The sequence below is a fragment of the Tachyglossus aculeatus genome, chromosome 7, assembly GCF_015852505.1.
Source record: "Tachyglossus aculeatus isolate mTacAcu1 chromosome 7, mTacAcu1.pri, whole genome shotgun sequence".
In the NCBI taxonomy this organism is placed as follows: Eukaryota; Metazoa; Chordata; class Mammalia; order Monotremata; family Tachyglossidae; genus Tachyglossus; species Tachyglossus aculeatus.
Window position 1 is genome coordinate 48,826,415 of NC_052072.1, and position 58,912 is coordinate 48,885,326.

The following is a 58,912-nucleotide window of genomic DNA, read 5'->3' on the forward strand; positions in this document are numbered from 1 at the left end:
AATCCGTGACCACCTGACTTCCAGCCCTGTGGTCTATCCATTACGCCTCTATTTCCCTCAGGGAGGGAAGCAGGCAGGCAGCTGGGTGGACTTGCCGGGCATCAGCTGGGTTGGACACAACACCCACGAGGTCTGGCTCAGATTGATATCTGACCCCCCACTCCCCTGCCCCGACAAAAGTCAATTCACTCCCCTCCCCTGCTCACTTTGGGGTGAATTGGCAGCCAGGCTGCAGCAGGTCCCCGTGGAGAGGGCCTTAGACAGGAGGCACTGGGAGTATTTTGGTCACTGCCCAGGCCTGGTCCAAATCCACCCTTGCTGCTGAGGCAGAAGGAAGCTCCCATCATGCTCATATTTCCTAACAGGTTCCAGGAGGCGGGGGGCAGAGATTCAAACTTAAAAATTCCTACAGACACATTATTTTGCAGAATCTAATTTATTATATAAAGAATAACAACAGTTTGTATTACAAAATCTCTATACTTGTATCCTACGGTGGAAAAAAAAATGATTCTGTGGTTTTTCAACCACTGATCAGAAATAAAAAAAAAAGAATCCTGGGTGAAGCGACAGTACCAAATTCGAGGAGAGGCCAGCGCCTCTTGCAGTGGGGCAGCAGGAGAACGTGGGCCCGGAGGGGCCATGCTAGGTGAGCCTCCCCTCTCTGCCGATGGGGTTAGGGGGGAGTGGGGGCAGAGAACTGTCCCCTCTCCCGCCTCAAGCCTCCACCTGAACACACACCCAGCCGGTTTCCTTCCAATTTAGGCCCCCACTGCCAGGGCTAATACTGAAGTGCACTGTTTTATATTGATTTATTCCGAGGAACGTTTGTCCCGCAATATTTCTTTCACCCTCCATTGCGCCTCTGAGGTAGGTGAGTGTCAGTCCTGGGGGACGGGTTGGCAAGTGGAGTTGCGGAAATGCGGGAGGGAGGGGGGACGGCAGACAAGGACAAAAACCAAGGCCTGAAAGAGGTGGCACCTAAAGGGACCGTGTGACCTCTCCCCTAAGTGAACCCAAAGGAGCCCCTTGCCCCTTCAGCCCACCATCTGGGGGAGTACCAAAAGCAGGCTAGATGCAATCCCATTTTGCTTCAAAATCACTGACCACCTTGGAATGGTTCCAAACAGGACCGTCGTGGCTCTGGAGAAGCTAGCTGCCTTCCACGGTGCCCCTAGATTTCGACAAACACAGCCGTGAGAGGGGTGGGAGGGAAGGCCCAAAGTCCGATCATCTTCCATCACAGCTGGGCATCTTGTGGAGAAGAGAAAGAGACTGTGGCTCCAGCATAGGGAACGGTCTGCTGGCTTCAGCAACTTCGGTGGCTCCACCTGACAAACAGCTGAAATCCAACTCCAGCTTCCCCTTCCTAATTCCCACATGGGACTCCTATAAAGAGGGAGGTTGGGAGGGAAGAACACTGAAGTGTGAATTCTTTTTCCTATGCCCAGAGGAATTAACATCTAAAAGCCTCCAGGAAGCAGGGGTGGGGGGACTCGGCCTAGCGTTCCCAAGCCCCCCACCGTGCCGCACAGCTCGCTTCACAACATACACTTATGAACAGAACGCTTACTGCAGGGACTGGATATGGCAGAAATGCAACTGTGGCTCCTTCTCTCTTTCCTGGGCTTGTTATACAGAGAAAATGGAGCTTTCTAGCAATTTAGCAGGGGTGGCACAGGGGCACGAGAAGGGTTTAAGCTTTTTCACAGCAATGCCTAAGGCAAAAAATTCAGCCAGTTGGGAGTCTGAAAGAAAGAAAAAATAGAACACTGGAAAATGTGACTCCCTAACCGGGGCAGGAGTTTTTAAAATCTTATTTTAAATGTTGTGGCCTGTAAAGTTATCCCATCATTTGGGTGTTGATGAGGAAACAGAGCACTGTGTTGGGCTGAGGAGAGGCAGCCCCATTTGCTTGGACATCCAGGCTGCTTGCCGGGTTGCGCTCCAACCCGGAATGGTACAGAAAAGGCGGTTTCATGTGGAGTTTGGCTCTGGGCTGGGGGGGCACCAATGGCAGCTCAACATGTCACCATGGACCGCCAGCTGGTCCTCTCTCCAGCCACTGGCCTGGAACACCAGAGTCTCTCAGCATCCGTTCCTACCTCAGGATCTGCTCGGCCTTGGGGGGCCTGAAGCGTGGCCATGGCCTCCCCTCGCCTCACCCTTCTCAGGCCCGTTCGCTGCTGCTCCCGCCCTCCTTCGGGCTCAGCTCCCTGGCTCCCGTCTCCTCCGTGGGGCCGCTCAGCTCCTTGGCCAACGGGCAGTCCTGCTGTCTGTCTTGCCTGTTGTGTCTCAAAGCCACGTACACAGATCCCCCGAGGTAGGCGAACGCCAGCACCGTGAAGTAGACAAAGTAGACGTGAAACTGGAAAAGAGGAGGAGCCAGTGAAAGTGGAGACCAGAGTGTGAGGGGTAGAGGGGAAGGGGAGCAAAAGGATAAAACGGGCAGTCAAAAAAGCAATAGAAGGGTGTGGTTGTGTTCAGAAGTCTTGGCATTTTTCCAGAAGTATTCCTGCCTGGTTTCTCAGATTGTAAGCTTCGTGACTCCTCTCAGGGTCACACCTGGAGAGTGTACTCTAACAGACTTGGCTACAGGAGGGTCAGGCGGAGGCATACCCATTCCATTCCTAGCTTGGCCAGTGGCTAGCGAGTGGAAGACAATCTGCTAAAAGTCAAAACTCACCCATTCTGGGCAGCAGCAGCACGGGACAGAGTCGAGGACGGAGACTCAAGTTTACTGCGTGGGAAGGAGGCAATGGTAAAGCACTTCCATATTTTTACCAAGAAAACTCTATGGATACACTACCAAAATGGTTGCAGATGGAGAGCGGGGCAAACTGGGAGAGATGTGTCCATGGTGTCACTATGGGTCGGAAACGACTCAACGGCATGAGACAAAGACAAGCTTCTTGAAGGCTGGGATCATGTTTACCACTTTACTGTATTGTAGTCTCCCAACCACTTAGCAGAGTACCCTGAATACAGTAAGCACTCATAGTCGTAATTTATTATATCTGGAATTTATAATAACAATAACTGTGGTATTTGCTAAGTATTTACTAGATGACAGGCACTGTGCTAAGTGCTGGGGGTAGATACAAGCAACTCTGTTTGGACACAGTCCCTTGTTCCACATGGGATTCACAGTCTTAATCCCTATTTTTACAGCTGAGGTAACTGAGGCACAGAGAAGTTACATGACTTGCCCAAAGTCACTCAGCAGACGAGTGACGAATCTGGGATTCGAACCCATGTCCTCTAACTCCCAGGCCTGAGCTCTATCCACTTGACCATGCTGCGTCTTGTAATTATACCGGTAATTTATTTAAAGTCTGTCACCCCATCTAGACTGCAAGCTCACTATGGGGTGGGAACGTGTCTACCAATTCTGTTATGCTGTATTCTCCCAAGCGCTTAGTACAGAGCTCTGCACACTAAGTCCTCTATGACTACGACTGATGGTTTGAAAAAAGAACACCCAGAGAGGTCGGCATGGACTGGCTCATGTTCAACAGATGCCTAAAATTGCAGCTGTCCCCTGGATCCAGCAGGAGACTGGTGGGGGGGAAAAGAAGTGGGGACAGAAATTTCATTTAGAAAAAAAAACAGAAACGGCCCAGTTCTGAGGAAAATGTGCACGTGTTTCCTAACAGTGATCAAACTGAGAAGCAGTGTGGCTCAGTGGAAAGAGCACAGGCTCTGGAGTCAGAGATCATGGTTTCAAACCCCGGCTTCGCCACTTGTCAGCTGTGTGACTTTGGCCAAGTCACTTCACTTCTCTGTGCCTCAGTTACCTCCTCTGTAAAATGGGGATTAGGACTAAGCCGCCCCAGGGACCACCTGATCACCTTGCAACCTCCCCAGCGCTTAGAACAGTGCTTTGCACATAGTAAGGGCTTAATAAATGCCATCATTATTATCATCAACAGTTCAGCGTCAACACCCAGGCAGGATGCAATCAAGTCCCCATCATCAATCGTATTTATTGAGCGCTTACTATGTGCAGAGCACTGTACTAAGCCCCACTCTGGAGCCACTGTCCCCTGGGCATGTGAAGCAGCACAGCGTAGTGGAAAGAGCACAGTGCTGGAAGTCAGAGGACCTGGGGTCTACTTTCAGCTCTGCCACTTGTCTTCTGTGTGACCTTGGGCAAGCAGTTGCTTAAATTATCTGTAAAATGGGGATTAGGACTTTGAGCCCTATGTAGCACATGGACCGTGTCCAACCCGATTATCTCGTATCTATCCTGGCACTAGGTAGAGGACACAAAGTAAACACTTAAATATCATTAAAATAAGTTGTGTTTATAAGTCCTGCCTCTCACTATTAACACCAGTACAAATAATAGTAATAAAAATTAGGAAATTTGTTAAGCACTTCAGTGCGAAGTACTGGAGCAGAAACAAGATAATAGATAATAGAATACTTGTGGGCAGGGAACATGTCTACCAACTCTGTTGTACTCTCCCAAGTGCTTAGTTCAGTGCTCTGCAGACAATAAGCACTCAAAAAATACCTCTGATGATAGTATCACAAAAACAACGGAACCTACTTTGACGAATTCAAAATATGCCACATACATTTCCTTGAATTTCACCTTTAAAGTGACAGGCAAGAATCACAAAATAGGGGCCTTGCCCAAAGCAGAAGTAGAGCCAGGGGACTCAGGAAGTGAGGTTGCCAGGAGAGCCAGGGAAAGGAGGAGTAAAGTGACAGGCAAAAAAAAATCACAAAATAGGGGCCTTGCCCAAGGTAGAAGTAGAGCCAAGGGACTCAGAAAGTGAGGTTGCCAGGAGAGCCAAGGAAAGGAGGAGTAAAGTGACAGGCAAAAAAAATCACAAAATAGGGGCCTTGCCCAAGGTAGAAGTAGAGCCAAGGGACTCAGGGAGTGAGGCAGCCAGGAGAGCCAGGGGAAGGAGGAGTAGGGTCCAGGGTGACAGGGCAGAGGTTTCTGGGACACGGAGGCCTTCTTCACCATGAATTGAGGAGGAGCGGTCAGGGGTTAAGAATTAAGGGAGAAAGGGGAGGCGTGACTGCAGGCAGCTATGGAGCCTGGAGGCAGGTTGGACAGATGAGGGTGGGAGGGGTCACCTGGGAGGCCACTTCCTAGGGTTTCTGTCCTCTCTAGCCCGCCCCAGTCCTGGTGGAGAGAGGGAAGGACACCTCCTTCCTCAATCATGATTTCTAGGGGAGTAAACGCAGCCACGGCAGCTTGCCAAACCTAGAGCGAAGAACTCAACCACCTCGCCACTCCTACCTCACCTCACTACTCTCCTACTATAATCTAGCCCACATACTTCACTCCTCTTACATCAACCTCCTCAATGTACCTCCATCTCGTCATCTCACTGCTGACCTCTCGCCTATATCCTGCCTCTGGCCTGGAATGCCCTTCTCCTATCCAACAATTACTCTCCCCTGCTTATTGTAGGCAGAACTCCTCTAAGAGGCCTTCCCTGACTAAGCCCTCCTTTCCTCTTCTCCCACTCCCGTCTCCGTCACCCTGACTTGCTCCCTTTATTCACCTCCTCCTCACAGCCCCAGAGCACTTGAGTACATATCTGTAATTTAATTTAATGTCTGTCTCCCCATCTTGACTGCAAGCTCATCGTGGGCAGGGACCGTGCCTGTTTTTTATTATATTGTACTCTCCCAAGCATTTAGTACAATGATCTCCACACAGTAAGTGCTCAGTAAATACAATTGATTGATTGACTGACAGAAGCCACTGGTAAGTCAGATGGTAATCTTAGCTCCGAGGCTGCTCCTACCTGCCATATCCAACTTGGCACTGCACTCTGCCGTGAGGAAAGGGCCTATCTGAAAAGCCCCACTTAGCCATGGACCCAGGGGTCCTGCCGTCCTCCAGGGGCTGTATTCTAGGGCTGGCCCTGAACTTAAGTCGCTGAGTTGGATTGGGAGTCTAGGTCCTTATCTGGAATGGGGCCAGGTTTGGCTTAGGATGGCGCTGCTATACATGGAGGTGTTCATCCGCAAGGGCTGCCGGGACTTGTGGTCCCAGAAGTCTATTGTGGCCATAACACGTGAGCAAAAAGCAGACCGGGTGGCACCCTGCCCTAAAATCAGGGGAACGGGAAAAATTCCCCTACCTAGACCAACCTGACAAAGCCAAACACAGCTCCCTAAGGGCTCCCTGTGTGACAGGGGCTGAGCCTAGTACTTAGGCACTACCAGCTCTGCCTGGGTTTGGGAGTAGCACACGGCTGCTGCCCATCACAGTCCCTGTCGGAACAAAACCACTTCAGTTCGGTGGACAACTTTCCTGTGCCCCTCAGAGACAAACCAAGCTAGGCCTCATAAGTGACCTTTCCGGTCCTGACTTGTTTGTTTGAATAAAAACATCCCCAAGTGACTTCTCTATCACCTCACAAGACAGAATCAGGAGGAGGAAGAGAGACCACGGGCTATTTTCCTCTCCAGAGGCGCCAGCTGCAGACCTAAACACCGCCTTTCCAGGACTTTGGCCAGACTTCTGATTTCAACTGGGCACACTGGGCTTCTGACCAGATTTCAGTCATCCAGAACCAAGGTTTTGTCACCATCTGACTGGCCTGGCCCGGAGACCAAGTCGGAGTTTAATCGGAAAACTCCCAGGCCGCCAATTGGCTGGAAAAGAAAACGCCACAGGGCAGGACGGCAGGGGAAGAGGGAGGGTGAGGAGAAAATGTGTCCTAATTTAATCCCAACATCTGGCTGCCCACCAAAGGCCGGGGCGTCCCTCACTGAAACCTTAGCCTGACTTCTTGGCATGTCAGATGGAGTATTAAGCTTTTTAAATAACTAAATGTTTACCAGCCAGTCAGGTGTCAGCGCCTCAGGGAACACAAGGGTCACGTCCACCCGAGAGATGAGTGGCACGCTTTGCATGCCTGTCGCCCGACATCAGGTTACCTAGGGAAGTTGACTGAGCAAAGCCAAGCCCCTTCCCCCCCAGGCTCAATGTTGGCACAGGTGGTTCTCACTCTCTGCAGAACAAGACTGCTGCAGACAAGTGTTCTTCCTTCGATTCTGTTAGGCTCCATGAATAAACTAATTACATTTCCTGGCAACCGCCTGAGGATAACCACCAGCTAGGAGTCTCTAGCCCTCCCGAGGGGCAGCATGGCCAGGCCTTTAGGATAGTGATGAGACTGTAAGCTCCTTGAGGGCTGAGATGGTGTCTTTCAACTTTACGAAACTCTCCCAATTGCTTGTTACAGTGTCTGCACAGAGCTGCACTCAAGAAGTTCCACTGACTGACTGACCGACTGGGTTCTACTTCCTTTTCCACACACGCTATTTAGAGAAGCAGCGTGGCTCAGTGGGAAAGAGCACGGGCTTTGGGTTCAAATCCCGGCCCCGCCACTTGTCAGCCGTGTGACTTTGGGCAAGTCACTTCACTTCTCTGGGCCTCTTTTCCTCATCTGTAAAATGGGGATTAAGATTGTGAGCCCCACGTGGGACAACTTGATTACCTTCTATCCCCCCAGCACTTAGAACTATGCTTTGCACATAGTAAGCGCTTAATAAATGCCATCATCATCATCAGGCAAGGGACTTCACCCCTGCTCTCATTCTCCTCCGTCTCCAACCTCCACCGCCTTATCTTCCACAGCCCACCACCATGCCTCCGCCCCGTTTTCAGGGTCCAGAATGGCTGGGCTCTAATTTGACCAACAAAAGGGTTTTAACATTCTCCACATGAGTCTCTAAAGCTTTAGGAGAAAGGCTCCATAAATGTCCAAAATATCTCCGCACGCACATCAGGGTTTTGTCACACAGATTCCATTTAGATGACTTCCTGAAACTTCCTCAACCCCAGGAAGAAGCCTACGCCCCGCTCCACCATGTGCCCTAAGTGCCTTTTCCTGAGGTGACTGATTTGAGTCAGAGGAAAGAAGCCCAGCACACTGACGGGGACAGGAATGGCATCTACGAACCTGAGAGTGAACCTGAAGTCCCAGGCCCTTCTTATCGGAAACGATAAGAGTGATGGTGGATTTCAAGATGGTGGCGAAGAAGGTGTTGAGTCCAAAAACCAGTGCACAGAGTTCTTTTGACAGGGAGGAGGCGATCTGAAACCTTGAGGAAAAAAAAAAAATGTCACACAGCATTTCCATGAGACCAGGAACCAGCCTTAATCAACAGGACCAGGCAATCCTTACACGTGAATAACTCTGTACTTTTCCAAAATGCTCTCTCAAAATTATCGCGGATTAGCCTCCATTGTTCCTTCAGGGCAGGGAAGGCAAGTATTATCACCCCCATTTTCTGGGTGAGAAAACCGAGCCACAGAGAAGTTACGTGACTCGTTCCAGATTGCACAGCAGGCTAGAGCTAGGACTTCAACCCAGGTCTTCTTAATCCCACGCCCATGCTTCCGCCAACACAATGAACTGGATCTAAGAAACAGGAACGGACTGAGATCCTGTGAGAGTCCACTCAGTGTAATCCCTATGAATAAGATTCACGCTGGCATGACCTAGAGAGTGGGACCGGCCTTTCCAAACTCGAAATTTTTACTTTGTCCATTCTGTGCCTGCTTGGTGCTCACAAAACCGACACCATCTGCTAACTGTCCTTTCCGAGGTGCAGTCGGGGGCCAGGAGTTTAAAAAAACCACACTTTGATGAGTCTACTGGTCCACGTGCTTCCTTAGTGGAGACAGCAGACACACAAAATATGCTTATTATGATGATTTTGATGGACAGGAAGGCCTAATGTGAGGGTAACTTTTGAACAACTGTGGCTCCACAACAGACAGGCCACCACAAAGGATGTGATGTCCTTAGCCTAGTAAAGCAGAAGTGGCAAAAAAGCCCCAACATCTTGGAGCATTCTTCTTAGATCCCCTGTTCTGTGTCAGACCCCACTTTCTCCAACCACCCCATTACCTTCTCTGGTAGGTTGACAGGCAGCGGGAAGAGATGAGATCTGCCCTCATTCCTTCAGTTTACCTCAGAGGAAAACATCACCTATCCATCCCTCTCTGGCCTGGCAGATTCCTATCAACTGGTCCCTGCCATCAATTCAGACCGTTCTCTTTCAGGTGACACCAATCCTACCCCACCACACCCACCCGGCAGGCTGATAGAGTTTCAGACCAGAGAACAAAAGAGCTGAGCTCGCGACACTACTCACGTGGCTATGGGCACGAGGAACTGGTAGAAACCTCTGAAAAAGACGTAGGCCACATAGCACACCCAGATGTTACCAGTGGCGTTCATGAGCAAAATGAGCCCGGCCTGCAGGGCTGTGACGGCCCCGATCACCAGCTCGGACCAGAGAGTCCAGCGGATTTTCACATAGCCCGCGGTGAAGGAGGTGATGGCACCTGGGGAAAGACAACACGTTACTCAAAGCTGATCCTCCCCGACCCACCGCCACACAAAAAGACGGGCAGACAGACGGCCCCGTACCGAGGAGGGTCGACGCAGCCTCCACGCCCCCGTTGAGGACTCTGTTGGGGTCAATGTCGCTCCACAAAATGTGAACGTAATAGATGATCAAGTAGTAGCCGGCCGAGTTAAATATCCACCACAGGGACCACAGTCGCAGCTGAGGTTGCTTCAGGAAGGTCTTCAGCTCCCGGAGCATCTGAACGAGGATCAAGTCCCTCCAGGCCGGGAACACCTTCAGGCCGGCCTTCTCCTCCACCAGGCTCCCCGAGCCCTGGTTCATCCTGTCCAACTCGGAGGGTAAGGCGTCTTGATGGGCAGGTTTGCCTCGATTGAAGAAGAGGCTCCGCTTAGGCGGCTTCAGGAAGAGCGTCAGGACCAACCCAAAAGTCACGAACCCCAGGGAGACGTAATTGAGCGTGATGTAGGAGACCTTCCAAACCGAGACGCACAGCTGCCCCACCACGGAGCTGGTGAAGAGGCCCAGCAGCACGGAGGTCCGGGAGTAGCTGGCCATCCGCTGGTAGCGTGACGGGCTGACCAGGGAAAAGATGTACGATGAGTAGGCCACCCGGGCGGCCATGGTGATGCCGTAGAAGAACTCCATGAACTGCATAGCGAGGATGTCGGTGCCGAAGATCAACAGCAGCCAGATAGCGATGTGACTCAAGCTCTGCAGGACCAGCACTGGCTTGTAGCGGAGGTAGTCCGTCAGCAGGAAGATGGGGACCAACACGGCCGTGTAAGAGTAGGACAGGACGATGATGATCTCGTTGGTGATCTGCAAAGCAAACCGAGTGGACTGAGGACTGCAATTTGTTTACTTATATTAATGTCTGTCTCTCCCGCTAGACTGTAAGCTCGTTGTGGGCAGGGAATGTGTCTGTTTATTGTTATGTTGTACTCTCTCAAGCGCTTAGTACGGCGCTTTGCACATAGTAAGCACTCAATAAAAGCACTGAATGATGACTGCCGGTGAGTGAGAGCTAGAGCCTTCTTACAGGCAACTCTAGAATGTAAGCTCCCCCTTTCTTTATGGTTATTTGTTAAGTGCGTACTAAGTGCTGAGCAGATACATGACAGTCAGGCGGGACACTGTCCCTGTTCTACTTGGGGTTCACAGTCCTAATCCCCATTTTACAGAAGGGGTAACTGAGGCCCACAGAAGTGAAGTGACTTGCCCAAGGTCACCCAGCTCCTCATGGGAGGGGAATGTGTCTACCAACTCTGTTTTATTGTACTCTCCCAAGCGCTTAGTACAGTGCTCTGCACAGAGTAAGGACTCAATAGATGCCACTGATTAATTGAACTCGGGGTTAACTGGGCAAGAGGGGGCCGGCTCCGTGGGTACATGTGGAATGATCCGGCATGGAGCCCCCATACCTCCATCTCCTACCGAGGCAGGAAGGGATGGAAATGATCTGGAACAGAGCTGAGGTGGCGTTTTACTCTCAACTGGATCTAGTGGCTAATGAAAGAGGAAAATCTGATTTTGGTCCGCCCCTGCCTCAAAAGATCTTGCTCTCTGTGTTGTTAGACAGGCAATCTTGAAGGGTGTGCATTTCACCTCCTCCCCTTTCTCCCACTTGCAGAACTGGTGATTAGCCGTGAAATGACCCCTCGGCATAAAGCAGGGCCCTATTACGAATATTCCCTGAATTGAAAAGGAGGAGAATCTGAACTTTCTACACACTGATCTACAAACTGGACAATCTACCCTGGAGGTGCTGTTCTCTTCTGGGTCCCTTTTCCTTCTCACTTTACACGCATTCTCTCTGGGAACTCCTCGGCTCCCACAGCTTCAACCTAGCGCCTATACGCCAAAGCTTCTCAGATTCACTTTGCCAACTCCCAACTGCTCTCCTCTGCAATCTTGCACGGCAAGGAACGTATCTACCAACTCTCTTATATTGTGCTCTCCCAAGCACCTAGTACAGTGTTCTGCACGCAGTGACTGATTAACCTCTACAAGGACATCTCACTGCACCTCTAGTTCAATATCAGCATGCCCAAATGTGAACTCATCATCTTCCCTCCCAATTCCTCTCCTCCAACTACCTCTGTCATCACAACGGACATCACCACCATCAACCACCCCATCTCTCAAACCTGTAACCTTGGAGTTGTTTTCAATTCCTCCCTCTCAACCCCCATCTTCAGTCTGCCATCAAATCTTTTTGTTTTTTTCTTCACAATATTTCCAAGTCCCACCCCTTCCTCTCCAAACAAATGGCCACCAGGCTGGTTCACGTAATGGTGATATCCCACACCTTGAGTTTCACATCAGCTCCCTCACCAGTCTCCCCGCCTCCAGTCTCTCCCCTCTCCAGTCCACGTTTCACTGTGCTGCCTGGACCATTACCTAAAACACTGTTCTACACTCATCTGCCCATTTCCCCAAACCTTAAATGGTTTCCCATTCATCTCTACATCGAACAGAAACCCCTGACTAGTGGTTTTAAGTCACTCAATCAGCTCTCTCTTCCTGCTCACTCCCCACTCCTTTCCCTCCAACCCTGCCTGGTATTCTTCTTTCCTCTCGAACTACTGTATTCACCGTGCTCCCTACAGACCAAAAGCTTCTTGTGGGCAGGGGATACGTCTATCAACACTGTTATAGTTTTTTAAAATGGTATTTGTTAAGTGCATAGTATGTGCCAGGCACTGTACTAAGGACTTGGGTGGACACAGATAAATCAGGTTGGACACAATCCCTGTCCCACATGGGGCTCACAGCCTTAATCCCCATTTTTACAGATAACTGGCACAGAGAAGTAAAATGACTTGCCCAAGGTCACACACAGCAGGCAAGTAGCACAGCTGGGATTAAAACCCAGGTCCTCTGACTCCCAGGTGATGAGCTTTCTACTAGGCCAAGCTGCTTCTCTATTGTACTCTTCCAAATATTTAATATAGTGCTCTGCATAAAGTGCTCAATAAATACCACTGAATGACTGATTGAAGCACTGTCTGGGTAATACCTGACAGGTATCCACAAGGTCCAAACTCAGCAGAGATCCAGGTGAGGCAGGGAGTAGAAATTCAGTCTCTCTTCCATGTTTTGCTGGGAAATGCTATGCCAATTTCCAATCCAGCACCCGCTAAGATAGGGAGGGAAATGGCACTGATATCCCAGATATGGAGCCAGGCATCTTCTCCTTGGAGGGGGGTGAAAGGAACCAGGCCCAGTGTTGATGATGTTACTTGCTAAGTGCTTACTATCACTGTTATAAATGCTGGGGTAACTATAAGCTAGTCACATTGGACACTGTCCCACACGGGACTCACAGTCTTAATCTCCATTCTACAAATGAGGTAACTGAGGCACAGAAGTAATGTGATTTTCCCAAGGTCACACAAAGGACAAGTGGCAGAGATGAGATTAGAATTCAGGCCCTTCTGACCCTCAGGCCCATGCTCTATCCACTAGGCCATGCTGCCTCCAATGAATTTCTTGGGGTGTGTATGAGAACTGAAGTCTATTCCAGGGTGAACCACCGTCCCCCCCAAAGGAGAATCAGTCAACGATATTTACTGAGTGCTTACTATGTGCAGAGCACTGTACTAAGTGCTTGGGAGAGTACGCTTCAACAGAACTGGCTGACATATTCCCTGCTCCTAACAAGCTTGCCAGCGGACCAGTGAGTGGGGAAAGAACAGGTACAGGTGGGCTTTATGCTGAATGAGCTGGTGCTTTCCTCTCAACACAAACTGTTCAAGAAGCAGCAGCTTAAGAATGTGACCTCTGCCTTTCCTGGGACTGTGAGAGGAAAAGAGGAAGGGAGAAAGTCACTTTTCTCCTACTTGCTGCTTTTGTCTGGAAGATCTACAGAGGCTCAACTCAAGCAACCGAGGCCTACTGCTTCTATCCCGACTCTACCTTGGCCACTACGCTTTGCCTTCCCAAGGGAACACAGTTTCACCATCGGTTACTGAGGATTAACCTCCTCAGGGCACCAACTTGTTAGCACATGCTCAGAAATGTGTCTCCTTTGCCCTCCTTGCTGAGTAAAGGAAAAGTTTCCAAGAATAATCTTTGCAAGTGCGGAACCAGCCAACTCTTTGTTTGTAGAACGTGAAATGTTATGCTGTATCTGGGACATTGCACTTTTCCTCCCCGAGTATACAGACAAGGCACCAGAAGGGCAAACATGCCTAACCTCATTACCCTCCAATTCAATCTTGAAACAGCATGCGAACAATTTTCCCCTACCCCACATTCTTCCCCCAGAAACGATACCCAACCCTGACTAATGCCTGACATTCTTTTAACTGGGCTATTTATTAAGTCAGTCAAATCTCTGGGGAACTCTCCTTGGTTTCCAAATAAAAAGAGTTCACTATTTTCTTAGCAGATGGGTGAGCCCAAGACTCTCAATGATTATGGCAATGAAGAAAGTATGAGGAGATTCAGAGGCCAAGTCTGCATGAACCTCATACATCTGGTGCGATGCCACTTCTGGTCAGATCAGTGGTAAACCTGGCCCACGATCCTAGCTGACAGTGGCAACCAAAGACGCTTAAGGGAATCGAATAATGGCTTCCTTCCTTGGCATCCATCTTAGTGGTTACAGTATTACTATCATACACCTTCCTCTGCCTCCCTCATCACTCACCCCCCAATTTCACTAACAGAACTGAAACCACCCCGCTTTCCTGCCCAGACCATGATCCCTCCACCCCCCACATCCAGTCCTCAGCCCCCACATCCAGTCCTCATCCTTTCCAGATGTCTCAAAGAAGATCTCCCGTTTACTTTTAAAATCGAGCCACGCCATCGATGCCTCCAACATCAGCCTTTCGCCCCTTATTAAAACACTAGAACTCACCTTTCTTCCCTCCTTAACTGCTCTTTAACCACTTGCTCTGCAATGGCTTCCTTCCCCCTGCTTTCAAACATACATCTGTATCACCTAGCCTAAAAAGAAAGGCCTCCTTTGCCTCCTCTGCCTCTTTCAGCTGTGGCCCCATCTCCCACCGACCATTCCTGTCCAAATTCCTCGAATGAGTTAAGTCCCACTGCCTTCGCTTCCTCTACTCCAACTCCCCTCTTGACTCCTTGCACTCCGGCTTCTGCCCCCTCCACCCCACCGAAACTGCTCTTTCCCATGTCACCAGTGACCTCCTCCTTGCCAAATCCAACAGACTCTCTCCATCCTAATTCTCATTAATGTCCCAGCTACTTTTGACACCCTGGACCACCCCCTTCTCCTGGAAATACTATCAAACCTTGGTTTCCCGGATACTGTCCTCTCCTGGTCTCTTTTACTGGTTCTTCCTCTGCCTCCCACCCCCTACCATGAGGATGCTTCAAGGCTCAGTTCTGGGTCCACTTCTATTTACCACCGACACCCGCTCTCCTAGGGAACTCATCTGCTCTCATGGCTTCAACTGCCATCTCCACACTGATGACTCCCAAATCTATAACTCTAGCCTTGACTTCTCCTCTTCTCTGCAATATCAGATTTCTTCCTGCCTTCAGGACTTCTCAACCTGGATGTCCGACTGACACCTCAAACGCAACACGGCCAAAACTGAGCTTCTCATCCGCCCCTCACAAACTCTCTTCTTCCTCATCTTTTCCATCACTGTAGACATCACCGCCACCCTTCCTGCCTCTAATGCCCACAACACTGGCATTAGCCCTGACTCACCTCTCTCCTTCAACCTTTCTCATTGTCACTAAATCTTATCAATTCTAACTCCACGACACCTGCCCGATACGCTCTTTTCTTTCCACCTTCTAGATTCTAAGGCCATTGTGGGCAGGGAATGTATCTGCCAACTGTGTTATAGTGTCTTCTCCCAAGAGCTTAGTATAGTGCTCTGCACATAGTAAACACTCCATAAATACCACTGATTGATTGAGCCACACTACTACCACATTAGTTCAAGGACTTGAATTACTACTACTGCTACTACTCAACTACCGCGTCTGCCTTCTGGCTGAGCTCTCTACCTCCAGCCTCTCCCGTCTATACTCTGCTGCCCAGATCACTTTTCTAAAAAAACCTGATTGATCCAAACTGCTACCACACTGGATCACTTTTCTTAAAAAACTTTCTGCATATGTCTCGCTACTACTTGAGTGCCTCCAATGACTGCTTAGTCATCCCCACTTCAAGCAGAAACTCCTAACTATTGGATTCAAGACACTCGATCAGCTCTACTATCACTAACCCAGCATGCGTCCCGGCAACTCACATCCATCATGCGAAGCAGCATGGAGCAGTGGATAGAGCACGGGCCTGGGTGGGGTCAGAAGATCATGGGTTCTAATCCCGGATCCTCCACTTGTCTGCTGTGTGGCCTTGGGGAAGTCACTTCACTTCTCTGTGCCTCAGTTACCTCATCTGGAAAATGGGGATTGAAACTGAGCCCCATGTGGGAAAAACCCGATTTGTTCAACCTGAGCACTTAGTACAGTGCCTGGAACTTAGTAAGCACTTAAATACCACAATAATAATAATAATTATTATTATTGGCCCCCCCCTTCATAGGTCCACCAGCCTGCAAACCCCTCCCCAATGCACCAGCACGATTCAAAACACTACTGAAATATCTCCTCTCAGAAGTCTTCCCTAACTAGGTTCTCATCCCCTGCCTGACCTCATTTTCCCTTCCTACTCCTTCTCCAATGCACCAGCCTCCTGTCTCTCTCCACTCCAGTCCATACTTCAGTCTGCTGCTCGGATCATTTTTCTACAAAAACTTGCAGGCCACGTTTCCCCACTCTTCAAGAACCTCCTGTGGTTGCCCATCCACCTCCGCATCAAACAGAAACAACTTACCATTAGAGAAGCAGCGTGGCTTAATGGAAAGAGCGCGGGCTTGGGAGTCAGAGGTCAAGGGTTCTAATCCCGCCTCTGCCACTTGTCAGCTGTGTGACCTTGGGAAAGTCACAATAACTTCTCTGTGCCTCAGTTACCTCATCTGCAAAATGGGGATTAAGACTGTGAGCCCCAAACAGGACAACCTGGTTACCTTGTATCTACCCCAGTGTTTAGAATAGTGCTTGGCACATAGCGCTTAATACCATTGTTATTATCTGCTTTAAAACACTCGATCACCTTGCCCCCTCCAACCTTCTCCCTCTACCTCCATTTTGTCTATCTCACCACTAATCTCTCGTCCTCATCTTGCTTTTGGCTTGGAATGCCCTCCCTCCTCATAGCCAACAGACATTTACTCTCTCGCACTTCAAGGCCTTATTGAAGGTACATCTCTTCCAAGAGGCCTTCCCTGACTAAGCCCTCTTTACCTTTTCTTCAAATCCTTTTTGCACCACCCTGACTTGCTCCTTTATTTCAATCCCCCATCCCATTTCCACAGCACTTCTGTACATGCTTGAAATTTATTTAATGTCTGTCTCCCCTCTAGACTGTAAGCTCATTGTGGGCAGGGAATGTGTCAGTTGTATTGTTACATTGTACTCTCCCAAGTGCTTAGTACAGTGCTCTGCACACAATAAGTGCTCAATAAATATGACCAACTGACTTTCGAGTAACTTAGATATTCCTGCCCCATATTGTGGAGCACTTATGTACATCTCCTTGTAACGGGTTGCTTCTCTTATCTGTATTTTCATTTTGATGTCTGTCTCCCGGTTTAAATGTAAACTCCTTGAGAGTAGGGACCATGTCTCTGAATTCTACTGTATTGGACTCTTCCAATAACAGTAACCGTGGTATTTGTTAAGTACCTACTACATGCCAGGCACTGTACTAAGTACTGAGGTAGGAACAAGATCATCAGGTCAAAACAGTCCCTGTCCCACAGTCTAATGAGGAGGGAGGACAGGTACTGAATTCCCATTTTACAGATGAGGAAACTGAGGGGCAGAGAAGTGAAGTGAAATATCCAAGGCCTCACAGCAGACAGGTGGCAGAGGCAGGATTAGAACCCAAGTCTTCTGATTCCCTGGCCTGTGTTCTTTACACTTGGCCACACTGCTTCTCCCAAGTGCTTAGTACAGTGCCCTGCACAGAGTTAGCACTCAATAAATAACACTGATTGATTAACTGATCGATCCTAACCCTCCTTCTGGTGACCTATTAACGGCTTTCTCCCCCATGAATTAATACAACTCCCTTTAATTACCTGGAAGATAATTTGGGGTTTTGGTAAACTCTACAGGGGGCAAAACTTCCATCAGGAAGAAAAGTCAAAAAGTTAGAGGGGATCGAGAAGCAGCGTGGCTCAGTGGAAAGAGCACGGGCTTTGGAGTCAGAGGTCATGGGTTCAAATCCCGGCTCCGCCAATTGTCAGCTGTGTGACTTTGGGCAAGTCACTTAACTTCTCTGTGCCTCAGTTACCTTATCTGTAAAATGGGGTGAAGACTGTGAGCCCCCATGGGACAACCTGATCACCTTGCAACCTCCTCAGCGCTTAGAACAGTGCTTTGCACATAGTAAGCGCTTAATAAATGCCATCATTATTATTATTATTACTATCGTACTGAGTGGCAGGGCACCTCTGAAACTGCCCCCAATCTGCCTGACCTACGTGCCACATTTCAACTTTCCCATCCCCTTCCCAGCTTCAGGCCTGGTGGAGCCTCAGGGTGGCTCTGAGAGTCCAGGAAGGTTGAGCGGGCGATAAAAAGAAGAGCAAACCCTTGGCATCCATGGCAACAGCTCGCAATCAAAACTGCCAGGCCAATCAAGAGGAATCAAGGTCACAACCTCTTAGCAAACACCGTCTGCGGGAGCTCAAGTTTTCTGTGCTGGGTAGCAATAAAACTTCCCTAGTCAAATCCTCCTATCGCTGGTTGTGTGGCCAACATGTGAGAGATCGTGACGACCCATGGGGATCATTTGTTTCAACGTTTACATTCAGTACAATGCTTTTTTCCATTTGCCTTTAGGTATGCCCTATACAGACACGGCTGCTGTCACGTGCACGTACGTCGTTGCTGCAACATTCCCAAAATAGCCTGGTTACGGCTGCAAGGAAAAATCCCCAGGGTGTGCTCGAGATCTCATACATGAGGCACCTTGGCCCAGTGGCTAAGTTCTAATTCCTTCTGTGCTGTTGCTGGCTGGGTGTGTGCTTGGGCAAGTCATTTAACCTCTCTATGCCTGGTTCCTCTTACCCTCTCTCTTTACCTCAGACTGTGAGCCCCACTGGATCGTCTACCCCAGTGCTTAGTACACAGTAAATGTTTAATAATACCATAATTTTCCCTTTGGGTAGCATGGTTTTGGAAAGAGAAAGGCAAGGACATAAATGAAAACAGAACTCGTGGCTCAGAGCCACAGGGATGAGAAGCAGCATGGCTTAGTGGATAGAGCACAGGTCTGGGAGTTGGAAGGACCTGTGTTCCAACCCTGGCTCTGCCGTATGTCTGCTCTGTGTCCTTGGGAAAGTCACTTAACTTCTCCAGACTCAGTTCCTCACCTGTAATACGGGAATTGAGAGCGTGAGCCTCTTCTCTGTGAGGCTCACACAGAATCTGATCTGATTAACTTGTATCGACCCCAATGCTTAGAAAAGTCCTTGGCACATAGCAAGTGCTTAAGTAGTACCATTATTATTATTAACTTTTCCTCTTGTATGTGTCAGTGAACAGGAGCTAGAACTTCTGGAGGAATAAGAGTCCTCTTTTCTCCTCTCACCCCAGAGATACATAAGAGATAATGAATACATTTTCTCAGTTTTCTTCAGTTTAGGGGTGGAGAAGAGAACAGCCTGGGGCAAGTCACGGGGGCAAAGGTCAGACGCTCAAGGCCTGAAAGTTCTACTTTCAGCCCTATTGCTTATTTGCTTTGAAACTTGTCCCAGCTTCCTTGTCAATGAAAAGAGAGACAGAGAGTGGGAGAGAGAGTGCTGCTCTCTCAGGGGGGCTGGTGGGCGCTAAATGAAAATGATATAGACAACAGTACTGTGTGCTTTCTTGTGCAGGACAGGCAGGAGAAGGAAAAGGAGCAATCTCCGCCCTGGAAAAGCCTAGCCATCTAATGAGGGGAGACAAGCACACATAAATGCATCAATATGCAACAGTTGAATAGTGAGCTATGTAATTCATATGGCTTTTTAAATAAATCAGTAATAAATGAATAGGATGGACCCATGAGTGCTGAAGTCCAGACAGTAAGATGGCTATTTTTTTTATGGCATCTGTTAAGCGCTTACTATGTGCCGAGCACTGTACTAAATGCTGGGGTGGATGCAAGCTAATCAGATTGGACACAATCCGTATCTCACACGGGGCTCATGTGGGTCTTAATCCCCATTTTACGAATGAAGTGACGGGCTCAGAGAGAAGTTAAATGATTTGACCGAGGACATGCATAGCAAACAACTGGCGGATCCAGGAACAGAACCCAGGTCCTCTGATTCCCAGGCCTGTGCTCTATCCACTAGTCCACCCTGCTTTTCATGGCCATGCTGCCCTCATTATGGGCAGGGAACATGTCTACCAACTGTGTCATACTGTACTCTCAAGCGCTGAGGACACAGTAAGCAATCAATAAATACGACTGACTGCTGAAGGGGCTGCGACGATGGCATGACCAGGAAAGGGGTGGGGTGACGATTACTAGTTAACATATGAAAAATGAGACTATTGGGAAGGACTGATGCCAAGAGGGCATGCACCACATGACTCCTCCACTCACCCTCATGCACCACATGACTCCTCCACTCACCCTCTTGCCACTATTGGTGAGAATACTGGGTCATGGATCTGACCCAAGATGGCACTGCTAAAGGCACCCAGATCCAGAAAGAGTACTGACAGAACCAGTCACAGAGTTTGCTGAAGAGCCAGAGAAAAAGAGAGAGACTGTGAAGGACAAGAAGAGTTCAGAGTCTCAGGCCCACGAACCCTGCCTTCAAGATGGTAGAGAGTTGTTTTCTTCTTTCCACCTGGCCCCTCTACTCCTTCCCAGATCCTTTTCTCTGACTGCTTCAGCTCAGTCTTAAGGGAGGGGAAACTACAGAGTAACTCTCCCGGCCTCCTTCTCTTAAGTGGAGAGGCCAGTGGAACTGGCCTGGCTGCCCATCCAGCTCACAAAGTGGAAAGAAATGGCTCTGCACCTACAGACCCAGTTCTGGGAGAAAGAAATGGCATCACCCCGCCCGGAGTCGTTGCCTCCGATCCTGACAGTCTCAACGGGTGTTTACTAAACACTGACTAGGTGCCAGGCACTGTACTAAGCGCTGGGGTGGACACAAGCAAATTGGGTTGGACACAGTCCCTGTCCCGCATGGACCTCATAGATTTCATCTCCATTTTATAGGGGAGGTAACAGGCACAGAGAAGTAAAGTGACTTGCCCAAGGCCACACAGCAGACGCATGATGAAGCCAGGAATAGAACCCATGACCTTCTGGCTCCCAGGCCTGTGCTCCATCTGCTACGCCATGCTGCTTCTCGGGTCCAAAGCATCAGAGCAGTTTTGTCCCAAGCAATCTCACCTGTTCCTGGGTGAAGCTCTGGGACAGTAAGTAGGGGGTGATGAAACTTTCGCCGGGCCGTATCTGGTTCATAAAGCCGTAGAAGCAGAGGAAAAACACCAAGAACTTCCAGGACTGCAGTTCCCGGCCAGCGGTGGGGTCAGCGGCTGACTTTTCCGAGTCCTCGCTGTCGCGAGTCATCGTGGTACGGACTTCGTTTATCTTAGAAAGAAGGAAGAGATCAAAACCAATCCAAGCCCAGTGCTCAATTGGAGTCTGTGATCAACATGGAGAAGACCTCGAATTCTGGGAAAAAATCCAAGCAGTTGTTAGAACACAACCCTTTGCTGATTCACTGGCAGTAGACACATCACCCTGCCGCCAGGAGATCCATGTAGGCCAACTAAAATGCCTCTCCATTTTTCCCAAAAAATAAATAAATAAATAAATAAATAAATAAATAAATAAATAAATAAATAAATAAAATTCAAAATGAAGGGCAGATAATCAATCTCAAATTTGGGGGGTATTCTTTCTGGAGTGACTTTAAAAATAAAGTCAATTCAAACCTCCAAACTCTGCACTGCCTTCGTCAGAGCTCTTGGAACCAGGATGACAGACCTCCTGGAGGTCGGGTTTTAAGATGAGAAAAGTTGTAGATCACGTTCGACTGGAAACGGAGGCTTCTGACAAAGAAATGGTTGTGGCACAGTCCTGGTCAGTAAACACATTGAACGCAAGGTTAAAAAACCTCGGCAACTCCCTTTTCCTTTGGAGTTTCACAGGTCAAAAGACTGGGGAAACAGAGCAAAAGTTGATTTGTGTGCAAAGGTCTGTGCTGATGTCTCTGAGCTGAAGTGGACTTTAAACAGATCTACTAACAGGTCAAGTCTCCCCTTCTTCCTTTCTTTACAGGTCCAAATCAAACACCAGTGAACACATGCGTGCTTCAGTTATCACAAAGTATTATCTTCCTGCTGATTCAGTCTCCATAAAAGTACCTGGTTATAACTGCAGGCTCCGTAGGCTCAACGCAGCCCTGAATTCATTTGATATTCAATGCTTTTGCATCTATTTACACACACACACACACACACCACACACACACACACACACCACTCCCCCCCCCCCGCCCCCGCAGTTGGTGGCTTGCACTGGAAATGTTGCCCCTATGGCGATCACTACCTGTAGCTGAAAACTGTTGAATGACCAGGAGTCCTGTCCCCATAAGACTATTCCTTGCTTTCAATCTTGACTGTAAGCTTGTTGTGGGCAGAGATTTTGACTGCTTATTGTAATAATAATAATAATAATGTTGGTATTTGTTAAGCGCTTACTATGTGCCAAGCACTGTTCTAAGCGCTGGGGGGGGGGGGGGATACAAGGTAATGAGGTTGTCCCACATGGGGCTCACAGTCTTAATTTTACAGATGAGGTAACTGAGGCCCAGAGAAGTTAAGTGACTTGCCCAAAGCCACACAGCTGACAAGTGGAGGAACTGGGATTAGAACCCACGACCTCTGCCTTCCGAGCCCCTGCTCTTTCCAATAAGCCACGCTGCTTCTCACGCTGCATTATGTTGTACTCTCCCAAGCGCTTAGTATAATGCACTGCACACAGTAAGTGCTCAATAAATACAACTGAACGAATGAATCAATCGAGCGTTCTTACTGAGTGCCAACTGAGTAAACAGCACTGCTTTGCACCTAGAGCTCTCTCTCTCTGAGAACCTGACCCTATTTGCAAATCTGCTTCTGGAGACCCACACCTTTGCTCAAAAGGAGTCTCCTCACATCTGATAGCTGTGGAGCAGGTCGGTCTGTCTGTCAGTTGCCTCTTCCCAGAAGAACATGAAAGATGTCCTTCGGCTTTCCTGGCTGGGGGTTGTCCCACTCCACCTCACCGGGCAGGAGCAGCTTGGGGAGCCTGATGCCACCCACTCTGTGCAAAAGTTGGCAGTAACTTACTCAATAAGCAAGTCTCTGATACAGACTTACCTTATCGCTGGTGACTCTGAACTGCCACTTACTGCCATTTTAAATATGGACTGAAGATTCGAGACGCCTCACCCGGCATTAAAACTGCACGGTAATTAAATGTGCCTACTGACTCTGTTACGTTGTACTCTCTCAGGTACTTAGTACAAGGCTCTGCACACATGTAAGCACTCAATAAATATGACTGATTGATAACTAGCTGGTCATTCAAGAAGCAGGATATACCAGCAGCTTTTTTTTTTTAAAGAACAGCTCAAATGCCCTTTGAAGGGAGAGGACGCTGTTTGAATATATTTTACCCATGATGAGTGGTAATGCAGGTGGCTGCCAGATATTTGCGTTGTTTGAGAACTTGTAAGCACTACACAGAGAAATTCAGGTTCCAATCTGCTGTAAGCTGGCACTTCATTGTGATTGTTGACAACCAATAATGGAATTTTGGAGTCAGGTTTCAGATGACACAGCCACCGGCCCTTCTCTTTCCAGGCTGGGATAATAGCGATTTCCTGGTTGCAGATTATTAACCTACTGCAGGTGTACTGGACTACCCACAGGTTCGGTACTGAACTGTGAACCCACTCTTCTAGACTGTGAGCCCACTGTTGGGTAGGGACCGTCTCTCTATGTTCCCAACTTGTACTTCCCAAGCGCTTAGTACAGTGCTCTGCACACAGTAAGTGCTCAATAAATACGATTGAATGAATGAACTTTCCCAAGCACTTAGTACAGCACTCAGCACACAGTATGCACTCAATAAATTCCACTGATTGACTGGATAATGAAACTCCTACTCAAATCCCAATGAGATCCTTTCCTCCAGAATATTTCTGAAAGATCTGGCATGGTCTCAATCAATCAATCAGTCAATTGTATTTACTGAGGGCTTACTCTGTGCAAAGCATTGGCCTAACTGCTTGGGAGAGTCTTGTCTTAAGCTGTTGAGTCATCCCTGACCCAGTGACTCCATATGGACACATCTCTCCATTATCTACAATCGTTATCTGCAGATAACCCCACCATTATCTGCAACCCTTCCGGTAGTGGATCCACAGAGTTTTCTTGGTAAAACTACAGAAGTGCCTTCTTCCACACAGTCAACTTGACTCTCCCTCCCGTAGCCAAGACTGGAAGATTATTGGAAACTCTTCAGGTATGATCCTGAGAGGGGGCTGGGGAGAATACAATGCAATAATACTAACAATAATTGTGGCATTTGTTAGTATTGCACTGTACTCTCCCAAGCAGTAGGACAGTAATAATAATAGTAACAACGGTATTTGTTAAGTGCTTACTATGTGCCAAGCACTGTTCTAAACATACAAAGAGCTCATAGTCTAGAGGGGGAGGCAGACATTAAAATAAATTACAAATATGTATGTTTAAGGGCTGTGGGTGGGGTGCATAATGCTCCTTATGGGCAGGGAACATGTCTACCAACTCTGTTATGTTGTACTTTCCCAAGTGCTTAGTGTAGTGCTCTGCACTCAATAAATGCCACTGATCAATTGATTTGGTAATGATTCACTTACGCCCTAACTCCATGAGTTCCTTCCCACAAGAAGGCTTCTGAAAGATCTGGCTTGGTCTGAACAGTCCAGCAGGGAGGAGGTAGTAGTGTGGAGGGGCTACAAGGTTTCATGTCTAAACCACAAAGGAGAGCTCTGAGAGCTCACCTCCTCCAGGAGGCCTTCCCTGACTGAGCCCCCCTTTTTCCTCCCCTCCTCCTTCTCCCCCACCCATTGACCCCCCTCCCTCCCCCTGCCCTACCCCCTTCCCCTTCCCACAGCACTTGAATATATTTCTACATATTACTCCATTTTATTTGTACATATTTCTCTATTTTATTAATGATGTGTATATAGCTATAATTCTATTTATTCTGATAGTACTGACACCTGTCTACTTGATTTGTTGTCTGTCTCCCCCTTCTAGACTGTGAGCCCGTTGCTGGGTAGGGACCATCTTTATGTTGCCTATTTGTACTTCCCAAGAGCTTAGTACAGTGCTCTGCACACAGTAAGCGCTCAATAAATACGATTGAATGAATGAATGAAAAGGAGAGATGGGGTTTGCAGATAGTTTTCAGGAAACAGGGGCACTTAGCAAGTACTTACGTGCTAAGTGAAGGGTTAGAGATACAGTGTGTGTAAGACTGGACACAGTCCCTGTCCCACACCTGCTTAAAATCTATTTTATCTCCAGTTGACAGATAGGGAACTGAGGTCAAGAGCGGTTAAGACCTTGCCCAAAATCACAGAACAGAACAGCAGAAGAGGTGTGTCTAGAACCCAGGGGTCCTGACTCCCACTCCTTGCGGGTAGAGAACATATCTACCAACTTCATTATATTCATTATATTCTCCCAAGTGCTTAGTTCATTGCTCTGCACACAGTACATGCTCAATAAATATCATTACTTCCCGGAGACAACACTGCTTATGAACACTGTCTAGAAAGTAATGTGCTCCTGTGTCTGCTGAAGGGGGGCAATTATTTTTTAAAAACAGTTCCCAGCATCCCTGACCAGAACGACTTTCAAGAATGAGACCATTTATCAGGGATTGCCTGATCAGTGACCTTGGGTAAGTCACTTAAAATTGCCTGATCAGTGACCTTGGGTAAGTCACTTAACTGCTCTATGCCTCAATTTCCCCTACATCGTGAGCCACACATGGCTCCCTCCCCTAGATCGAGAGCCATCCGTGGAGCAGGAACTGTGTCTGATCATCATCAATCGTATTTATTGAGCGCTTACTATGTGCAGGGCACTGTACTAAGCGCTTGGGAAGTACAAATTGGCAACACATAGAGACAGTCCCTACCCAACAGTGGGCTCACAGTCTAAAAGGGGGAGTACAGTCTGATCTGACTGTACTGTATCTATCCCAGCACTTACCACAGTGCTTGGCCCAGATTAAGCACTTAAATACCAAAATTATTATTATTAGGGAGGAAAGTGGTTTGCTTGGTAGTAGGCGTGACAGAACCACCCTCTTCCTTACCCTCTCTGAGCACAAACTAAGCATAATATGACTCCCAATTCTTCTTCCTTCAAGAAATTGATGGTATGGAGTCAAAGTACAAATTGGCAACACATAGAGACAGTCCCTACCCAACAGTGGGCTCACAGTCTAAAAGGGGGAGTACAGTCTGATCTGACTGTACTGTATCTATCCCAGCACTTACCACAGTGCTTGGCCCAGATTAAGCACTTAAATACCAAAATTATTATTATTAGGGAGGAAAGTGGTTTGCTTGGTAGCAGGCGTGACAGAACCACCCTCTTCCTTACCTTCTCTGAGCACAAACTAAGCATGACTCCCAATTCTTCTTCCTTCAAGAAATTGATGGTATGGAGTCATTTCTATTCCGTCCCCTTCTCCGAGGCTACCTGGCAGCACTCAAGACAAAACGCTGCAGCAGATGGAAGCGAAGAGGTGCCCTCTCCTTGTCTGCCTTCAACCAAATCTAGGTCGGCGGGAACACCACTGCCCCCACCCACACACTGAACCAACTTGGACTCCAGACTCGTCCTAGTCCTAGTTTGCCTCACTGAAGACCGTCAGCCAGATCGTTAAACCCCTTCCAGCCTTCCTGCACTTTTCCCAGGCCAAAAAGACCAATCAATCAATCGCACTTATTGAGCACTTACTGTGTGCAGAGCACTGTACTAAGCGCTTGGGAAGTACAAGTTGGCAACATATAGAGACAGTCCCTACCCAACAGTGGGCTCACAGTCTAAAAGGGGGAGACAGAGAACAAAACCAAACATACTAACAAAATAAAATAAATAGAATAGATATGTACAAGTAAAATAAATAAATAGAGTAATAAAAATGTACAAAGACTGAAGACAGACTTGATGCCATCTGAATTGATTTCTTCTTAGAGGCCCTAGACACTTACGTACAGATCCGTATTTTAACTGTGTTAATGTCCGTTTCCCCCTCAAGACTGTAAGCTCACTGCAGGCAGGAAATGTGTCTAAACTGTGTTCTAGACTGTGAGCCCATTGTGTAGGGATTGTCTCTGTTGCTGAATTGTAACTTTCCAAGTGCTTAGTACAGTGCTCTGCACACAGTAAGCGCTTAATAAATACGACAACGAATAACCAACTCCGTGTTACTGTTATATTGTGAGAAGCAGCATCGTGCAGTGGACAGAGGGTAGCTTGGGAGTCAGAAGGTTAAGTGTTTTAATCCTGGCTCTACCACTTGTCTGCTGTGTGACCTTGGGCAAGTCACTTCACTTGGAGACAGAAGGTATCACTGAGGCCAGTGGTTCGGGGAAGGTACGGAGGTAGCCCATGGAAGGAGGAAGGAGAAGCAGAGTGGCCTGGGAGCCAGACACCTGGCTTCTAATCCCAGGCCTGCCACTTGCCTGCTATATGTGACCCTGGGCAAGTCACTTCACTTCTCTGGGCCTCAAACTTCCATCTGTAAAATGGGGGCGATGACTGTGAGTCGACATGGACTGTATCCAGTCTGATTAGCTTCTCTCTACCCCAGCACTTAACATAGTGCCTGGTGGCTCAGTGGAAAGAGCCCAGACTTTGGAGTCAGAGGTCAGGGGTTCAAATCCTGGCTCCGCCACTTGTCAGCTCTGTGACTTTGGGCAAGTCGCTTCACTTCTCTGGGCCTCACTTCCCTCATCTGGAAAATGGGCATGAAGACCGTGAGCCCCATGTGGGGGACAATCTGATCACCTTGTAACCTCCCCGGCGCTTAGAACAGTGCTTTGCACATAGTAAGCGCTTAATAAATGCCCTCATTATTATTATTATTATTATTCTCTGGTCCTCAGTTCCCTCAACTATAAAATGGGGATGAAGACTGTGAGCCCCACGTGGGACAACATGAGGATACTGACATAACCGAGCAATGGTATTTATTGAGTGATTACTACGTGCAGGGTACTGTACTCAGCACTTGAGTACAGAGTTGCTCTTCTGCCCCACCCACCAATCCCCACAATCAGCTAATGTACAGATGATTCAGATCATTAGAGCCCAGAGTCTTCCAGGAGTTGAGGGACGGCAGGGAAAGAGGGAGAGTGACGAAAGCAGCTGATAAGAGATTGGCTCGTCTATAAAGAAATACTGCTTCCAGTTTCCTTTCAGAGATTCATTCATTCAATCGTATTTAGTGAGCGCTTACTGTGTGCAAAGCACTATCCACCAACAGCTTCATATGTACCTTTTTTGACTCCCGAATCTCTCTGCTTGCCTTGTGGAAAATGAAGCCACTAGGCAGGATCACCAAACAATCTCTGCATCTACATTAGGAGGATACTTAAGTCCTTGAGGTAACTAGATCTACCTCGAGATATACAAACCACATAAAGACACCTAATCCCCAGGGCCAGCAACGTTTAACTCTTATTCACAGAAATAAATTACCTTGCGTTAGCAACTTAACCGTGCCAGACCAAGCTTCAGAATGTCATCTTACTGTCTTCTGGGTCATTTCTCACGGTTTGTTTCTGGGTAGCTTTATGAAGTCCGATCCAGGGGCTAAAAGAGAAAGAAGAGGGTCACCTAACAGCACTGATAATTTTGATATGGGCCGCCGTTAGTAACGGGCCGGGCCTCTCGTTTGGCAGAGCTCACGCTATTTACATCCCAAATGATAGGCGCTCATTACCTCCTTTTCTATAATGGTCCCCAGTGCTATTTCCCAAGTAAAGGGATTGGGAGCTTATGCCAGAAGAACAGGCTGGGGCTACACAGGTGAGCTGGGGAGACTGTGGTCCAGGTGACTACTGGGGCTCATAGTAGCCCACAGGTCCAGACATATTCAGCTCCGATCTGAGGTACGTGGATCGTACCTGGTCATCCACTCAGTCAATCGTATTTGAGTACTTACTGCGTGCAGAACACTGTACTAAGCTCTTGCAAGAGTACAATATAACAATCTAACAGACACATTCCCTGCCCACAGCGAGCTTACAGTCTAGAGGGGGAGACTTAATGAAAAACTACTGACCAAGCCCAGCCCAGGGATCCTCAGGACCGGAGCCATCGGGGCTGGGCTGGGCCAGAAGCTGGCCCAACACCAGTGAGTTTGGGTCACTCATCAGCCTGCCCCTCCTCCACTAGCCATCACCCGCCCCTCTCCCCCAAAGCAGTTTTGTTCTGGATCTGTTTCATTCTCCATCTACACCTGCTCCTTCAGATCTGAAAGATCAGATCAGATCTTACTCCCCTCCTCAAAAATCTCCAGTGGCTACCAATCAACCTATGCATCAGGCAGAAACTCCTCACCCTCGGCTTCAAGGCTGTCCATCACCTCACCCCCTCCTACCTCACCTCCTTTCTCTCCTTCTCCAGCCCAGCCCACACCCTCCACTCCTCTGCCACTAACCTCCTCAATGTGCCTCATTCTCACCTGTCCCACCGTCGACCCCCGGCCCACATCTTTCCCCTGGCCTGGAATGCCCTCCCTCCGCACATCCGCCAAGCTAGCTCTCTTCCTCCCTTCAAAGCCCTACTGAGAGCTCACCTTCTCCAGGAGGCCTTCCCAGACTGAGCCCCCTTCTTCCTCTCTCCCTCCTCCCTCTCCCCATCCCCTCCCCTCCCACCTTACCTCCTTCCCCTCCCCTCACCACCTCTATATATGCATATATGTTTGTACGTATTTATTACTCTATTTTATTTGTACATATTTATTCTATTTATTTTATTTTGTTAATACGTTTTACCTTGTTGTCTGTCTCCCCCTTCTAGACTGTGAGCCCGCTGTTGGGTAGGGACCGTCTCTACGTGTTGCCAACTTGTACTTCCCAAGCGCTTAGTACAGTGCTCTGCACACAGTAAGCGCTCAATAAATACGATTGAATGAATGAATGAATCTGAAAGACCACCTCCTCTCTGCATCCTCAAAGCCTCACAAAAGTCACATCTCCTCAAGAAAGTCTTCCCTTACTAAACTCTCATCTCCCCAACCTAGAATTATTCCTTTCTGTGACATCTATGAACTTGTAGTTTTTGGTTTTTTACCAGTGGTATTTGTTAAGTCCTTACTTTGTGCCAGGCCCTGTAATAAGCAATGGAAGTTCTTACTCCTTAGCACTTGCTATGATATCCACTCCCAAAGCATGTATGTACCTATTCTGATAGTGTTTCCCACTCCCGCATCTGTAATTAATTTTGTTATCTGTGTCCCTTACTAGATAATAAGCTCCTTGTGGATAGGGAATGTGCCTACCAACTCTGCTGCGTTCTGCCAGGCACTTAGTACAGAGCTCTGCACACAATAAGAGCTCAGTAAATACCAATGATTGACTGAATGAATGAATGGAGATGAAGCGACCATTTACAACTCATTCTTGGAGTGTCTCCAGTCAAGGCTGCCAACTGCTGAGAATGATTTTCACAAAGGATGTGAGCATAATTTACTGACAATTATTTTAACACGCATGATTTTACCTGCTGGCTGGCTCAATATTAAAAAAAAATGATATTTAATGTTTTTATACACCCAACAGTAATTTCATTTTGCATTCTCAGCCACACTAGCACCCCAAATGTTCTGTTGTTTGCGGTCACACATTGCTACAATCACGCTATATCAGACACTGCTCTAGCAATTTTTCCAGGTGCATTTTTCAGAACCCTGTCAGCGCAGGAGTACGCATTTATTTTTTTTACATCTGCTTCCATGGCTGAGATGACACGCTCCAGTTCAGCAGTTCCATGTAGAAGTGCCAATCCTCGGGTGGACACAAGATGAGGACACTGAGGCCCAGAGGGTTAAATCATGCCGGTGGTCGCCCAGCAGGTCAGTGGCGGGGCTGGAGTGAGAGCCCTGGTCGCCTGCCACTGTACCCCAATACCTCCCTTGGCCAGGGAATGGCCAATGGTCCAGAGAGATGGATTTGGAGACTCTGAAGGCAGGGGGCCACCTACCCTAACCTGGAAACACCAAGGCCTCGGGCAAGAACCCTGATGGCATCGCCCCATCATCCCCTCCCGGACTCATCTCCCATCCCCAATCCATTTATTCATTCAATCAATCATTCAAACGTATTTACTGAGCACCCACTGTGTGCAGAGCACTGTACTAAATGCTTGGGAGAGTAATAATAATAATAATGTTGGTATTTGTTAAGCGCTTACTAGGTTCCAGGCATTGTTCTAAGCCCTGGGGTAGTTACAAGGTAATCAGATCGTCCCAGGTAGGGCTCATAGTCTTCACCCCCATTTTACAGATGAGGTAACTGAGGCCCAGAGAAGTTAAGTGACTTGCCCAAGGTCACACAGCCGACAAACAGAAGAGCGAGGATTAGAACCCATGACCTCTGACTCCCAAGCCCGGGCTCTTTCCACCGAGCCACGCTGCTTCTCTACGGTGGTGACTGGGGGATGAGGGGCTTGAGGGCTGATCCCCAGATGATCTCCCTGCGAGGTCACAATCTGGACCTCGAGACAGGCTCAGAGACACCACATGTGTGTCCATCACATCCATCCATCTGGACCCCAGGAGTCGTTCTTGGCGGGGGCAGGAGAAGATATCAATGTGATGTGAGGAGGAACGGAGAGGGGCAGCTTGCTCCTCTGCCCTTCCGGAGATGAAGATTTTTTTCCCTGTGCCTGATGGAGTCCTGCTCTTGGAGGCTCACAGAGCAAGTGGGCATGGGTCCCAAGAAGCAGAACCCTAGCCACAGCGCAGGGCAAACGTGTTGCTTTCTGCTGCTCTGCCAATGTGATGGAGGCCCATATTTTTGGATTCTAAAATCTAATTTGGGGCATTAGGGAGGTGATCTATTTTAGATCATTTTTACGGGCTGCCCGTGAACTGACGGATGGGTGGCCACTCCACTTCCATCGCAAATGAAGTCCAAACTAAAGCCAACAAGTTTCTCAACCCGACTGTCCAGCCTCCTGGCCCTAGAGCAACCTGTAAAAGGCCATACTTTCTTTAAATGTTGACTTTACCCTATAGGCACACTTTAAATTTCGGCACTCCGGCAGGTCAATGCCGATTTGCCAAATGGGCACGGGCTAAATCCCCAAAATATGGCTCATGCAGTCTCTACCACTCTGTCCTACATGAAGAAAATAACTGGAGTCTACGTGATTTCCCCATCCTGGTCAAAGAGCTCACAGCAGGGGAGTCCACAGCTGGATTTTTGTTTTTTTCTATTAGAAGACTGCTGAGTCTGTGGAATGCCTTGTTTCAGCATTTCGGCTGAGACCTTGAATTTTGAAAGGGTCTCACGGCTCAGCAACAACAGCAGCAGTATTTTTTTTTATGGTATTTGCTAAGTGCTTACTATGTACCAGGCACCGTACTAAGTGCTGGGGTAGAAACAAGATGATCAGGTTGGACACAGTCCCTGTACCACACAATAAAACTCACATTGGAATCACACATCTTAATCCCCACTTTATGGCTGAGGTAACTGTGTCACAGAGACGTTAACTGACTTGTCCAAGGTCACACAGCAGAACCCGAATTAGAACCCAGGCTCTCTGATTTTTCAGGCTCATGTTTTTCCTCTAAGCCATGCTGCTGCTTCTCTACTGAGTGAGCTTTTGCCTACCAGAAAACACACTCACTGTAACTCAGTCTCATCCATCAATAGATATTATTCAGCGCTTCCTAAGTGCACAGCCTTGTACTAAGCACTTGACAGTGTACAATATTACAGTTAGTAGACACTTTCCCTGCCTACATGACTAGATTGGGGATGTTCCCTCTGGCCTGCATTTCAGGCTGACCTGACATCAGATATAATGGTCTCAGCTGCTCTGTGTAGCAGGTGATTTAGGCCAGCCTGCATAGGAGTGCCTATTAGCTTTAAAAACTGTTTGAGAGGGCAAGGAGAGTGTCCTTTTCTTTAGTGAATGCTCCCAAGTGCTTGGTGCAGAGAGAGTGGGGTGAATATCAAGTGCTTAAAGGGTACAGACTCAAGTACACAGGCAACGCACAAAGGAGAGGGGGTAGGGGAAATATGAGGGAAGCGGCTTGGCCTAGTGGGAAGAGCAGGAGCCTAGTAGCCGGAAGACCTGGGTTCTAGTCCTGACTCTGCCAGTTGCTTGCTGTGTGAAGTCACTTGGCTTCTCTGTGCCTCAGTTTCCTCAGCTGTAAAATGGGGATTAAATACCTGTTCTCCCTCCTACTTCGGCTATGAGCCCCATACGGGAGTCTCCCCACTCCTCCAGAACCCCAAGTGGTTGTCCATCCACCTCCACATCCAACAGAAACTCCTTAAAATCAGCTTTAAAACACTCAACCCCCTCTGACCATGCTTGGCCACTCTATTGTACGACCCAGCCCACACACTTTGCTCCTCTAGCACAAGTTTACTCCCTGTACCTCGATCTCATCTCCTTGCCCACCTCCTCCCTCTGGCTTGAAACTCCTTCCCCCCTCCACGTATGACAGACCGCCCCTCTCCCCACCTTTAAAGCCTTAGTGAAATCACATCGCAGAGTGGCTCAGTGGAGAGAGCACAGGCTTGGGAGTCAGAGGTCATGGGTTCTGATCCCGACTCCGCCACTTGTCTGCTGTGTGACTTTGGGCAAGTTACTTAACTTCTCTGGGCCTCAGTTACCTCATCTGGAAAATGGGGATTAAGACTGCGAGCCCCATGTGGGACAACCTCGTTACCTTGTATCCTCCCCCAGTGTTTAGAACAGTGCTTGGCACATAGTAAGTGCTTAACAAATGCCATCATTATTATTATTATCTCCAAGGGGTCTTGCCTGACTAAGCCTTCACTCCCCCTACTCACTCTCCCTTCTGTGTCACCTACGCTCTTGGATCTATACCCTTTAAGCACTTGATAGTCACCCCACCCTCAGCCCCAGCGGAGCCATATCCTTCATTTATTTTAATGTCTGTCTCCCCATAGAGACTCTAAGCTCCTTGTGGGCAGGGAACTTGTCTACCAACTCAGCTGTATTGTTTTCTCCCAAGCACTTAGTACAGTGCTCAATAAACACCACTGATTGAATGATCTGAAATCAGATCCAGCTCTTCCTGGGGCTTCTTCTACACAGGCCTTCTTTTAGACAGATTCCGGGATGGGGAGAGTGATCACTTGTTTCTAGGTACAGTGATCACTTGTTTCAAGATACCATTCTTTACCAACAGTGCTTAGAATAGTGCTTGACACTTAATAAGAGCTTAGCAAATACCACAATAATAATCTTTAAAGGCAAAGATAGGAACATTGTTTTCACACCCATGATATCTCTAGGGAGGCTACCAATCACATAGGGAATCTGACTATTATTTATGGGGCAGGACCCACAATTCCTGAGCAAACTGGGCTTTTGTTATCACTTAGTGGGAAAACAGGACAGGTTTAAACAGGACAGGTTCTCCAACAGAACACAACAGTCACCTCTCCCCCTCAACTCCCCTTAACTTCTCTGTGCCTCAGCTACCTCATCTGTAAAATGGGGGATTAAGAAAACAGGACAGGTTCTCCAACAGAACACAACAGTCACCTCTCCCCTCAACTCCCCTTAACTTCCCTGTGCCTCAGTTACCTCATCTGTAAAATGGGGATTAAGACTGGGAGCCCCCCCGTGGGACAACCTGATCACCTTGTCACCTCCCCAGGGCTTAGAACAGTGCTTTGCACATAGTAAGCGCTTAATAAATGCCCTTATTATTATTACCCACTAAATGTGTTTGAACCCTGACCAATAGCAATCAGCCCTCCTGCCATTCCTCAGGATTGTAAATGTTAGCTCCAGTGGTTGGTATCTTATGCTAAAGCCCAAAATGCTCCACTGACCAAGGCGAACGGCTTCTATCAATCAATCAATTGCATTTATCGAGTGCTTACTGTGTGCAGAGCACTATACTAAGCATTTTGGAGGGTCCAGTATAAGAGTCCCCTAGACTGTAAGCTCGTTGTGGGCAGGTAATGTGTCTGTTCATTGCTGTACTGTACTCTCCCAAGCGCTTACTACAGTGCTCTGCACACAGTAAGCATTCAATAAATACAATCGAATGAAGTTGGAAGACATTTCCTGCCTACAACAAGGATTACTTATAGTCAAGAGGGAGCGAAGTACCTGAGTCACAGAGAAGTTAAGTGACTTGCCCAAGGTAACACAGAAGGCCAGTGGTGGGGCTGGGATTAGAACCCAGGTCCTTCTGACTCCCTGCCCTGTGCTCTATCCATTGGGTGACAATGCTTTTCTATTATCAAGCTTCTGTTTCTTCTATATTACCACATCTTAATCCTTAGCAGGCCTGGTCCCATTGCAGGCGCTCTGGCAAATGGGAATTTAGACCTAAACTCTGCTAAATGTCCTTCGCCTGTCTTCTTCACCCTCCACTACTGTGCCTATTTCCACCCCAGGTACATCTTTGAAGTTTGATAAACATATGATGATGATGATGATAGGGTAATTCAGTCTCATTCCTACAGTTACAACTTCCAGGACTCTCTGTTGAGGGCCAACAAGAATTCTGACTGGCATTAAGTGGTAAGCAAATGTCCCTCATTATTTGAACACGAAAAAGCTATGCAAAAACCGGCAGGCATTAACCATAGCAAATGCATCCATATCCACTGGTTTAACTACTTCTGGCCTCTCTCTCTGGACTCGAGGACACAAAAGTGACCGCATAATAATCATAATTCTGGCATTTATGTGCTGAGCACTTATACTAGGTATTGGGGTGGATACAAGATAATCATATTGGACACAATCCCCGTCCCAAAAAGAGTTCAAGGTCTAAGTAGAAGGGAATAGGACTTAATTCCTATTTTACAGATGAGGAAACTGAGGTACAGAAGTTAAGTGACTTATCCAAGGTCACACAGCAGGCAAAGGGAAATAGCTGGCATTAGAACCCAGGTCCTCTTCCAGGCCATGCTCTTTCCACTGGGCCACACTGTTTCCCAGTATGCTGTCTTGGGGATGAATTTGCATGAAAAAAACCCTAATACTTTGAAGCTGAATAGTGTCAAAGCAGTTCTACATTTGATCTTCAGGACTAAATGAAGTAGGCAGAGAAAAACTATTTAACAAAGATTTTTTCTCCCATTCCTTACCCTCTGAATTACACTGGCAACAAAAATAAGCTCCTCACAACCGACACAAATTGTCTCATTATAATTATGGTATTTTTTAAGTGCTTACTATATACCAGGCACTGAACTAATCTCTGGGGTAGGTACACGATAATCAGGTCCCAAACAGGTACCAAATCCCCATTCTGCAGATGAGGAAACTGATGCACAAAGAAGTTAAATGACTTGCCCAAGGATAAGTGGCAGAGCAGGGATTAGAACCCAAGGCCTCTGACCCCCCACAAGCCCATGCTCTTTCCATTAGGCCACAATGCATTCATCTCATCACAATTGTGGTATCTGTTAAACACTTACTAAGTGCCAGGCACTGTATTATGCGCTGGGCTGGATACAAGCAAACTGAGTTTCGTGGAACTATTGATCACATGAACTATGCAGGCAAGAATGCACTTGTCATTTTGCAGAACTTGTTCAACAGACATTTGTGAGAGCAGCACATAAGGATGAGGCTTTTGGATATCTTAAAAAAATAAATCTAATCAGGAAAACCCTGTTTCCGTGAGTTTTCATTTGAGTTCTCCTGTACTCCTGTCACACCTAGCCACGGTTTCACCCCCTACTTCTGTACTGGAAATCAGAATCCTTCACGATTCGCTACTAATTATTAACTAAAGGGGAAGGTGTCTGCAATCATTTAACTCTGTTATGCTTCTCATTTTAATGCTCTGGACCATGGTTTATGTCTGAAACTGCAGTATTCCGGATTATCGCTAGTGTCCGAACTGCAAAGTTGGCACAACGGGCTTAACAAGGCCAGATCTGTAGACCTCTACTTAAGTGAAAGCTGAAAGTCCAGTTGTAAAGTTAAACCAGCCTTGAAAATCAGCCCCCTTCGGAGTGAAAAAAAAATCAGGGAGGGCCTCAGAAATTCAGGCAGTGGTCCTCAAAGAAATCAAATATTCTCTCCCTCTCCCTTTCAGAAGATTTAGATGCATCACCCAGGGACTGTTTCATTGTCATAGGGCTTAATGCATGCTTCTATTTTTTTTTTATGCTATTTGTTAAGTGTTTACTATGTGCCAGGCACTGTTCTAAGAGCTGAGGTAGATACAAACTAATCAGGTTGGACACAGCCCATGTCCCACAGGGGGCTCACAGTCTTAATCCCCGTTTTACAGATGAGGTCACTGAGGCACAGACAAGCTAACTGACTTGCCCAAGGTCAGATAAGTGGCGGGACCGGAATTAGAACCCAGGTCCTCTGACTCCCCAGCCTGGGCTCTATCCACTAGACCACACTGTTTCTCTAGCTTTTTCTTAGCTAAGGATGAGGAAGAGTTGAAGGGATCACGATGGCTACGAAAGGAGGCATGCCACTGGTCCATCGGGCAGGTCAAAAGCAAATTCTGCAGCCGCAACACTGTCAGTAGAACAGCTTTTGAAAATTACATGAGAAAGTTAAACTCCAGACTTACTTCTTCCTTCTAGGGTTATCCCCATTGTTAAGTTGGAAAAACTAATTCCAAGAAGGATTAGTGGGGCTGTTTCAAGATAGAGCAGAACTGGGTAAAAATCAGAGTGTGCTCACCCTCCTCTCTCTCCAGGAAACCAGGTAATAGATTTCTAATATTTCACCTTGTCCGGACTTGAACTAATACTTGGGCCTGGCCCAGCTGGCCTAGTGGAAAGAGCACAGGCCTGGGATTCAGAAGGATGTGGGTTCGAAGTCCCAGCTCCGCTACTTGTCTGCTGTTTGACCGTGGGCAAGTCACTTACTTTGTGTCTCATCTGTAAAATGAGGATTAAGACTGTGAGCCCTACGTGGGTCAGGGGACTGTACCCACCGTCATTAATTTGTATTCTCCCTCTAGACTGCAAACTCGTTGAAGACGGGGACTGTATCTGCTTATTGTTATACTGTACTTGCCCAAACGCTTAGTACTCTGCACACAGTAAGCGCTCAATAAATACGATGGACTGACTATTGTCTCAGTCACCTCATCTGTAAAATGGGGATTGAGACGGTGAGCCCCATGTGGGACAGGGTGTACAACCTGATTTGCTTGTATCCACTCCAGTGCTTAGCCCAGTGCCTGGAACATAATAAGCACTCAAATACCACAATTATTATTATAGATTATTATTAAATGCAACTGAGTGGTATACATAAAAGCATAAGAGCAATCAGTAGCACTGTAAAATCAACATTTCCCAAATGCTGAAGAATTGGAAAGGCTGAGCCCAGTACGCCACAAATGGGGCCTCCATGAGCAATCTCCTTCAACCACCAAGTTCAAGAATGATATGCATCTTAACTTCTGCAGCAGACACCCACCTAAATCAGCTTCTATAACAACGCTACACTTTAGAAGGGGTTCCCTTTCTCCCCACTTCATGGGCAAAAAGTTCATTTTTCACACAAAAATCAGTTTACAAATAACTCCTTGGACCCGTGCAAACATACGGTACATACTGTAAATAAGCATACTGTTTATTCCACGCAAAAGACATGTTCTTCCTACGCTATGAAAGACTACATGTTGTAATGGGCTCAGTTACTCCTAATATCAAGTGGCTGAGAAGTTGAAAACACGTGGTCCAATATTCTGTACATCCTTTTAATGAAAGTAGAGGCGGGAAGGGCTATAATCATTTCAAAGAGGCAGACAAGTAATTCTAGGGGAAGAATAAAGTGGGGGAGATTCTGTGAAGATGAAGAAAAGGGTTGTTGGCAAAATTTATGCAGCAATCTAAAGGATCCCGGAAGAAAAAGTTTGGGATAAATGGTAATAGAACAATCATTCTAAGAATTTATGGAAGAAATGATAGCTGTTTTTCCTCTTTTAGATTCACCAAAAAGTACTTTTTTACAAAGTTAGACTCTGATGCCTGAATTGGCCAGGCAACCCACTTAATTATACACACCTGCAGAGACAACCTAAGTCACAAGAGAATTAGCTTCCTTAGAAATACTGGAAACACAGACAGAAACCTCCCCCACGAAACCCGCGAATCGAAAGTTATACTCAAAGATGAAGCACATGTGGATGCATTCGTTATTCATTCATTCATTCAATCAATCATATTTATTGAGCGCTTACTGTGTGCAGAGCACTGTACTAAGCGCTTGGAAAGTGTACTTTGGCAACAGAGACAATCCCTGCCCCCAACGGGCTCACAGTCTAGAAGGGGGAGACAGACAACAAAACAAGCAGACAGGCAACAATGCCATAAAAATAAATAGAATTATATATACACATCATTAATAGAGTAATAAATATGTACAAATATACACAAGCGCTGTGGGGAAGGGAAAGGGGTAGAGCAGAGGGAGGGAGTAGGGGAGGGGAGAAGGAGCAGAGGAAAAGGGGGGTTCAGTCTGGGAAGGCCTCCTGGAGGAGGTGAGCTCTCAGGAGGGCTTTGAAGAGGGGAGCAGAACAGAATATGCAAGCATGTTAAGAAAGCTTTTGGCCCAAATTCATCCAACTTATACTTCCCAAGCACTTAGTACAGCGCTTTGCACACAGTAAGCGCTCAATAAATACGATTGAATGAATGAATGAATGAATGGGGGTCAGAGGTCATGGGTTCTAATCCCAGCTCTGCCACTTGCCTGCTGTGTGACTTTGGGCAAGTCACTTAACTTCTCTGTCCCTCAGTTCCCTCATCTGCAAAATGGGGATTAGGACCATGAGCCCCACGAGGGACAACCTGGTCACCTTGTATCTAGAACAGTGCTCAGCACATAGTAAGCGCTTAAACATCAACATTATTATTCATCAGGATCTGTTAACCCAAACCCTTTTGCCTTCACCCGTACTCACCAACCTGATCACCTTGTATCTAAAGCAGTGCTTGGCACATAGTAAGCGCCTAACAAATACCAACATTATTATTCATCAGGATCTGTTAACCCAAACTCTTTTGCCTTCACCTGTACTCACCAACCTGATCACCTTGTACCTAGAACAGTGCTCGCACATGGTAAGCGCCTAACAAATACCAACATTATTATTCACCAGGATCTGTTAACCCAAATTCTATTGCCTTCACCCGTACTCACCAACCTGATCACCTTGTATCTAAAGCAGTGCTCGGCACATAGTAAGCACCTAACAAATACCAACATTATTATTCACCAGGATCTGTTAACCCAAAATGTTTTGCCTTCACCCATACTCACCAACCTGATCACCTTGTATCTAGAACAGTGCTCAGCACATAGTAAGCGCCTAACAAATACCAACATTATTATTTATCAGGATCTGTTAATCCAAACTCTTTTGCCTTCACCCGTACTCACCAACCTGATCACCTTGTATCTAAAACAGTGCTCGGCACATAGTAAGCGCCTAACAAATACCAACATTATTATTCATCAGGATCTGTCCAAACTCTTTTGCCTTCACCCGTACTCACCAACCTGATCACCTTGTATCTACAATAGTGCTCGGCACATAGTAAGCGCCTAACAAATACCAACATTATTATTCACCAGGATCTGTTAACCCAAAATGTTTTGCCTTCACCCGCACTCACCAACCTGATCACCTTGTATCTAGAACAGTGCTTGGCACACGGTAAGCGCCTAATATCATTATTATTCATCAGGATCTGTTAACCCAAACCGTTCTGCCTTCACCCGTGCTCACCAACCTGATCACCTTGTATCTAAAATAGTGCTTGGCACATAGTAAGCGCCTAAGAAATACCAACATTATTATTTATCAGGATCTGTTAACCCAAACTCTTTAGCCTTCACCCGTACTCACTCAATTATGCAATGGGGACGGGTCCCCAAACTGTTTAGAAATTCCGCTTTCAGCCGAACCGTTGCATCCCAGCTCACGACAGGGGCATCTCCCCTGCCAGCGTGCAGCACAGTTTCTTTGCCCAGCATAATCTACAAGCTGGCATCTTGCTGCGTGATGCAACACTCAGCCCTGCTCAGGGCCCCAGTCTCCTCCTCCTCAAGTGGGCGGGCACCACTGCCCAAACAAATCCACAAATCTCCTCCGCCTTCATTCATTCAATCGTATTTATTGAGCGCTTACTGTGTGCAGAGCACTGTACTAAGCGCTTGGGAAGTCCAAGTTGGCAACATATAGAGACGGTCCCTCATCATCATCATCAATCGTATTTATTGAGTGCTTACTGTGTGCAGAGCACTGCACTAAGCGCTTGGGAAGTCCAAGTTGGCAACATATAGAGACGGTCCCTACCCAACAGTGGGCTCACAGTCTAGAAGATAATAATAAAATTGGTATTTGTTAAGTGCTTACTATGTGCCATGCCCTGTTCTAAGCGCTGGGGTAGATTCAAGGTAATCAGGTTGGCCCATGTGGGCCTCACAATCTTAATCCCCATTTTACATTTGAGGTAAGTGAGGCCCAGAGAAGTTAAGTGACTTGCCCAAAGTCACACAGCTGATGAGTGGCAGAGCTGGGATTAGAACTCGTGACCTCTGGCTCCCCAAACCGTGCTCTTTCCACTGAGCCATGCTGCTTCTCAAGCAGCATGTTGCCAACTTGGACTTCCCAAGGGCTTAGTACAGTGCTCTGCACACAGTAAGCGCTCAAATGAATATATACATACATACAGGTGCTGTGGGGAGGGGACGGAGGTAAGGCAGGGGGGATGGGGAAGGAGGGGGCTCAGTCTGGGAAGGCCTCCTGGAGGAGGTGAGCTCTCCGTGCACCACTGCCCAAACAAATCCACACCAACGCAGCTCCCGTTCTCACTTGCATGCCAGCCTCCGCTAATGCCACCTCTCTGCCCCTGGCTCACCTGCATGCCAGCCTCTGCTAATGCCACCCTTCTGTCCCTAGCTCACCTGCATGCCAGCCTCTGCAAGGCCACCTCTCTGCCCCTGGCTCACCTGCATCCCAGCCTCTGCTAATGCCACCCTTCTGTCCCTGGCTCACCTGCATGCCAGCCTCTGCAAGGCCACCCTTCTGTCCCTGTCTCACCTGCATGCCAGCCTCTGCTAATGCCACCCTTCTGCCCCTAGCTCACCTGCATCCCAGCCTCTGCTAATGCCACCTCTTTGCCCCTGGCTCACCTGCATGCCAGCCTCTGCTAATGACACCCTCCTGTCCCTGGCTCACCTGCATCCCAGCCTCTGCTAATGCCACCCTTCTGTCCCTGGCTCACCTACATGCCAGCCTCTGCAAGGCCACCCTTCTGCCCCTGGCTCACCTGCATGCCAACCTCTGCTAATGCCACCCTTCTGTCCCTGGCTCACCTGCATGCCAGCTTCTGCAATGCCACCCTTCTGTCCCTGTCTCACCTGCATGCCAGCCTCTGCTAATGCCACCCTTCTGCCCCTGGCTCACCTGCATGCCAGCCTCTTCTAATGCCACCCTTCTGTCCCTGTCTCACCTGCATGCCAGCCTCTGCAAGGCCACCCTTCTGCCCCTGGCTCACCTGCATGCCAGCCTCTGCTAATGCCACCCTTCTGTCCCTGTCTCACCTGCATGCCAGCCACTGCTAATGCCACCCTTCTGCCCCGTCTCACCTGCATGCCAGCCTCTTCTAATGCCACCCTTCTGCCCCTGGCTCACCTGCATGCCAGCCTCTGCTAATGCCCCCCTTCTGTCCCTGTCTCACCTGCATGCCAGCCTCTGCTAATGCCACCCTTCTGCCCCCGGCTCACCTCGTGGCTCAGTGGAAAGAGCCCGGGCTTTGGAGTCAGAGATCATAGGTTCGAATCCCGGCTCCACCCCATGCCTGCTGTGTGACCTTGGGTAAGTCACTTAACTTCTCTGAGCCTCAGTTCCCTCATCTGCAAAATGGGGGTTAAGACTGGGCGCCCCACACGGGACAACCCCATTACCTTGTATCTAAAACTTACAAGGTACTTACTTACTTAAAAGTGAGAAGCAGCGTGTTTCAGTGGAAAAGAGCACGGGCTTTGGAGTCAGAGGTCATGGGTTCAAACCCCGGCTCCGCCAACTGTCAGCTGTGTAACTTTGGGCAAGTCACTTAACTTCTCTGGGCCTCAGTTCCCTCATCTGGAAAATGGGGATTAAGACTGGGAGCCCCACGTGGGACAACCTGATCACCTTGTAACCTCCCCAGTGCTTAGAACAGCGCTTTGCACATAGTAAGCGCTTAATAAATGCCATCATTATTATTATTATTATAAAACAGTGCTTGGCACATAGTAAGCGCCTAACAAATACCAACATTACATTGTTACATGTTGGTAACAATACCAACAAATACCTCCCCAGCGCTTAGAACAGTGCTTTGCACATAGTAAGCGCTTAAGAAATGCCATTATTATTATTATTATTATTATTATTATGCCAGCCTCTGCTAATGCCACCCTTCTGCCCCTGGCTCACCTGCATGCCAGGCTCTGCAAGGCCACCTGCAGTGCCCCCAGGACCACCCGGCTCTCAGCTCATATTGCTCTTCCAAGCAGCATCCGGGGCCTTCCCTAGGGGTGCCCACTCTGCGCTGCACACTCTGCACAGCGCCCAGGACCAGTCTGGGCCCTGGCTGCAGAGAAGGCGGGCAGGAGCACGTGGGAGCCGGCCCGCGGCCCCCTGGGAGTTGTAGTCCGGCCGCGCCGCTCCGCACGGCGCCTGCGCGGGGCGGGGACTACAACCCCCAGGATGCACCGCGAGGCCGGGGCCTGGGGAGCTGAGGCCTCCCTGGGGCCCTTTGGCAGGGTTTTTTCCAAAGTTCATTCATTCAGTCCTATTACTCAATAAATCAATTATTGTTGGGTAGGGACCGTCTCTTTATTAATCAATAAATTACTCAAGCACTGTACTAAGCGCTTGGGAAGTCCAAGAGAGACAGTCCCTACCCCACAGTGGGCTCACAGCCTAGGAGGGGGAGACAGACGACAAAACCAAACGTGCTAACCAAATCAAATAAACAGAATGAATATGCACAAGTAAAAAAATAAATAAAGTCATTCATTCATTCAGTCGTATTTATTGAGCGCTTATTGCGTGCAGAGCACCGTACTAAGCGCTTGGGAAGAACAAGTTGGCAACATAGAGAGACGGTCCCTACCCTACAGGGGGCTCACGGTCTAGGAGGGGGAGACAGAGAACAAAATATATTAACAAAATAGAATAAATATGTACAAATAAAATAAATAAATAAAGTCATTCATTCATTCAGTCGTATTTATTGAGCAATTACTGCGTGCAGAGCACTGTACTAAGCGCTTGGGAAGAACAAGTTGGCAACATATAGAGACAGTCCCTACCCTACAGGGGGCTCACAGTCTAGGAGGGGGAAACAGAGAACAAAATATATTAACAAAATAGAATAAATATGTACAAATAAATAAATAAATAAAAAGTCATTCATTCAGTCGTATTTATTGAGCGCTCACTGCGTGCAGAGCACTGTACTAAGCACTGGGAAGTCCAAGTTGGCAACATCTAGAGACGGTCCCTACCCAACAGTGGGCTCACAGCCTAGGAGGGGGAGACAGACAACAAAACAAAACAAATTAACCAAATAAAATAAACAGAATAAATATGTACAAATAAATAAATAAATAAAGTCATTCATTCATTCAGTCGTATTTATTGAGAGCTCACTGCGTGCAGAGCACTGTACTAAGCGCTTGGGAAGTACAAGTCAGCAACATATACAGACGGTCCCTACCCTACAGTGGGCTCACAGCCTAGGAGGGGGAGACAGACAACAAAACAAAACATATTAACCAAATAAAATAAACAGAATAAATATGTACAAATAAATAAATAAAGTCATTCATTCAGTCAGTCATATTTATTGACTGCTTACTGTGTGTAGAGCACTGTACTAAGCGCTTGGGAAGTACAAGTTGGCAACATATAGAGACGGTCCCTACCCAACAGCGGGCTCACAGTCTAGGAGGGGGAGACAGAGAACAAAACCAAACATATTAACAAGTTAACAAAATAAAATAAATAGAATAAATATGTACAAATAAAATAAATAAATAATAAAGTAATTAATTCATTCATTCAATCGTATTTATTGAGCGCTTACTGTGTGCAGAGCTCTGTACTAAGCACTTGGGAAGTACAAGTTGGCAACATAGAGAGACGGTCCCTACCCAACAGTGGGCTCACAGTCTAAAGGCTCACCTTGTATCCCCCCCAGCGCTTAGAACAGTGCTCTGCACATAGTAAGCGCTTAACAAATACCATCATTATTATTATTATAAACGGGGGAGACAGAGAATAAAACAAAACATATTAACAAAATAAAACAAATAGAATAGATATGTACAAGTAAAATAAATAAATAAATAGAGTAATAAATCCGAACAAACATATATACATGTATACAGGTGCTGTGGGGAAGGGAAGGAGGTAAGGCTGGGAGGTTGGGGAGGAGGAGGAGGGGGACCTCAGTTACCTCATCATTTTAGGGCAAATCTGCACCCCGAGCTGGGGGCCTTAGTGGCCGCCCCACCTAACCCCCGAGAGATTTCCTTCCGATGTGCAAAATGCCCCCCCTCAATCACCGTGTTCTTGCAATTTCCTCCCAAGGCCTCATCATGAAAAAACACTTCCCCTTTCCCCCCTTGAAATACATCTGGGAAGCTCCTGGAGGGCAGGGGATGCTTTGGATTCAATTCAATTCAATTCAATCGTATTTATTGAGCGCTGACTGGGTGCAGAGCACTGTACTAAGCGCTTGGGAAGGACAAGTTGGCAACATCTAGACACGGTCCCTACCCAACAGCGGGCTCACGGTGTTATTCATTCATTCAATCGTATTTATTGAGCGCTTACTGGGTGCAGAGCACTGTACTAAGCGCTTGGGAAGGACAAGTTGGCAACATCTAGAGACGGTCCCTACCCAACAGCAGGCTCACGGTGTTATTCATTCATTCAATTGTATTTATTGAGCGCTTACTGGGTGCAGAGCACTGTACTAAGCGCTTGGGAAGGACAAGTTGGCAATGTCTAGAGACGGTCCCTACCCAACAGCGGGCTCACGGTGTTATTCTTTCATTCAATCGTATTTATTGAGCGCTTACTGGGTGCAGAGCACTGTACTAAGCGCTTGGGAAGGACAAGTTGGCAACATCTAGAGACGGTCCCTACCCAACAGCGGGCTCACAGTGTTATTCATTCATTCAATCGTATTTATTGAGCACTTACTGTGTGCAGAGCACTGGACTAAGCGCTTGGGAAGTACAATTATGCTGTTTCATACATAACCCTCTATCAAAACGGATTTGAACCCATGACATCTGACTCCAAAGCCTGTGCTCTTTCCACTGAACCACGTTGCTTCTCAGATGCTAATGCGGGCTCCGCTACTTGTCTGCTGGGTGGCCTTAGGCAAGTTACTTCACTTCTCTGTGACCCAATAGCAACCTGGCTGTGTCCCTTCCTCATTTAACTTCCTAGTACCCAGAGCCTTGTAATCTTTACAGAAGCAGCATGGCATAGTAGACAGAGCACACAAGCCTGGGAGTCAGAAGGTCATGGGTTCTAATCCCGGCTCTGCCACTTGTCTGCTGTATGGCCTTGGGCAAATCACTTCACTTCTCTGGGCCTCAGTTACCTCATCTGTCAAATGGGGATTGAGCCTCTGAGCCCCACGTGGGACAGGGACTGTGTCCAACGCGATCTGCCTGGCACATAGTAAGTGCTTAACAAATGCCATCATTATTATTACTATTATTATTATTATCATCATCATCATCCCATTTGTCCTGTCATATGCTGTCGAGTCATCTCCAACCCAGAGTGGCTCCAAGGACACATCAATCAATCAATCAATCGTATTTATTGAGCGCTTACTGTGTGCAGAGCACTGTACTAAGCGCTGGGGAAGTACAAGTTGGCAACATATAGAGACGGTCCCTACCCAACAGTGGGCTCACAGTCTAGAAGGGGGAGACAGAGAACAAAACCAAACATATTAACAAAATAAAATAAATAGAATAGATACGTACAAGTAAAATAAATAGAGTAATAAATATGTACAATCATATATACATATATACAGGTGCTGTGGGGAAGGGAAGGAGGCAAGACAGGGGGGATGGAGAGGAGGAGGAGGGGGAGAGGAAGGAGGGGGCTCAGTCTGGGAAGGCCTCCTGGAGGAGGTGAGCTCTCAGTAGGGCCTTGAGCTTTCAGACACATCTCTCCCAGAACACCCCACCTCCATCTGCCATCGTTCTGGAAGTTTATCCATAGAGTTTTTTGGGGAAAAATACAGACATGGTTTACCATTGCCTCCTTCAGCTCAGTAAACTTGAGTCTCCGCCCTCGACTCTCTCCCAAACCACTGCTGCCCAGCACGGGTGAGCTTTGACTTGTAGCAGATTGCCTTCCACTCACTAGCCACTGCCCAAGCAAAGAATGGAATGGACAGGCCTCTCCTTGCCTCTCCCTCCCGTAGCCGAGATTGGTAGGGTACTGAAAACTCTCCAGGTATGATCCTGAGAGGGGAAAAAATCCCATTAGCCAACTCCTATTTATTTTCATCTCTCTAGATGTAGATATTTGTATGTCTGACTCCCTCTTCGGAAGGTAAGCACCTTGTGGACCGGAACATGTCACTTCTTTATTCTGTATTTCCCGAATACGTAGAATAGTGCAGCAACAGGTGGGAATTCTTACTACTACTACTACTACTACTACTACTACTACTACTACTACTACTACTACTACTACAAGTGAAAAGGCCTCATAGCCCCGTTGGACTCTGTGGACAGGAACATGTCACTTCTTTATTCTGTATTTCCCAAATACGTAGAAAAGTGCAGCAACAGGTGGAAATTCTTACTACTACTACTACTACTACTACTACTACTACTACTACTACTACTACTACTACAAGTGAAAAGGCCTCATAGCCCCGTTGGACTCAGTTCACACCGAGTGACAAAGAAACTAGAAAAGGGATCCCAAAGTTGCCTGCAGAATCAAAATTCATTTCATTCATTCATTCATTCAATCGTATTTATTGAGCGCTTACTGTGTGCAGAGCACTGTACTAAGCGCTTGGGAAGTACAAGTTGGCAACATATAGAGATGGTCCCGAACCAACAACAGGCTCACAGTCTAGAAGGGGCAGACAGACAACAAAACAAGTCAGGTGACAAGTCATCAGAATAAATAAAAGTAAAGCTAGATACACATCATTGACAAAATAAATAGAATAGTAAATATGTACAAGTAAAATAAATAGAGTAATACATCTGTACAAACATATATACAGGTGCTGTGGGGAGGGGAAGGAGGTAGGTTGAGGGGGATGGGGAGGGGGAGAGGAAAAAGGGGGCTCAGTCTGGGAAGGCCTCTTGGAGGAGGTGAGCTCTCAGTAGGGCTTTGAAGGGAGGAAGAGAGCTAGCTTGGCGGATGTGCGGAGGGAGGGAATTCCAGGCCAGGGGGAGGACATGGGCTAGGGGTCAAAAGTGGGACAGGCGAGAATGAGGCCCAGTGAGGAGGTTAGCGGCAGAGGAGTGGAGGGTGCGGGCTGGGCTGGAGAAGGGGAGAAGGGAGGTGAGGTAGGAGAGGGTGAGGTGATGGACAACCTTGAAACCGGGAGTGAGGAGTTTTTGCTTGATGTGTAGGTTGACTGGTAGCCACTGGAGATTTTTGAGGAAGGGAGTAACATGCCCAGAGCATTTCTGCACAAACAAAAATGGCAGCAGGCATTGCAGGGAGAAAAAGCAACAACTTGACACCAGTCCACATGTTTCGTTTTGTTGTCTGTCTCCTCCTTCTAGACTGTGAGCCCATTGTTGGGTAGGGACCGTCTCTATATGTTGCCAACTTGTACTTCCCAAGCGCTTAGTACAGTGCTCTGCTCACAGTAAGCACTCAATAAATATGATTGAATGAATGAATGAATGAACCAAGGGTACTCCCTCAGATTATCCAGTTTTTCAGATGCCTGCATGCATGGAAATCTCATCTGTAGTGTCATGTTTGAACTGGGTGATGGTTTCCTTGTTTCCCCATTGAAAGTAAAAAAATAAACAAAGAAACAAAAAATTTGCTTCCAATTGCACTTTTAGTGATCTATTAGTGATAGTAGAGTTGTCATGGTTGGATAGAGGCTGATGCTATGCATGGTGAAATTGTGTACATTGGTGATAATGATGATAATAACAATAATTATTATTATTATTATGGTATTTGTTGAGCACTTATTATGTGCCAAGCACTGTTCTAAGCACTGAGGTAGATACAAGGTAATCAGTTTGTCTCACATGGGGCTCACAGTCTTTATCCCCATTTTACAGATGAAATAACTGAGGCCCAGAGAAGTAAAGTGGCTTGCCCAAGGTCACACAGCAGACAAGTGACAGAGCCAAGATTAGAACCCATGTCCTCTGACTCCCAAGCCCGTGATCTTTCCACTAAGCCATGTGAACCTGTTGTACGTGGCTTGCTATGAGTTGATAGGTGAGTTTTCCCAGGTAAACACAAAGAATCAAGCTCGTTATGGGCAGGGAATGTGTCTCTTTTTGTATTCATTCATTTATTCAATCGTATTTATTGAGCACTTACTGCGTGCAGAGCACTGTACTAATCGCTTGGGAAGTCCAAGTTGGCAACATATAGAGACGGTCCCTACCCAACTACGGGCTCACAGTCTAGAAGGGGGAGACAGACAACAAAACAAAACATGTGGACAGGAGGAACTCTCCCAAGTGCTTAGTTCACCCCTCATATCCAATCCCTCACCAAATCCTTGCAGTCTCACTTTCACAACATCGCCAAGATCCTGCCTTTTCCTCTCCATCCAAACCACTACCATGTTAATCAATCAATCAATCAATCAATCAATCGTATTTATTGAGCGCCTACTGTGTGCAGAGCACTGTACTAAGCGCTTGGGAAGTACAAGTTGGCAACATATAGAGACAGTCCCTACCCAACAGTGGGCTCACAGTCTAAAAGGGGGAGACAGAGAACAAAACCAAACACACTAACAAAATAAAATAAATAGAACAGATATGTACAAGTAAAATAAATAAATAAATAGAGTAATAAATATGTACAAACATATATGCAGGTGCTGTGGGGAAGGGAAGGAGGTAAGATGGGGGGATGGAGGGGGGGACGAGGGGGAGAGGCAGGAAGGGGCTCAGTCTGGGAAGGCCTCCTGGAGGAGGTGAGCTCTCAGTAGGGTCTTGAAGGGAGGAAGAGAGCTAGCTTGGCGGGCCAAGAGGGCAGGGGCGGGGACAGGAGGTGGCTCGCCTCACGGCGGACCGCCAGCTCGATGTTAGTACAGTCACTCATCCTATCCCATCTGGATTACTGCATCAGCCTCCTTTCTGATCTCCCAACCTCCTGCCTCTCCCCACTTCAGTCCCTACTTCACTCTGCTGCCTGGACTCCCTTTCTACAGAAACGCTCTGGGCATGTCATACCCCTTCTCAAAAATCTCCAGTGGTTGCCTATCAACCTTCGTAGGAAGCAAAAACTCCTCACAATTAAGCTCTCCATCACCTTGACCCTTCTTACCTCACTTCCCTCCTCTCCTTCTACATCCCAGCCCTCACACTCTGCTCCTCTGCAGCATGGCTCAGTGGAAAGAGCCTGGGCTTTGGAGTCAGAGGTCATGGGTTCAAATCCCGGCTCCGCCACTTGTCGGCTGTGTGACTTTGGGCAAGTCACTTAACTTCTCTGGGCCTCAGTTACCTCATCTGTAAAATGGGGATTAAGACTGTGAGCCCCGCGTGGGACAATGTGATCACCTTGTAAACTCTCCAGTGCTTAGAACAGTGCTTTGCACATAGTAAGCGCTTAATAAATGTCATTATTATTATTATTATTATTACCTCCTCACTGTGCCTCGTTCTCGCCTGTCTCACTGCCGACCCCTGGCCCATGTCCTACCTCTGGCCTGGAACGCCCTCCCTCCTCAAATCCACCAAGCAACCACTCTTCCCCACTTCAGAGCCCTGAATTGTCCTTTCCAAGCGCTTAGTACAGTGCTTTGCACATAGTAAGAGCTCAATAAATAGAATTGAATGAACGTGAATGAATACAGTGCTTTCCACACAGTAAGTGTTCAATAAATATGGTTGAACTGAAATCATTTAAGAGCTGTCAGGCAGGGTTCAGTGAGCTGAGAAAGAGGAAGCACTATCATATTGAAAGGTCACAAACACAGATAGTTTACTTTTAAACATGACTTTTGAACCCTATTTTCCAACTTTCAACTGTAGCTGATCATTTCCAAAGGGTGTGATATGAAAAGAAAAATCCTGATAATATAAGGAGTCTAATTGCAAACTAAAAAATTAAGTATCAATCAGGCACTAGTGGGAGTCAAATGATTCCTCAAAGGGAAACCACAAGATTCAATCTAAAGACGCCAAGGCACTGAACAAATCAATTTTCCTCATGCAGACCTTCAGGCACAAATGGATTGAACTAAACTGATAGGTCACGTTATCTCTAACAACACTAGTCTCAGTTTCATCAGCCACAAGAAAACAGGTCCAAGTTTGCTTTTATAGCTTTCCAACATCCCCTTAACATGGACGAGTCCTAAATCAAATAAGAAAGTCTTTGTTCATTTTCCTACTGTGGCCTGGATTTGGCAAGGAAGCAGATGCTCCAGTCTAATAATAATAATAATAATAGAGCTGATTCAATCAAATGTCAAACACACTTACTTCAACTCTGCAACCGCCAAAGCGCTATTAGGAAGCAAGAACTTCAACTGCAATAACCCGGAATTCCTACTCCTTTCTGAGAAGCAGTGTGGCCTAGTGGAAAGAACATGGGACCAGGAGTCAGGAATCCTGGGTTTTAATTCCGACCTCAGCAGTTGTCTGCTGGGTAACCTTGGGGAAGTCGCTTAACTTCTCTGTGCCTCAGTTTCCTCATCTGTAAAATGGGGATTCAACAACTTTTCTCCAATCTCCCTTGAACCGTGAGCCCCCTGTGGGACAGAAATCGCATCTGAGATGATTATTTTGCACCACCACGATGCTTGGCACATAATAAGCCCTTAACAAACGCTACAATAATTATTGTTATTGAAAAACACGTCAGTTTCTACCAAACTCAGGATAGTTTTTGCCCATAGAATAACCACTAGAGGGCAAGAACTGCCTACACTTGAGAAATTCAAATCCCAACTAGCTCAGGGAATTCAATTTCAAACCTTGGAAAGAGCAACTGGTCATGATGCCGACTGGAAAATTTCTCTGAACATTTTTTGGCCGAGTGTGAACTCATGTGCCAGGATAGGAAATGCTTTGGTTTTCAGAACAGCTGGACAGGGCACCCAGGGGCTGCCCGAGGGATAATAGAGAAGGAAGGACTTATAAATAAAACAGGGTCAGAAAGCCACTAAAAGGAGGCAAGATAAATTTTCCCTCTTCCTAAGAAGTGGGGTACCACCCTGTACCACACTAAATACCGGTGATACTATGCAATGATGAACATAGTCAGTGGGCTTGAGCTTTTTCCTCAGTGTTTTAAGTGAAACCCAATTGCAACAGATGTGCCTCTAAATGACAGTGGCCTTTGGAGTCTGGTTCAGTGCGGCCCAGGGTAATTAAGCGTTTAGTCGCAATCTCTCAGAGTGAAGTTCCTTTATTACAGCTCCATCTGCCATCGCGGCTCAGAGGAGCGGCGTGGCCTAGAGGAAAGACCAAGGGCCTGGGAGCCAGAAGGACCTGGTTCGAATCCCAGTTTAGCTACTTGTCTGCTGTGTGACCCCGAACAAGTCACTCCACTTTTCTGTGCCTCAGTTACCTCATCTGTAAAATGGAGATTAAGTCTGTGAACCTGATGTGGGACAGGGACCGGGTCCAAAATGATTACGCAGGGCTGAGTATGGTGCCTGACATATAGTAAGCACTTAACAAATACCATTTTTAAAAAAGGAGCTGATGACTTTAGATTTGGAATACGCAGGTGTTTAAAATATTTTACATTTGCTCCTCTAGACTGTAAGCAATCCCAGCCAAATCTGGCAGACCACAGGTTTTGCCACAATCAAAGCCTTCCTAAATCCCACTCCCCCCAAGAAAGCTTTCTCTGATTAATTCCCAGCACTCTAATTAATATAAAACACATCAACTATCGCTAGCCCTTACGAGCTTATTTGTATCCGCCCTTAGTACTTTTGTATCTATGTTTATCCATTCCACATTCGATTACTTATCATGACGGTGAAATAGGAGTGATATTTAATTCCCATTTTACAGTTAACTGAGGCACAGAGAGTTTAAGTGACTTGCCCAAGGTCACACAGCAGATGAGTGGCAGAGTCAGGATTAGAACCCAGGCCCTACTGACTCCCAGACTCAGGCTCTATCCACTATGCCATGATGATTCTCTATATGCCTGGTATATAGTAAGTGCTTCATGCATACTATGAAAAAAATATATAAGTAGGGGGAAGAAAGCCTAGCAAGTGCCTTAAGCCCAGTGGCCAGCAATTTCTTCACGATTCAGAGAGGACAACCATTGAAGGTTTTGGAGGGGAAGCAGCCTGGCTTAGTGGATAAAGCACAAATCTGGTAGTCAGAAGGAACTGGGTTCTAATCCCAGCTCCGCCAAGTGTCTGCAGTGTGACCTTGGGCAACTCCCTTCCCTTCCCTGTGCCTCAGTTACCTCATCTGTAAAATGGAGATTAAGAGTTTGAGCCCCATGTGGGACAGGGACTGTATCCAACCTGATTAACTTATAATAATAATGATGATGGTATTTGTTCAGTGCTTACTATGTGCTAAGCACTTTTCGAAGCACTGGGGTAGATACAAGATTATCAGGTTGTACCACATGGGGCTCAAAGTCTTAATCCCCATTTTACAGATGAGATAACTGAGGCACAGGGAAATGAAGTGACTTGCCCAAAGTCACACAGCTGACAAGTGGTTAGAACCCATGACCTCTTACTTCCAAGCCCATGCTCTTTCCACTTAACCACGCTGCTTCTCTACAATAATTGTGTTACTTGTTAAGCAATTACTATGTGCCAAGCACTGTTCTAAGCACTGGGGTAGATACAGGCAATCAGGTTGTCCCACGTGGGGCTCACACTTTTAATCCCCAATTTTACAGATGAGGTAACTGAGGCACAAAGAAGGTAAGTGATTTGCCCAAGGTCACCCAGCAGACAAGTGGCAGAGTCAGGATTAGAACCCACCTCCTCTGACTTTCAAGCCCGTGCTCTTTCCACTAAGCCATGCTGCTTCTCATAGCTACCCCAGCTACCCAAGTGCTTATAACAGTGGTTGGCACATAGTAAGCCCTTAACAAGTACTATTATTATTATTATTATTATTATTATTATTATTATTATTATGTCCAAAACAACAGTTTTGAAAATCATCCAGGTGGCAGAGTGAAGTATGGACTGGAAGTTGGGAGAGTCCTTTTGCAGTGGATATCGCTCATAGGTAGCAAACTCCTGCTCTCAAAGGGGAAAATCAAATGTAACACTTTATTAAGAAGAAACTACTCTAGCTTCTTTTTCTTGGACCTATTACAGATGAAAAAGCAAAAATCAAAGCTTGCTTTTTAACCCCAGAAGATTCTGCTGAAATATGACATTATCAAGGAATCGCTCTCTCTTTTGCCTAGTGCTTAGTACAGTGCTCTGCACACAGTAAGCACTCGATAAATCCCATTGATTGATGGATTGATTTTCTGGGTAGATGCAAACCTCCATTTGAATGCTTTTGAATCTGACAATATTAAGAGATGCGGTGCCTTTCTAGCAAATCTTTTATTAGCCATACCAGGTGCAGAAACAAGATGATGTGCAAATTTACACCTGTACTGTTTATCTGGTTATTCTGTGAAATTGCCAGGGGAAAAAAAACTGTCACTCAAAAAAAAAAAATAGGGAGAAAACTGATTTTTTTCCATTTTAGGTCATCAGTAAACAGGATAGGGCCAAAGTCTATTTTCTCTTGTGGACCTTGCATCTTAGTCTGTAATTTTAATTATATACTTGCTTGTATTTAACCTAGAATATTCATCAGGTTTCACAAAGACACTTTTATAATCATTACCATTTACGCTTCTGCATGCATCAATTTTCTAATCATTCTCAATTTTTTTTTTATGCCTCTTGTGGAACTTGTGGTGCCTCTGGGGATTTTCCCAGTAGGAAAGGCAGTTATCTCTAGGGAAGGGTTGTGTTTGTTCCTGGGGAGATGATCTAGATGAACTTGTAGGAAACTTTTCAGACTTGCTATTTCTATAAACTCTTGTGGCCTTTCTTTTTTATTGAACTCCTGTCTTCCCTTAGAGTGAATCTGAACCGGACATACTACATCTCTCTGAACTTTATAATGTTCACACTTCACCTACTTTCCTGAGAGTAAGCCTTACGTGGCACAGAGCCTGAGTCTGCTGTGATTATCTTGAATCCCTCCTCCACTTGGCATAGTGCTTTTGCTCACAGGAAATGCTTACTAAATATATCATCATCATCATCATTACTATCAATGCTATTTTCATCACTGCAATAATTTCTGTCATTAAAGGACCAAGCGGTGAAAGGGCAACTAGGTTGAATGATGGCAGAGTCTATTAAGGTCATTGAGTCACTAGTGCCAAGGAGCCAGTGAGGCCAGACAAATAAAGCATGGGCCTAGGATTCAGAAAAGTCATGGGTTCTAATTCAGACTGCCACTTGTCTGCTGTGTGACCGTGGGCAAGTCACTTCACTTCTCTGGGCTTCAGTTACCTCATCTGTAAAATGGGGATTAAGACTGGAAGCCCAGTGTGGGACAGGGATTGTGTCTAACCTGATTTACTTGTAATCCCCCCACAGTGCTTAGTACAGTGCCTGATGCATAGTAAATGCTTAACAAATACCACAATCATCATTATTATTATTATTATTATTAGGACTGCAGGGGGCACCTTCCAGCATCATTTGTTAACAAGTACACAAATACCATTATTATTATTATCATTATTACTATTTGTTCAGTCAGTCAGTCAATTGTATTTATTAGTGCTCACTCCGTTCAGAGCACTGTATTAAGACTTGGGAGAGTACAATAGAAAAATAAACGGATATATTCCCTGCCCACAATGAGGTTAAAGTCTGGAGGGGGAGACAGACATTTATATACATTTAAAATTACATTTATATACATTTAAAAATATTACAGACATGTACATAAGTGCTGAGGGACTGGGAGGGAGGATGAATAAAGGGAGCAAGTTGGATTGATGCAGAAGGGAGTGGGAGAAGAAGAAAGGAGGGCTTATTCAGGGAAGGCCTCTTGGAGGAGATGTGCCTTCAATAAGACTCTGAAATGGGGGAGAGTAATGTCTGTCTGATTTGAGGAGGGAGGGCGTTCCAGGCCAGAGGCAGGATGTGGGTGAGAGGTTGGAGGCGAGATAGATAAGACTGAGGTACAGCGAGATGGGTAGCATTAGTGATGAGCAGGCTGGGTTGTAGTAGGAAAGTAGGGAGGTGAGGTAGGAGGGGACAAGGTGATGGAGTACTTTAAAGCCAATGGTAAGGAGTTTCTGTTTATTTGTGTCTTTCCTCCTTGCCACCTGAGAAGAATAAACAACTATATATCTATTAATAACACATTTAACCTCCCATGAAGACGGTGTTGGGCAAGAAGCAGAGACAGCCGTACCCCAGAGGAAAATGGGCTCTGGTCCCAGGAGTGAGTGCCAAGAGGACTTCTTTTCCGGGGGGCGTCCACTCTCCCCACATTCATCCATCTTCCCCTCCTTCCCATCTATGGCCAGGATCACAGTCCTAGAAGCATTTCACACCCAGGAGGAGCCGCAGTTTTGTGGGGTAGGGAAGGCTGCTGACCTCTGTCCCACTGCTCATTGACTTACCCTCAACCAAGCAGATATTCTAACTGTCTTTGACTTGTAAGCACTGTGACCAAGACTCCAGTGATCAGAATTCTTCATTTGAAGCAGTGTGGCCCAGTGAATAGAGACAGGCCTGGGAGTCAAAAGGACCTGGTTTCTAATCCCGACTGCCACATGTCTGCTGTGTAACCTTGGGCAAGTTACTTTACTTCCTCTGGGCCTCAGTTACCTCATCTATAAAATGGGGATTAAGAGTGTGAGCCCCTGTTGGACAGGGACTGTGTCCAACCTGATTAACGTGTATCTACCCCAGTGCTTAGGACTGTGCATTGCACATAGTAAGTGCTTAACAAATACCATAATTTTTATTTTATTATCATTATTCATTCATTCAGGAGCAGCTTTTTGTAGCCACACTGACATCCCAGACATGATTCTACCCAGCAGGGGCCACTCCTTGGGGAAAGAGTTAATATTTTAGGCACTGACATCAAAATGGAAAGCCGAAATGAGATCCGAACCCAGGACAATTTAGATATCTTAATTTACTCCATTTCTGGCCAAGCTTCTGAGGAGCAGGTCTGACAGCCCCTCACAGCCCATGGGCTCCAAACTGTCTGAATTCAACATCGCTGTCTTCTCAGGAGGTTTTGGCTCTACTCTTATGGTAGGTTTCACTTCCTACAATTGGTAAAGAAGGCTACCTCCTCCCAAAATGTTCCAAGCAATTCAGGGGGCTCCTAGAATATTCCAAACAATTTTGGTTGCACTTCCAGGCCTGTGACTTTGCTCTTAACTGGGCCAATCCTGGTGCTTTTACTAACAAAAACACAAATAATGTAGCCCCTCTTCCTATGGTCTTTCTTGACAATAGAAAAGTCTTTGACTGCCAACTGGGAAGGGTTGTAGAAGATTCTTCTGAAATATGGATACCTACATGAATTTGCCGCTATTTTCTACCTTCTCTACAACAATAGACTGACTATAGTGCCCAGTAATTGATCTAATACAGATCCCTTTCCAGTTAACTATAGTTGAGTAATCTTAAATTACTTCCCCAACACCCTTCTCTTCATTTTTCTTATATTGCTACTCCTGCCCCAGATAAATTACAAAAAGGATGGAAATCTGTTCATTGTCATTTGTCTTAGCACTAACAAATGAACTGTCAGACTATGAGCGCATTTGGCCAAGAACATGCCTACCAACTCTGTTGTTTTGTACTCTTTCAAGTGTTTAGTACAGTGCTCTGCACACAGTAAGTGCTCAATAAATATGTTTGATTGATAAGGAAAGTGCTGGGACACTTTGGTGAACCCCCTCATTTGCAATAATTAAATTTCAATATCCCAAAGGCACCATAGTGTCTACTCAGTCAGAACCAAAACTCTGGCCAATTACAGACATTTTAAACAAGGTTTAGAAAAAAGTGAAATTTTACTAAACGTAGGCAGCCAGTCTCATATTGGTCCAGGACTGAACATCTGATCATCAGTCCCAGCAATTCGTATTTATGCTGAAACACTGGTGAAGATAATAATAATAATAATAATAATAGGAATAAAAAACAGAGCAGCACTTGTTAAACACCTGTTGTGTGTCAAAAGACTGTGAGCCCGCTGTTGGGTAGGGATTGTCTCTATTTGTTGCCAAATTGTACTTTCCAAGAGCTTAGTACAGTGCTCTGGACAAAGTAAGAGCTCAATAAATATGATTGAATGAATGAATGAAGCACTGTTCTAATCCCTGCAGTAGTTGAAGATTGGATGCAGCCCTTGCCCAAGATGGGACTCACATTATAAGTAGGAGGGAGGACTGTATTTAATCTCCATTTTATAGTTAAGGAAACTGAGGCTCAGAGAAGCTGTGACTTGTCCAAAGATATGGAGCAGGAAAGTGGCAAAAACAGGGATTAGAAAATGCAGTATTAGAAGATTTAATTATGGTTTTTATTGCAGTTATTGTGAAGCACTTATATGTAACAGGCAGTATTCTAAGCTCTGGGGTAGATTCACGTTAATCAGATCAGACACAGTTGCTATCCCACATGGTGCTCATGGTCTAATAAGTGGAAGAACGTTGAATTTTTACTTTACGGATAGGGAAACTGAAGCACAGAGATGTTAAGTGACTTGCCCAAAGTCACACAGTAGGCAACTGATAGAGCTGTGCTTAAAACCCAGGTTCTCTGACTCCCAGGCCAAACTGCTTCCCTTAATGTAATATTTCCATTATGTCAGGAAATAAACACCTCTCAGGGTCCCACCTGGAGAGTTTCCAGTACTCTATTGGTCTCAACTATGGGAGGGAGAGTCAAGCAGAGGCCTACCCATTCCATTTCTAGCT

The 58,912-nt window shown here is 46.8% G+C and overlaps 1 protein-coding gene and 1 non-coding gene across 5 annotated transcripts in view; one reads left to right on the forward strand and one right to left on the reverse strand.

Annotated features, from left to right (window-relative positions):
* Positions 1 to 467: 467 nt before the first annotated feature.
* On the reverse strand, positions 468 to 43,292 carry SLC19A1 (solute carrier family 19 member 1). 4 transcript variants are annotated; one of them, XR_005451856.1, is made up of 8 exons: positions 43,148 to 43,292; positions 28,195 to 28,308; positions 20,822 to 21,022; positions 9,423 to 10,182; positions 9,145 to 9,337; positions 7,944 to 8,085; positions 2,106 to 2,368; positions 468 to 1,389 (listed from the first exon to the last, which is right to left on the reverse strand). XR_005451856.1 is itself a non-coding variant. In XM_038749649.1 (7 exons), the coding sequence occupies exons 3-7, from the start codon at positions 20,999 to 21,001 to the stop codon at positions 2,171 to 2,173; spliced, it is 1,473 nt and encodes a 490-aa protein (XP_038605577.1). In that variant the 5' UTR covers positions 21,002 to 21,022; positions 28,195 to 28,308; positions 43,148 to 43,292; the 3' UTR covers positions 468 to 2,170. The 4 variants fall into 4 exon arrangements, 3 of the variants coding, with proteins under 3 accessions (XP_038605577.1, XP_038605578.1, XP_038605579.1); XM_038749649.1 differs by having other exon boundaries at positions 468 to 2,368; XM_038749650.1 differs by lacking the exon at positions 43,148 to 43,292 and adding an exon at positions 40,571 to 40,664 and having other exon boundaries at positions 468 to 2,368.
* Positions 43,293 to 58,814: 15,522 nt separating this feature from the next.
* The window catches only part of LOC119931105, a 138-nt gene continuing 40 nt past the window's right edge, over positions 58,815 to 58,912 (forward strand). The window contains exon 1 of the small nucleolar RNA XR_005451967.1: positions 58,815 to 58,912. This exon is cut by the window's right edge and continues 40 nt beyond it. This is a non-coding gene — a small nucleolar RNA (small nucleolar RNA SNORA7).

What these genes read in the sequence shown, in the direction of transcription:
- SLC19A1 (XM_038749649.1), bottom strand. Translation starts at nt 21,001, where the DNA reads ATGACTCGCGACAGCGAGGACTCGGAAAAGTCAGCCGCTGACCCCACC. An exon ending in AGAGCTTCACCCAGGAACAG is followed by an intron (nt 10,183 to 20,821) that starts GTGAGATTGCTT and finishes TTTGCTTTGCAG; the next exon opens with ATCACCAACGAGATCATCAT. An exon ending in GGCTGCGTCGACCCTCCTCG is followed by an intron (nt 9,338 to 9,422) that starts GTACGGGGCCGT and finishes GTCTTTCCCCAG; the next exon opens with GTGCCATCACCTCCTTCACC.